The sequence below is a fragment of the Haliotis cracherodii genome, unplaced genomic scaffold, assembly GCF_022045235.1.
Source record: "Haliotis cracherodii isolate W230 unplaced genomic scaffold, xgHalCrac1.p SCAF_7, whole genome shotgun sequence".
In the NCBI taxonomy this organism is placed as follows: Eukaryota; Metazoa; Mollusca; class Gastropoda; order Lepetellida; family Haliotidae; genus Haliotis; species Haliotis cracherodii.
The window spans coordinates 3,420,270-3,492,358 of record NW_027266330.1 but is presented as its reverse complement, the minus strand read 5'-3'; the positions used below and the strand labels follow the sequence as shown (position 1 = coordinate 3,492,358).

The 72,089-nt window shown below is 39.8% G+C and overlaps 1 protein-coding gene across 1 annotated transcript; it reads left to right on the top strand.

The window, feature by feature from the left end:
- Positions 1 to 13,142: 13,142 nt before the first annotated feature.
- Positions 13,143 to 55,559, top strand: LOC139447947 (serine/threonine-protein phosphatase 6 regulatory ankyrin repeat subunit A-like). The gene is made up of 11 exons (XM_071229450.1): positions 13,143 to 13,170; positions 18,375 to 18,440; positions 18,805 to 18,864; positions 19,115 to 19,940; positions 41,391 to 41,938; positions 48,201 to 48,335; positions 49,971 to 50,111; positions 50,602 to 50,758; positions 52,669 to 52,682; positions 53,941 to 54,171; positions 54,544 to 55,559. The coding sequence occupies exons 1-11, from the start codon at positions 13,143 to 13,145 to the stop codon at positions 55,557 to 55,559; spliced, it is 3,222 nt and encodes a 1,073-aa protein (XP_071085551.1).
- Positions 55,560 to 72,089: the final 16,530 nt, after the last annotated feature.

Below are 72,089 nucleotides of genomic sequence, written 5' to 3'. Positions count from 1 at the left end.
AAAACATCATATACCAGACTGGCATACATTACAGTCTTCAACACACGGGTTTCACGATACCGACTCTATATTTCTCCGAGCTGACCTCTAGCTAGGAGTCAAGACTGTTAACCCTTATTTTTTTATGAAGTTGTCATGGCAACTGAATGTTACAGGGAACTTATAAGAGGTAACACTAGAAGAGTTAAGAACTGGACATGTGGTTTCTATGGAAATTCAACTCACACCCCTCTTTGCCACATGTGACAGTCATTACTACGCGAAATACATGCGTCAATGGAATATGTCTAACAATGACATTCCTTCCCCCGTGAATCACATTTGAACCTTGTAGTAGCCACTTCCATATAGGGACACTCACTACTACGCTTCTCACTTAATGAAGGACTCATTAACACATTTCCTTCGTGCATTGGAACAACAGACCTCTTACTCTTTCTGACCTGTGACGTCATGATTATATTTGACTATGAATGAGTTATTGCACTAATGGATCAACCTAGCCTGAGATGTGGAATGGGGCCCCATAGAACTGACTTGTAGGTCAGGCGCGAGATTCAAACCGAGGACACGTGACACCCGTGAGCGTTCATGGCAACGTCTGCCATCTTGTTTTTTAGACACGTGTTGTTCTACGTTTAACGAATGGTCAAGTAATTAATTGCATGATTGCATACGGTCAGTTGACCCTTTATTTACGTAATTCAATATCGGGAGATCTTTCTACATGAACCTGTTCCTGGGCTTTTTAATATTACCACACATAGCCCGCTACCGAATGCCCACAGAGAAATGTCTTCAACGCAAAAGGTTCAAATGTTTACCACATGTTCTCGCGCCAAAATGGTCTCACAATGACATTCCATTCCGCGTGAGTCAAGACCCAACCCAACCCCCGGTCGTAGTATCATGTCCATATAGGGACATTCATTACTATCCCATGTTCTATGGTTAACGAATGGTCAAGTCATTAATTGCATGATTGCATTTGGTCAGTTGACCCTTTATTAACCTAATTGACCTATGACGTCATGCATACATTTGCATATTAATGAGTTATTCTGCATATTAATGAGGCAATGACGTTGACAACACCCCCCCTCCCCAAGGTCAAGGTTATGTGACGTCATCAGTCACGTGGGGTTACTAGGTGCACTTGTGACGTCATCAGTCACGTGGGGTTACTAGGTGCACTTGTGACGTCATCAAATGAGGGGGTGAGGGGGGATACTTCTTACTTATTATCTACTTCGGATCATTCCAATGGCTTCATGACGCTGTGTAGCTGTCATTCTTGGCATGATTTGCTTATGATATGCTTGTGTCTGCGCCTGAGAAGTTTTGAATTTTTGAATGACCACAGATCATGCTTTCCAAAGTGACAGCGAATTTTGAGTTGCACATGCTGTGTACAGCTGCACAGGATGCACGTGCAGTAACACATTGCACGTCCATAGGCCCCCATCAATGACGTCATATCGCATGGCACGTGCATGAGCGTTTGAATGTCTCCATAATTGCTGTGTTCAAACCTATCTTTCATATATGGACGGTGTGCCCTTATATCTATATTTTCTCCGTGCACAGTTTCTTTATGTGGCGGGGCACGGGTGGCCCAGTCGTCTAAAGCGCCGCGATTCGCTGTGCAGAGTTGCGTCCCTTGGGCACGCCAGAAACCTATGATGTTTCCCAATTATGTTTCTAGGTTTGTCAGCACCATACCCGTGCTCGTGGGTTTCACCGAAGTGGTAAACGTCTGAGACCTGCATCACTTCGGGCTTTCCTCCCACATTAAGCTGACACGCCGCGATATAGCTGGAATACTGTTAAAAGCGGCGTTAAACCAAACTCACTCACTCACTCCCTCACTTTATGTGGCAAGTATATATATATATATATATATATAATCAACTGACACACAAACACACACACACTCACATACACACATACACATATATATATATATACACTCTTCAAAAAAAGAAACTTGACATAGATGTAAAACCACTTTTTGCCAAATATCCAAAATAATTACATTAAATGAGAACCAAATAAGTCAAACAGAAAAATGGTGTGTCTATAATTCGCGAAAAACACATGCAAAGCACATAAACGTAGCGTTTGGGGATCAATTTTACTGACTGACCAACTGACTGACCAATGCCACCATATCATTTATTGACATTGAATATTGCACTGACACTCTATTGTTTACTGCCATTATAATGGCTTTGCAGTAATTTGTACTGACTCCAAACTTAGTGAATTCTGTAATACATTTGTTGCTTGTGTACCACTTGTTTGATGTTTGTTGGTTGTTGGTTTCACACAAAGGTCTTTTTCGTACTGTTTTCTGGATTAACATAAATTGACATGTAACACCTATTTGTACTGCCAATCAGCACACTTCACAGGTTTGCCTGACTGAATAGAAGCGGTCTTCCTGAGAAGTCCCCTCTGTACTAAAATACGTAAAGGATAGTGGGAATCATCAACATATATCTTCTGCTTTTATGGTATTTGCAGTGGAAATGATATGATCACATCTGCTTGGGAGTAGTCGATCAGATCTTATGGGTTCTAATGGTTGGTGTGATGAGATGGTGGTGCACCGGGTCGTCAAAGAATTTGGGATCAAATTCAAAATTTGTATTTTGCAGCCAACATTACTAATATCAGGCAAAAGACTCCTCTGTTTGACAGATATGCACGAATTCTTCGAGGCATGCTTCTTATCATACTGAAAGATGAAACGTTGCCAAACACGTTGAGCAAATGGCACCATAAATGGTGCAATTTAAGGATCTATACCAAAACGTCGCTTTTCACAGTTTTAAAGAAGTTGTTATCCATAAAATTGTGTCTACCTTGTCATCCGTCAAATTCTATGCCTATCAAACAATTCATTGTGATACCACCTCGCACCATTATAGACCCATCCATAACACGATCATGCTGTCCGACGATAACGTCCATAAAACGTTCATCCGAACTTCTCCAAACCCAAAATTCCTTCAGTCATGGAAGTTGAGAGTGAACCCTGATTCGTCAGAAAACATGACATTAAGCCACCGTCGATTACCCAAGTGATGACGTTCCTTTCACCCTGATTCAAATGACATACCGTAAGTTGCCACATGTGCAGACGATTTCCCATCGTCGGGGCATGTACTCTTACACCTGTTGCAACCAGTCGCTTGTCTGAGTGGCACTATGCAAACGATTTCTTAATGCGATCATTCTGACGTATCTCTTCTGTGCTGGAGTTGTAGCCAGAGCAGCATCAGTCATCGACGTTATGTGTTTGTTGGTTTGGTCCCACAATCTGTCATCAGCAGAAAGTGGTCATGTTGCACGAAACAACACCTGACTATGGCTCTACCGATAAACAATGTGTAGTATAATGTCTCTTAATAGGGTATGGTTCACCATTATTTAGGGTATACAAATTGTTTGTTCTATACATAATTTATTCTGTACATTTGAAACACAATAGATATGTACACGTCACTGTCGAGCTGTTTCTGACAGTAACATTTGATGCAATAGAAACTAGGACAAAACTATCCATGCACATGAGATATTTGAGTTTACACTATCACTGTCAAGTCAATGGTTACAATATCTAGTTATGCATCGGCACACTTTTAGAGGGGGGAGCCAACTAGGATATATTTCAGGTGCGTTAACTAAGCAACTAACATGAGTTGCATAAATGTCTCCTTTCTGCAGAGAACATTCTCCATACGACAGTACAGATCTCCCAACCACGCGACTTGTGAAGACTATGGGAAAAATACCATAGCCATGTTGCTTGAGAGGCATTTCTTTGAAGTTGAATTATGACACAGTAATAATTGTCACAGCATTGAAGTAGAGAAATTTGATCAACATGCACACGTCTGTCCCTCTTGTACATGACCAGTAAATCATCATTAAATTCTTACCAGTAAAGAAAGATGGTGAATACTAGATTAAGTGCCCTTACCTTTGATTCTCTGGATCATGTTCCATACCTTGGACATGGGCGTGAATGTATTTTTGACACATAATTTCGCCAAGATTGGCGTTTACCTTGTTTAAACGTTCGCCTTGTTTTAGTGTTTAAAATTGTATTTTTTTTAAATTATGGACCATAGGATGGTGACGGATATAATGCTCAGCATTTTTCTTCGCCTTCATAGCTTGTTTGTATGTGGGAAATTGCAGATGACTTTGGAACACATTCTTCAGCTATCTTGTTGAGTTCATCAGAAAAGCGGGGGCACGGGTGGCCCAGTCGTCTAAGGCGCCGCGATTCGCTGTGCAGGGTTGCGTCCCTTGGGCACGCCAGAAACCTATGATTGTGGGTTCGAATCCCGGTTCGCCCCAATCATTTTTTTAGGTTTGTCAGCACCATACCCATGCTCGTGGGTTTCACTATGCAAACGATTTCTTAATGCGATCATTCTGACGTATCTCTTCTGTGCTGGAGTTGTAGCCAGAGCAGCATCAGTCATCGACGTTATGTGTTTGTTGGTTTGGTCCCACAATCTGTCATCAGCAGAAAGTGGTCATGTTGCACATAAACGTTCATCACGTTGCAGACGTTGCATGATCAATGATATGCCATCCTAAATGTATCAATATGCCTAAGAAAGTGTCTTTGAGGAAGATAATATGCGTCTCATCACAACCGAGTGTGAGTGGCAATAGTAAATTTTTAGTAATAGTCCCAAACTCACTACAGAAACGATTTCAAACATCACAATTCATTTCTATTGCATCAAATGTTACTGTCAGAAACAGCTCGACAGTGACGTGTACATATCTATTGTGTTTCAAATGTACAGAATAAATTATGTATAGAACAAACAATTTGTATACCCTAAATAATGGTGAACCATACCCTATTAAGAGACATTATACTACACATTGTTTATCGGTAGAGCCATAGTCAGGTGTTGTTTCGCGATTTTATGCCAATGTATTCTCACTGTTAGCTGAATACACACTGCCTGCATTTTTTACAAGGAACGAAACAATGCATTTATATGAGTTCTTTATTGATAAGACATATAGAAAAACGCGACCAGTAAATAATAATTTTCCCTGCCCACAATATCATTAATTCAGACTTCCTCAAAGGGAACAGTTTGAGAGCAGTTTGTATTTGGCATGTTTGTAAAGGGGTAGGACGAGTAACTACATGTCATGCACAGCACACAAAACATGCCCAGCCCTGCCCAGGTATATGGTAGAAGGTCGTTATAAGCGTAGGTTCAAAACTGCACATTAAATCAGTTTGTTCGTCATTCTAGGGAACATTTAGGTTTGAAATACAAGGACTAACGCAACTCAATGCAAGAGTGAGACGTGTATATGTCAGGTGCCAAGGGACAAAGAATATCCTGATCTTACAACACAGAAATATATGAAGGGACATTGTCGAGCCACAGTCAGGTGCCAAGGTTCAGTGCATAGAATAATCATCTTACAACACAGAGATGCGTAGGGACATTTTTCAACTCCAGTCGACTCGTAGTCTTTTGAGATAAGGACAAAACTATCCATGCACATGAGATATTTGAGTTTACACTATCACTGTCAAGTCAATGGTTACAATATCTAGTTATGCATCGGCACACTTTTAGAGGGGGGAGCCAACTAGGATATATTTCAGGTGTGTTAACTAAGCAACTAACATGAGTTGCATAAATGTCTCCTTTCTGCAGAGAACATTCTCCATACGACAGTACAGATCTCCCAACCACGCGACTTGTGAAGACTATGGGAAAAATACCATAGCCATGTTGCTTGAGAGGCATTTCTTTGAAGTTGAATTATGACACAGTAATAATTGTCACAGCATTGAAGTAGAGAAATTTGATCAACATGCACACGACGTCTGTCCCTCTTGTACATGACCAGTAAATCATCATTAAATTCTTACCAGTAAAGAAAGATGGTGAATACTAGATTAAGTGCCCTTACCTTTGATTCTCTGGATCATGTTCCATACCTTGGACATGGGCGTGAATGTATTTTTGACACATAATTTCGCCAAGATTGGCGTTTACCTTGTTTAAACGTTCGCCTTGTTTTAGTGTTTAAAATTGTATTTTTTTTAAATTATGGACCATAGGATGGTGACGGATATAATGCTCAGCATTTTTCTTCGCCTTCATAGCTTGTTTGTATGTGGGAAATTGCAGATGACTTTGGAACACATTCTTCAGCTATCTTGTTGAGTTCATCAGAAAAGCGGGGGCACGGGTGGCCCAGTCGTCTAAGGCGCCGCGATTCGCTGTGCAGGGTTGCGTCCCTTGGGCACGCCAGAAACCTATGATTGTGGGTTCGAATCCCGGTTCGCCCCAATCATGTTTTTAGGTTTGTCAGCACCATACCCATGCTCGTGGGTTTCACCGAAGTGGTAAACGTCTGAGACCTGCATCAGTTCGGGCTTTCTTCCCACACTAAGCTGACACGCTGTGATATAACTGGAATAATGTTAAAAGCGGCGTTAAACCCAACTCACTCACTCACTCATCAGAAAAGCATTGTATTCGATCAGGAACGTCAGTAAAGCGATCAGGTGTTTGCCTGTACAGAGAATGTCAAACAGAGGCGAGTTGGCTTCCTTGAAGTTCCATCGAGATGATGGAGGAACATATGATGGGGTAATAGTGTTTAATGTCACTTCCACAGAGGTCATCATGGACTGACCACTCAAATTCATTCAGCAGGTTAGAATCGGTAACAGTCAAATCCAAAGAAGAGTATGTGCCTGTACCAGGATGTAAATATGTTTTTGAATTATCGTTTAAAATGCATAGAGTATTGTTGAAAATAAAATCTTCTACGGAGCTTGTCTTTTCTGCTTGTATGATCACAACCTGAAAGTGGATTATGACCGTTCATATCGTCCATTATCATACAGGGCTTAGGAAACTGGTCATAGAGAGCTTGACGATCGGAAGAAATGCAGATGGAGGAATGTAAACAGATCACAGAGTAAAAACAATTTGCATGGTGAAACCACCTGTGATTGCTAGTAGAGGAGCATTGAGGTGAGGTGAGGTGAGTGAGTGAGTGAGTGAGTGAGTTCAGATTTAACGTCACATCGGCAGTATTTCAGCCATATCGTGAGGTGAGGTGAAATGGGGTTTAACGTCGCATCCAAGATTATTGCACTTATATAGCGACGTGCATGTACGTGTGTGTGTTTGTGTGGCTGCTTGTACTAGTCCGGACTGATGCCGATTTATAGTTCTAGCTCACTGAGATACCATGCTGCAGTTTAACATGAATACCCCACTGAGACACAGTAAACTGACTCCGAGCCGACCAGTCCTTGTTCTAGCCCCTTAATGCCGAGCGCCAGACAGGGTAACAACAAGTACCATCTTTTAACGTCTTTTAGTATGAGGCGGTCGGGGATCGAACACCGGACCTTCCGCTCTCCGGGCGGACGCTCTACCACTAGACCACGGAGGCGGCCGGGGAGCATTGAGAGGACACAGGGCTGTGAATAACACCCTGCCTCACCAAGATTGTAGAACCTCCAGTTGCTTTAGCCCCTGGAGGTGAAAAGAAATGATAGGAATCGTATTGTTTATTGTTTAGTTGATATATAGTTTTAAGGTAAGTTACTGGCACACAACATGATGGCTTGAAATCTTGTGTTCATTGCTGCAAATCATTAAAATTGTTTAATAGTCCTCTGCAATTCCATTGTATGATAGGGTTAGAACAGGTCATGGTGGTTCTGCTGAGAATCTAGATCAGGATTGATATTGAACCTTAACAGGTGTTGGCTGAGAAGAAGGCACCTCCAAGTGTTGGGTATTATCAACAAACAAGATGATAAACACAGTCTGGCATTATTTTCCTGTCTCCAATCCTCCTCTCCCACACTATTTCACCCCTTGTGTCTGCCAGGCAAAGAATGCGAGTTTTCTGTATCTGATGATGCTTTATTTTCCAAGCACCTCTGCCATTCAGCACTTTACAAAAGTTCTTGTACGTATATTTCCTCAAGGGACTGTTTCCATTGGACCTCCATGGTCTCGTCGCCCGGAGAGTGGAAGGGCTGGGATTCGATATTCGTCCGGATCATACCAAAAGACGTTAAAAGATTATACAATTTGTTGCTCTGTCTGGCACTCAGCATTTAGGTGCTAAAACAAGGACTGATCGGCTCGGAGTCAGAATAGTGTGTCTGAGTGGGGTAATCATGTTCAACTACAGAATGACATCTCAGTAGGCAAGCGCTATGAAATCCGGACTAATAACACACACACACTCAGAGACACACACACACACACAGACACACACACAGGCTATATAAGTGCAGTAATCTTGGACGCAACGCTAAACCCCATTTCACCTCACCTGTGTCTATTAGTTTGGGGCCTGTCCTTTGCCTAACCACGGTTGCTGCTTTTTGTGTCTCAATATTATCAGTGTTATCAGTGCGGTCAATAAATACTACTGCCAACACCAACATCTGCAATGGCAAACTCCTCATGTTCTGAAGCGCTGTCATCTATATATAGAATATAACGAATCGTAACGATGACATGCAAAATAAATGTATACCCGATAGAACAAAATTGTCTTAAATGGCCTGCAAGTTGTATACTGGTCACGACTTAAACAGGCAAGACAAATGTTGGTGTATTTCCTCAACAATAGTGTCATCAATGCATGGGAATAACAGTGAATTGAATTATTGCAAACAATTATTCGACTGGTTGAACATTAGAAGCACGCCTTAGGGACATTAATCGTGAACAAAACAACATGAAATGTTAGTGAATTCATATTAGTAGAAACTTAAATTTCGAACTTCTGTTTCCATTTATGATACTGTTCCTCTTGACATAATGGGTAGGTTGAACCTTTGCTATCAACATATTAATGCTGTATGTATAAGACATCGCGCCTCACACTAGCCTCACATGGTATAAGCTATGTGGGATTCTAAATATACCCCAAGCTGGTGTATTACAGCCTGCTTACTGAATGACAATTGTACTTGGTGGTATTCAAATGCTTATTCAAAATCATCACACGTTGTCTTAAGAGAAGAGTGAGGGTAAAAATCTAGCCCGGTAATCTTTTTGGAATGTTTTTTTTTTATAATTCACAGATTGTGCTTTAACACAAAGGCATTCAATTTTATGGGCACTTTTTGAGACTTGTATTTTGACTGCAGTCGCGCCAAGGCCCAAGTAACGTATTTTCTAACAAGCAGTAGGACTGGTTTAGTAGGCTCAACAGATAGGGTGCAGTCAAGCTGGAAGGTGTCAGTGGAACTGCGTGTTTATCTTAGGTAAGATGTGCATATGTTTCATTGCATGTTCTGGTTCTGTAACAGAAACGGCTAACTTTCTGTTCTATATATATTGAGTAAGGTGCTGTAAATATAATGATTGGAACGAGCTTGTTTAGAGTTTGCAATGTTTTTATTTGTTCAATACATGGTATCAATGTTGCTCTATTAGTTACCAATATATTATCATACCTCATATATTTTACACTCACAAACACTCAAAGGACTAATTGTGTAATTGTTCTACTTAAAAGACAGGCAAGGAATGTGCAGACAGGTTTTGACGTCATCAACGTGCAGCCTCGGGGCAATTTTTAGTCGTAACCAAATTCTGAGATGATATAAACGTCCTGATAACAAACTCACCTATGTCACTTAGGTTTAGTGAGTTGATATCGAGCACAATCAGGAAGTATATGAGTTTACTGTTGGTTGTTACAGCTTTATTTACGAGTCGTAGAAACGTTTTCGTTGGGACATATGTAACAATGTCACTGTCTTAGCGTTGTTTTGAAACGTTTTTCTGGAAACCCCCTACAAAGAAAGTGCTGGTTTAACGAAACTTCTATTGTAAAGACATTAACACGTAAACAGTGATTCTTCAACAGATTCTAGGTTTGTAGGCTGAAGTAACTACAAAAAACGAAAACAATACAAATGTCGATGAGCACAGCGAAAGGTATTTACCTTTAGCCTGGAAAGGCAAGTGAAAATGAAAAAAAGGCTTTCCTCAGTGAAGTCACGAAAGAGATTAACAGTTAGGTTACATCATCATACAAGTCAATACAACTTCGAAAGAGCTATGTGCTGATGCAGATTCATAATGAATCATACGTTAAATATATAGAGGTTATGCCAGAGAATAAACAGTCTCGATTATCTGCCGAAACATATTCCACTGTTTGTACAAGGCAAAACAGTTGTGAAAATAAATACCAATGGATCACCGTATATCAGTTATAACACCAGCTGTCACTTACTGTTCCAATTTACACACTGAGCCCAGAGTGTATATATCTATCTATTACCATTTACACACGCTTCATTAGGCCAAACAAGATAGTCACACACATCAACTTGGCTTTGGATTCTGTAGTAGTTAAGCAGAGAGCTACTACAGACATTATATAATCGAGCTATATCCATTTTGCAATATACTACTACGGATCGATAGATCGAAGCCTTTTTCACAGTTTTCAATTGGATTAACATAAAAGGATAAGCGTGGTGAAATGAAGTCAGTTTTAACAGTCTGGTTATATATCTGGACTTACGTTGGATGCTCCGGTTGTGCCATCAGTGTCCCCTTTGAAGCGTATTTTGTGGCACTGATTTGGGAGGTGTTTGTTCATGAATAACCATACACGGCTGCACGACCAGATCATTCAAAGTGAACAGTTCCGATACAAATCATTTAAAATAATCGTGGACGTGAAAAGACTTCTGAATTTGTGGCCACGAACATCTCAAATGCGAACAATAACATTCCCTAGCGTAAAAACGCTGTGAGTAGATCACGGTTGACCTTGCCCTTCGTTCGAAGCTGTCACTGACATGCAAGCATACTTGAGTTTGTTGATTTCACCGTCTTCATTATCGGGTCGTACAGTTAACATGAATGTCTTTGTCGAGCACTCTGATTTCCCTCTTCCAAAATGGTACGGACAGGATATAAACTCAGCTGATAGATCAAGTAAACCGCAAAATTTTGATTGCACAGCCGGGAACGCCGGCGAAGCGAATGACCGACTGTTTGTCCGATATTCAAAACGACGCTAATTGACTTGTTAGATCTTCTTGGTGTCGTACGAACTAAAAATGCGCTTGAACTGATATAAGTTGAATACATTCTTCAAATAAGATCTTGATCGTTGATGCTGTCACGTTTGCACACACAACAGCAACACATGTTGTTAATGCGTATGCATAGAAATGTCAACAATGCCCATATTTGGGCATATATCAATATTCATGCGCAACCAGATTTGCAACCGCTTTCAGTTTGATCTGTCACACTTAAATACATAAACATTTTCTTTCGTTGACAGATCAAACTAATATTTTGACATGTGTAATAAATAAAATACCACACTCATTCTCGTTAGATACCGTGTTTTCGAAACGCGTGAACTTTCTATGGTATCTAACGAGATATATATATGATGTACTCGCATGACGTCGACTTGCTGACCAACCTTATTAACACGAATGCTTCATTCCACAAACTGTTGTTGTTTTAATGGATTAAAACTGAAGGGAAATCTTGTGATCTGTTAGTTGTTATGTTCCTTATATTCATTAGTGTCAAACTGGCATCTGGACCGTCTTGAATCCTTAATCACATCTGGCACTACAACAATAATTACAACTACCACTACTACTGCTTTTACTGCAGGAACTGTGACTACATACTACTACTACTACTACTACTACTACTACTACTACTCCTGACCCGTGAAGATTCTGGGGTAGAATAGGTCTACAGCAAGTCTTCAGCTACCCATGCTTGCCGTAAAAGGTGACTATGCTTGTGGTAAAAGGCGACTAACGGGATCGGGTGGTCAGGCTCGCTGACTTGGTTGATGCATGTCATCGATCACAATTGCGTGGAACGATGTACATGATATTAATCACTGGAATGTCTCGTCCAGATTCGATTATTTACAGACCGCCGTCATATAGCTGTAATATTACCGAGTGCGGCGTTTAACAACAAACTAACCAACCGACTAATCCTACTCCTATTACGATTATTTACAGACAGCAGTCATATATCTGGAATATTTGTGAATTAGGCATCAAACAATAAACTACTACTACAATCGCCATGTTTACTTGTCTAGTTACTGAGATATTGGAATGAAATGATTCTTCTGTAATGGCGGTCAATAATTTGCATATTTATGAATTTTGTTTGTCATTGATTCCTTCAGGAATGTCTTAATCCTATTCTCTGACCCTCAAAACATAGGTTAAGACACTGCCTTTGTCAAGTTGTCAAGTTTGCTTGGCTCATTTCAGAGATATTGGAGAAAAATGATCTGTCTGTAATGGCGTCCACTAATTTGGATATTTATGGGTATGTTTTACCATTAATTACTTCAGAAATGTCTTAATCGTATTCTATGACCATCAGTGCATAGGTAGTGACATTGTATTTGTCAGTGTTGCTGACCCGATTACAGAGTTATTGAAGAAAATGACAATTTGGCAGCCATTTTGTTTCTGCAAATATTTTGCTTGGGAACCGGGTTTGGTGGATTCAGCATACCTGAATTATGTTGAAAACTCTGGTTCCCAACTTGTACCCAAAAATGCATTAACATTTTTCAAAAATTCCACTTGTCTATTATCCGAGTAGTGGAATGGATCAGTCTCGATCATATCCCACTTTTCGGAGAATGAGAACGCTCATGAGAATGTAAGACTTGCAATAAATAATAATAATAAACAAAAAGACTTATAATCAGTCAATCTTTATGTCCAGTACTGAAAAGGCCATGGGCCTGTAGTACATATATACATACAGTAGCAATGGGTCCAATTGTAATCAGAGATATCATAAATATTAACATATCTTGAAACAGAGGATCTGATGTTCAATTGCAAGGTATATATACATTGCAAGATTTTTTGTGACAGTTTGATTTTGAGATGACATGAGGATATAAAGTTTGTCTTTTCTAGGATTCAGATAAACAGATTGTTGTATGTATTCGTTTCTGACATTTGCATACAATGGACAATCAAGCAAAACATGGTATTCACCTGCTATCTCAGGGCAAATACAACATTTACACAATCTGTTTTCCTTTGATATCGCAAAATGTCTACCTATCAGAAGGTCATGAGAAGTACACCTGAAACGGGATAGTGCTGTTCGGAATTTCTTAACATTTATGTTCAAAAGATATTTTCAGTAAGAATGAATATTTTAAAATGATGTGTAATGAGTTATCTTATTTTGTAAACACAGTGAAGAGTACCGCTTCTGAAAACATATATCTATTAGCCCGTGTCTTAAATTATATATGAAACGATCTGGTACTGTTACATGTTGCTCTCTCCCAATGTAATCATACCCACAAGATTGGAGTATCTTTTTGACACCCGAGGCCCAGTTATTTTTCCTCTGCTATCGTGAGGAATCATTTTATTACAGACTTTCTTGGGAATCTGCTACTTGGCATGCTGAGCAATTTTATTCTATATTTTTTTACTTTTATGTAACTAAATATATTCATAGGGTATCTCCCACATTCCCCATAACTGTAATATTTGGAGTGTTGGCATTTACTCCTAAAATTGGATTACACTCATATAGATTTACTTTCACCATTAATTGTACCATATTTTTGTAGAACCCAAACTTCAGCACCATACCTAGGGAGTAGAAAAGGACTGATCTTAGTGTCAGAAAATCTCGAAAAGGGTTTTAAAGCTAATATTTCCAAGGGGTTTTAAGTGTTGTAAAATGCCCATAAAAATCTTTTGGCTTGCAGTGCGGCTTTGTTGCAATGCAGTGACCAAGTTAGCCGACGTGTAAAAACTTCTTACAACCTCAGCTGTTTCACCTTAATATAACCATTTTTCACGTTTTGATAAGTTCCCTCCATTTTTAAAAACTATAACCTTTGTCTTATCGATATTTACATTCATAGGTTTTCATTTATTAAAATAGTACTCAAGTTCATTTATTAACTGTTGAAGTCCAGGTAGTGTGCTCAACATCTTGACTATATCCTCAGCAAGAGGAGAAGAAGACAAAGTTACACAGTTTCCGGATTTGGTGTTGGATGGCCTCGTTACAATTTTCCGATATTTGTATCGAAAGTTCATTTATGAAAAACGAAAACAGAAATGTATTTAGAATACATCCATGTCTAACTGTATTACATTAGAAAGAATCAGATTAGGTGATATTTTTTCGAACCTTTATATTGTGATATCTGCAACATAATAATTAATAGGCTTTAATAGTCAAACAAATTGTTTAACAAGATGTCATGTATTACTACATCAAGGTATATCTTTTAGCATTTTGAAACCTGTTACTAGTATAAACACATATGTACACGTCTGAATATTCAACTCCAATGAACACATTATCTCATGTTTTTCTCTTCTTTATTTTATGAAAAAAAAACATCTCTTCTGGGCCTAAACACTATCGATGGCATCTACTAAATCGCTTATAAAACTATTTTTTACATGTTGATTCTGCTTCGGTTTTGGATGCGTATAGTTCAGAGTTCATTTTGCTTTAAAAAAACATTTCATTATTTTTTTTATACAAGTATATTTCTTTTTATAAATCAGTACCGTGCAAACGTTGCTACTGAGTATTTTATTATAAACGTTAATTTAGGTACTACAAACGTTAATTCAGGACTACAACGATAATGCCAAAACAAACACATTTATTGGCTCAATATGTGATGAAAGCATGCCTCTTTTGGTCGAGTCACCCAATCTTGTGCTTGGTGTAGAGGTCATGTCACAGCGGTGTAAGTGAACTATATGCAAACTTGATATGTTTGTGACAAAATCAGATATCTCTGACAATATATACACAATTTAGTAAAACGTAGTCTCGTAAGAGTGAGTGAGTGAGCATGGTTTTACGCCGTTTTTAGCAATAGTCCAGCAATATCACGGCGGGGACAGCAGAAATGGGCTTCACACATTGCACCAATGTCGGGAATCGAACCCGGGACTTCGGCGTGACCACTGGGCTACCCGACTGCCCTAGTCTCGTAAGAACCTGGAATGAGAACTTACAAATCTAATTTTTTTCGTGATCAAATAGTTCATTAGTCAATTCTATACGGGAAGAGTATAACACAATGTAAAATCCTGTTGCATTTGAGTAGCTCAAATATTTTACCCGTCAACGTGAAACGTTTTTTATATATTTGATCTTAATAATACCGATTTAAGTCTATTACGTCTGTTAAGGCTCACATGTTTTGACAAGCCATTTCCGCTCCACTGTCCAACAACTGGGGTATCTGACAAATTGTGAATGAACCGTCTTGTTAAAGCTATAATCCGTGAAACCTTTTGACACCGTGTCACTTACCGAGAGATGTAGCGAAATAGTCCAATGCCCATGGACACTCAAGGTTTGACGGTTCATTGGGGTATGAATTTGTAAAATACCATGTCCAAACTGTATGAATTCGCGTATCGCATACTGTAGTTTAAAAAAAGGGATGTCAATGCATGACCATGAAGCAGCTTATTTATTTGAAACAGACCCGATCTCGAAGGCCATTTTGTAAATCATGCTCAGGGACGACACTGATCTTACCAACAAAGAGTGGTCCGGATCAGTGTAGATTTTGTTTTTATCTTACAAAGCTCTCAGCCTGCAATCGCCTTAGGCAAGTGGATTGCGATCGAAGTCGAAGGCAGTCGAAGCCTAGAATCGCGATGTTATAGATTTATAATCATTGTAGCGATATAAGATCGTTTTGTTAAAGTGTGAACAGGAAGAGGACGGCACGTTAGTTTTGTCAATTTGAATTGTGATCCCCCGACATTCGATTGTGGTGAGCAGATTGTATGTGCTTGGTGCCTGTTTCTAGTAAATGAATTGATCTCTATATCATATTACACTATATTTGTGAAAATGTCATTACACAAACTAAAACGGGCAATCTACAAACAGGAATAGTGTTGCGCGTAATAAGGAATATATCAGAAGCTAAAGTGTCAAGACAAAATAATATTTTATTCCTATATCATCTTTCGTGACACTTCTCAGTAGCTAATATTGTGGAAGGCGATGAGCTGTTGGTTGTCAGAGCTGCTCAAATGGATCGGGTGGTATGGCTCAGCGACTTGGTTGATTGCGTATCCCGACGAGGTGGATCGTTGCGTATAATATCAATCACTAGATTGTCTGTTCCAGACTATATTATTTACGCATCGTCATGTAGTTGGAATATTGCGAAGTGCAGCATTAAAAAGACAACTCACTTGCAAAATGAAACAAACTCTATACTGAGCTCTCTAACTCTTTAGGTCTTTGTGACGCAAAAGATATGACGTCACAATGTTATTTAGAAAAGCGCCAAATTCCAAGCTCTCTGTTGTCTCCAAAAAGTAAATACATTCTCTTTGTAGATTTCTATCTTGTTTTCTGCACGAAATGTATTGCCACACATCCTTTGAATATTGTGGTAACCGTCACTGTGCATTTTGTAACCCATAATTGTATATATGATTATTTAAATATGCCTACCGACAATAACCGAAAAAAGTGCTATTCTGTGAATATTAGCTTCCGCAGATGATGTGGCCGTCAAACCAGCTGTTTCATCTAGAGGGGGTTTATTGTGATTTAATAGACTATTATTTCCTAATTCGAGTTATTTCCTAATTCGTGGTAGAATAAAGTTTTATTGTAATTACTGTGATTATTTAAACCTTTGAAATTTGTGTGGTCCTGACAAACATTGCATTGGTTCAATATGGGCAAAAGCATCTTAACATTGTTATAATAGGATCATATTATCCTCATTATGCTACTATTTGGATCGTAGATATATATTTACTACACTAATTGGACACAACAAATAATATAAATACGATGTTGATACAGGGTGTTAATTTCATTGTTTTCTGTGCTGAATCTTTGCATATATAAGTTATTGTGTAAGTCATGTATATAATACAACTTAAATAATTGCACATTATTAACAAGAACATCGATAAAACCGCCCATGAAATTGAATCGACTCGATCGGACATTGATCATAACATTAACATTTATCTTCAATTTGCACAGGGGGCGGTCGAGTAGCCTAGTGGTTAAAGCGTTCGCTCGTCACGCCGAAGACCCGGGTTCGATTCCCGACATGGGTACAATGTGTGTCCCCCACCGTGATATTGCTGGAATATTGCTAAAAGCGGCGTAAAACCGTACTCACTCACTCGCTCACTCACTTTGCACGGCCCAAATCAAACATCGCATTTACTTGTTCTGAATTCGATCCAAACATTTTGCATCAACATCATTGTCATCATCATCAGCAGCATCATCGACGTCGCTGTCGTAATCAACATCATCACAATGACGTTGTTATGTTAATAATGACTATTGTTGTAAATCTTGTTGTGCTGCATTAATGGAGAAGGCGAGGCTGGATGGGTATTGAATATATTGGGACCTATTCAGTACTCTAGCAGTTGTACTGCTGACCGATCAGTCGAGCGCCAAACTCTGTCGTACGGCTGACACGACACGTCACAGTGACGGTGATGAGATGTGTCGCTTTAGTTAGGACGTTAGGGCAACTCTTGTTATTACCGTATTTCGTATCTGAAAACAGATAAGGTTGCCAGATTGATGGACCCCGAGAATAACATTGTAGGTATCAGGCTGCGGGTGCTTGCTTGACACTGAACTGATACTTGATCTATTTCTACAAGCCAAACTCCCGAATTAGTTTGAACAGACACCCGGGCGGTTGCACAAACGTTCCACAAGCCACACAACCCATTAGGTTTCAGTTATGTATTTGTTTTAATCTAGATCCAGTAATAATTCTTTTCGAAATGTTCATTTCACTGCTAGGATTCTCCACCTAAGACGGATATATAAGTAAGTGAGTGAGTGAGTGAGTGAGTGAGCATGATTTTACTCCGGTTTTAGCAATATAGCCCGGTGGAGGTACCGTACAACATGCATGTGTCTTATAACAAAACATATGTCGTTATAGTGGGGGAATTTGTTAGAGACAAATTGCATGGGGACAATTTCCTGACTTTATCCACTTTTGGCAGGACTTCCTTCTGAATCAATTGGTATCACTGATTCTGCATCATTAGGAATTTAGCAGCCTTGAGGCACACAGAAAGAATGGAATCTCGAATAACATCATAGACAATAATAACACTCATTACTCCAACATATGTTTATGCTTCTAGAAACATAGGTGGTGCTTTCATCACTACGTGTACTTGTTTTTGTTTCCATGTCAAGTCATGTACGTCTCTGACGATGCCCACCCAGTGCTGTAGTATCTACATGACATATTCTGTGTTTCAGCCGCCAGTCACCCGAGCGAGATGGAAGCACTGAGACCTGGGGCGGCACAGGAGTCTGACCTACCCGGTAGGTGGGAGAATACTGGTGATAGGGTCATCAGATGTGTCAGAAAGGTAAAGTAAAATGACGCTTCGTTCAAAACATATTCTTTAAAATGTGCCGGTTTTACTTACTTACTTTCTTTGTAATATGACATCTACGATAATATACTTAACCGACATAACAATAATACTGTGTAAATAATGTCAACACTATTTCAATATTAGCATCATCAACAGCAAAAACATACCACCTAATGAATATAATTTTAATGATGACATCTTCCGTCTTCCATCTTAGAAATACAGTCATGCTACATCACAACACCACAGGGATGTGTCGACAAATATGTAGTTTCAGTCAATTCTAACAAACGTGTTTGTATCCACAGCCACAAGCAGGAAGGAGGAAACACGGAGGTCGGGGATCCCCCAATCACCTGATACACGAGGTGGGTGGAGGCTGTGTCACATGTATTGTAGTTGGCAAACCACTCTCCAGACACACACAACTGTGTTGGAACTGTAAGACCTGACGCACCAGGTGGGTGGAGACAATGTCACATGTATTGTAGTGGGAACACCACCTTCCAGACATACACACAACTGTGTTAGAACTGTATGATCTGATACACGAGATGGGTGGAGACACTGCTGCTGTAAAAGGTAGGACATGTGTACAGAGTTTACTTTGCGTTACAGTTACAGTAACACCGACATCCGCACGTAGAGATATTCATGCAGACTCCGACCTCCGTGACTCTAGCAGTGAGGGGAACATGGCGTCCGTGAAGCGGATCCTTGAAGCAGGTTGGGTTGACGTCAACAGCAGAGGTGGGGACAGCCTGACCCCTGTGATAAGTGCAACACTGAGGGGACACAGAAAAGTGGTGGAGCTCCTGGTGAGTGAAGGAGCTGATGTGTCACTGGTGAACGTGTACGGTGACAACATCCTTCACTTGGCCTGTATGGGAGGACACATGGAGACGGTGAAGTTTGTCCTGTCCCTGAACCTGGTGGACATCAACAGTAGAGGATTGAGGAGCAGGACACCGGTGATGAAGGCAGCATTGAAGGGACACAGAGAAGTGGTGGAGCTCCTGGTGAGTGATGGAGCTGATGTGTCACTGGTGAACGTGTACGGTGACAACACCCTTCATTTGGCCTGTCGGAGAGGTCACATCGAAACGGCGAAGTTTGTCCTGTCTCTGAACTTGGTGGACATCAACAGTAGGGGATGGAGGAGCAGGACACCGGTAATGAGGGCGACAGTGGTTGGACACAGAGAAGTGGTTGAGCTCCTGGTAAGTGAAGGGGCTGATGTGTCACTTGTGGACGATGACGGTAACAACATCTTTCATTTGGCCTGCGCGGGAGGAGACGTGGGTACGGTGAAGTTTGTGCTTTCACTAAACGTGGTGGACATCGACGCCAGGAACAACATTGGACAGACAGCGGGCGACAATGCGAGGCTCAGGAGATATCAGAAAATTGTGAAACTTTTGGAGCCGCCTCGCTGTCATGTGATGTAAATAAGAGAAAGTGGTGGATCGGGGCTGTCACCTGAAGTCAGAGTAGTATTTGGGTAGATTTATATCATAGATGCATTGATAGGGTTCGAAAATGTTTCAGGTAGTGGTGAGCTAGAGCCCATTTCATTACAATTAAGCTTTGTCTCATGACGATTATTTATACGCATCATCATTTTGACATAAACAATGCCGCTTGTAGTAGCAGTATAGGTATATAAATCTGGCTCCAGTGGGGTTGCGGCAGAATCACCATTACATATACTACTTGAGGACATTCGTGGACGGTCAATGCAACTTATGTGTGCGTCTGTGTGCTGGGGGGGGGGGGGGGGGGGGGGGGGGGGCAGGCAGGCCATTAGTTACATATTTTGGTCTCCGGGCAGACGTTCTATCCACTAGACCACGGAGACAGAGGGGGTCTCAAAACTTTAACTTGACACCCCACACGCCACCCTATTCACACTGCTTTGATCGACTAGAAACTATTTCTTTTCATACGAGTTATGTAAGGAGGCGAGCGGTCTCATTGTGCAACACATTCTTCACTCCTTGAGTTGTCAAGTGGTTAAGTGTGCAATAAAGTCATCATGTTGCTAGTGCTTCAAAAATCCCTGCCGTTCAGGTTGTGGTAATAAAATATCAAATCCATGTGATTTCAGAAGTTTGTGTCGCAACGGGGTGACCTGTAATTGTTACATTATTACATATTCAATGATTTACTGATTTGGAGCTGATAAATAACAGGTTAACTTCTGGTCAATTTTGATGCATATAATGTTGAACCGCGAGGATCTCAAAATTTCTTTTCCAGACAGCATTTTACACTGTCTTCAGCTGTAGCTGCATCATCATGGAATATAACTAATCGACAGATAGTGAGTGGGTGATAAACAACAGAGTGCTCGGGGGTTCGAGTACACCGTTAATAGGCTATAAACATTCAGACCCGACAACGTGTGTCACGATACTGTCCAATTGTAAGACTGTGGTGTGAATCTATATATACTTGAAATATAGGTAAACCAGATAGATCTCTTTACCCCACCCGTCCTTTCTTTGTTTGCCGATACATGTTTATGGTTCAACCACACTAGGGGGGGGCAAAATATTCTGCCCGGATCTAATGGTAGCCTGGGCTCTATCAATTCTGTGAACGCCATGAAAATGCCTCATGTTAACCACATATTAACGCCTAGTACGCTGAGTATCATTAAAAATACATTCTTTAAATCAAAGCAACCAATTCATAAGAAACCTTTGCATGTGTGTTGTAGTGCACTAGGAGTGTCCAATGTTATGTACCTGAAACTGGCGGAGTAGTCTCCCTTGCATCGTTTACAGTGAGCACTGTATCATACATCCCACACTGTGACAGTGTTGACTGACTGAGCTAACAGTGAGAGGCATAACCCGCACCCGGCATGTGTTGTCAAGTACTATGAGCGTCCAGTGTGGTGTACCTGAAACTGACGGAGTAGCCTCCCTTGCATCGTTCATTGCGAACAGTAGTTTCACCCTCCACTGGGACAGTGTTGTTGTGACTGTTCTCGCAGTGACTGATGTAACGCGGCATGCGAGATGAATGAATGAATGAATTTCTTTATTTCCTCCAGAGTTGAATCCGAAGATTTTACATGGGAAAATACATTATTTACAGTACATCAATGACATTACTTGACTATATACAAAGGAATCATGTTATACACTGCTATGAATAAATAGTTTACGATGTACATTTTGAGAGCAGTAAAGTGTCTAGTAGATATACATAAGGTGTTTCTTTAAATTCCATATGAAGTGGCAGAAAGTCATTATGATGCTTTGCCAAGTATTGTAATCAAGTTCGTTTGTCAAGTCATGGACATCTGCACCGAGAAAGAATGAAAGCATATCATCATCGTCGAGCATATCTATTTTCACATATACATCTACATCAAGTTTATCAATCAGGCATGAGAAGAAATTATTTCTGTCAGGCATAAACATTTCACAGTGCAAAATGATATGGCAATCATAGTCATAGCAATGTCTATTGCAATGGTTACATTCTTTTGACACTTTTGCTCTTGATCCGATTTTAATACAAAGTTGCAGGGGTTGTCTTAGATGTGGATAGAGATACATTACATTATAAAGAACATGCATTTGTAACCGTTTATGAATTTTATGGTATCGTGAAAGATCCGGTCTCTGTGCTAGTCTCTCTCTCCAGACGTACTGTTCATTCTCTGATAGACGTCTGATTACAAGAGCTCGCCAAGCCGATTTTGTTGGGAAAGAACCGCTATCAGTATACCCCTTTATATACTTATCCAAATGGTATTTTTTAGCAGTATATAGAAGGATGTTGCATATGCTTACTGGACGGCTAATATTGACAAAAGCGTTGGTAGCAATGTGAGCACAAAATAGGTCTTTTGTTATTGAGTTACAATCGTTGTTGCAGAGCCTTCCAAATAATTGTAGTCTACATTTATCAATGTAGCCATTCATTGACCACATTCCCAAGTTAGAAATAGACGAATCGGTTGGATGTGTTTTACCAAATTCTTGTATATGACGAGCAAAGTAACGTTGTGTACATTCAATCATTTCAAGTTCTTTACCGTAAAAGGTCGGTAACAATTCACATCCATAAAAGCTTGTAGATAAAATCATTCTTTTCCATATATTGACACATGCAACTGGGTGTAGGTCTGAGTCGTTAAGGCCGAGTGATCGTAGTGAATTAACACTTTTTCTTGCTTTTGAGCAACATGTCATGATTCTTTCTTTACAGGATAAATTACTGTTTATGATTATTCCGCCATATTTGACTGAGTCGGAAGTGTCAATTATTGCATCGCCAAATTTGTAGGTTACTTTATTATGAAAATGCCTCATGTTAACCACATATTAACGCCTAGTACGCTGAGTATCATTAAAAATACATTCTTTAAATAAAAGCAACCAATTCATAAGAAACCTTTGCATGTGTGTTGTCAGTGCACTAGGAGTGTCCAATGTTATGTACCTGAAACTGGCGGAGTAGTCTCCCTTGCATCGTTTACAGTGAGCACTGTATCATACATCCCACACTGTGACAGTGTTGACTGACTGAACTAACAGTGAGAGGCGTAACCCGCACCCGGCATGTGTTGTCAAGTACTATGAGCGTCCAGTGTGGTGTACCTGAAACTGACGGAGTAGCCTCCCTTGCATCGTTCATTGCGAACAGTAGTTTCACCCTCCACTGGGACAGTGTTGTTGTGACTGTTCTCGCAGTGACTGATGTAACGCGGCATGCGAGATGTCAATGTACTACAAGCGGCAACTGTGCACTTGAATCAGCCTGAGTAGTCTCCCTTGTTCCCTTCTTGACATGCAATAGTGTTCACACAATCAAAGTGTTGGTTTGACTACATACAGTGACCTTCCTACTGCGATTGTATGAATGGTTGGGTGCGGCAGATAATTGTTAATTGTGTTCTTGTACTTGTATTGATGTAGAACTGACTAGCCTCTTGATCTGTGATCTGTATGTGTGTAGAGTCATGTTCTAAAGATTTATGTAACATTATGCTCGATGAGTGTGTGTAATTATAACGTAATGATTCATGCTATAACGTGATGTTCTGTGAATTTACGTAAGGTGATGACCTATACATTTCTATAACATTCATGCTTGTAACGTGATCTACACACGTGTGTAACGCATGATGAACGCATGCTACGTGATGATTCCCGTGACTAACATGCTCATTTATTCATTTGCGTAACGTGAAGATCTATGTATCTGTGTAACGTGATGTCATTTTAATGTGATGATCTATGTTGTTATTTAACGTAATCCACGCTGCATAAATAAAATGACTGTGATGCTGTTGACGTGGTGATCCATCACTTGTGTGACATGATATACAATGCATCTGTGTAAAGTTGTCATCTGTGTGTTTATCCATTCTGATATGTTGCATAGAGATATATACATGTGTCATGCAATTACTCATACGTATGTGTAATGCCATGATCGATGCATGTGTGTAACGTGGAGATACATACATGTGCTTTATATGCGGATCTGGGCACGTGTGCAGCTTTGACATACATGCATTTGTTTTACAAGCTGGTCTAGGCATGTGTGAAATTTACAGATCAATTGAGGCCCTTGTCCCTCTATGCATGTGTGTTACACATTAATCTATAGTCAATGGGTGAGTATGGTTTTACTCCGTGTTGGGCAAAATTCCAGCAATATCACGGCGGGGGACACCAGAATTGGGCTTCACACATTAAACCCATATGGGGACTCGAACCCGTGTCTTTGACATGTCAACCATCAGGTGATCCCCCCACCCCAGCTGATCTATAAATGTGTGTTACATGACAAATGATACAAATGACATGCAGTAAGTTGTGCACGCACATCTGTGCAGTCGATTGCGCACCGTCTGAGCATGTCCTCTTACACCAGTTGCCTGTTGCAACCTATTTTATAGTGCCATCGTTCTGACTCGTCTCTCCTGTGCTAGGGTTGTTGCCAGAGCGGCATCGGCCATCAACGTTATGTGTTTGTTGGTATGTCATTAGCAGATGGTTGGCCTAAAGCACGTTAACGTTCAGCAACGTCGCATGATCAATGCTGTTCCATCCTTAATGTATAAATGTGTTCAATAAAGTGTCTTTGTGGGTTTGGATGAAAAAAGACAATATGCGTCTGCTCAGAGTGGCAATAGTCAATCTGACATACCACCCATTGAACGTGCTGTCTGAGCTCACGTGCTTAATGACTGTCACAAGGTTGTGTTTAGGAGCTTGAGTTCTTCGGAAATATTCTTTCCACACCAATTACTTCATTGTCAGACATTGGTAGATTTTCCTGTAGCTTCAACTCAAAACAAAATATCCCCTACTTTTGGCATAGTATATCACCTGAAACGTGACTCTTACCCTCTTTGCGAACATCTGGTGTCCTCACTGATTTTCATAGATCTGTTTATATAAACTTATCACTGTTTTGTCTTTTACGCACAATTGATCAGGATCTGTTTTGTCAGATAATCGAGACGAGGTTATTTTCTGGCATTGATGCTTTCTATATTTTTGCGTATGTCTTTCATGACTCAAGGATGTAGACTATTCAATAACACCAGACTTCTAGATAATGAAAGCTTAAGGTGACATTTCCATTGCATAGTAGTGTGTCCTGAACACCATAAGGTCACAAGTCCTGAGACAAGAAACCTTTCCCGTATATTTGGCGAACATATGAGTGATTTATGTGTATACAGTAGGCCAATCGTACCATACAGAGATTTTGATGACGTCATGGTTCTCCAGTCAGTCGAGTCACATGCAGGTGTTTCTCACGCTCTCGTAGAACCAGTGGGTTAGTTAAGTCGCCAAGGACTGCACACATGATAACGAATAAAATGTTGTACACAATGGATTGTTTAGTTCGCAAATCTATATTCGTAATAATCCTACGCCCACTACAGAAATGATGTCAATGGCGACAACCAGACACGATACATTTATATTGTATCAAATGTTAGTGTTAGACTTGCACATCTCTTTTGTGTTCCAAATCTACAGAATAAATTATGTATATAAGAACAATCCTTATAACCAAACATCTACAATCAAGGTAACTATACCCTATTGAGAGACATTGTACTACCCATTGTATATCGGTCGAGCCACAGTCTCACGACTACGCCAATGTATTCTCATCGTTAGCTGAATATCCACCGCCTGCAATTGTGACAAGGAACACAACAATCCATTTACATCAGGGCCCCGTTCCACAAAGCGATCTTAGCGCTAAGTCGATCGTAACTCCCATACTTTAACATAGACTTACAACTGTCGTAGCACTAAGATCGCTTTGTGGAACAGGGCACAGATCTGTATAGATTAGGCATTGGAGTCGACATAAGTGACAGATCAATGTTCAGCAATAGTCCAAAATGTTGTATTGAAACAATTTCAATAGAGAGGACCACGGAAGAGTCACTCTGTTGGATTACATGTTGGTGCAAAACATCGAACATAATAGCCCCGATTGGAGTAGAGAATGTTTGAATATGGAATGTTTCTGATCAGCTCAACGACTGCGTCGTCACCGTTCTTTTAAAGCCTGTGGTGACAAGATCACAATACTACACGACCAGTAATTGATCATGATTCCATGATGTTCCCTCTCATCAATGTCATGAATTTATCTCCAACTGCAGTTTGTATTTGGCATGATAGTGTTGGTAGGACGAATACCAACATGATATGCACAGACCCGTAAAGATCCGCGGTAGAATAGGTCTGCAGCAAACCCATGCTTGCCGTAAAAGGCGACTATGCTTGTCGTAAGAGGCGACTAACGGGATCGGGTGGTCAGGCTCGCTGACTTGATTGATGCATGTCATCGATCCCAAATGCGTGGATCGCTGCTCATGATATCAATCACTGAATTGTCTTGTCCAGACTCGATTATTTACAGATCGCCGTCATATAGCTGGAATATTGCTGGGTGCGGCGTTATACCACAACAAATAAACAAACAAAAGATGATATGCACAGCACAATAAGTATACCTAGCCATGCCCAGGTGTTTGTTTAGCAGTTAGGAGAGGAAAGGGATATTTTCTTTTTTACCTCTGATGATATGAACTGATGACTGTACACTTTGTTATGTCTGCTGCGTTGAACGTGACAGCGTCAGTACACATCACTCTGTATGGAGACTGTCCCCATAATATTGCTGTATTGATGAAAGTTCTGTTCCAAGTTTTCGGTGCTTGATTTGATAAATTATAGTACATTTTTTGTTGAAAGGTACGAAATATATGTGGCGATATTGATATTGATGTGGAACTACTCATTCACTACTGCTAAACGTAAATCAGATTTTGGTAAGGTAACGCCTGATGAATCTGCATAGTGTTTATCCGTGATACCTTACGGTTATCTTTGGAGATGGCCTCAAATAACATTTACGACAGGGCTGTTTGCTTGAACTAGGGAACCTATACACTGTTCATGCTTTCTTTATACAGACAAAATGCATCTACCATTGTCAATCAGCTATATTATGCCGAACATATAAAGATAAAATGACCCTGCTAAAACTATAAGAATAATAAATAAGAAAATCACTTACTGAAGCTCTACATACACATTAAAAAAAAACAATCTTTTGTTCGGGAGTAAGGAATCGGAGACTAACACTTCGACGATTGTTTATACATTTGGTATCAAAGGACACGAGAGTAAGATTACAATTATCCAATATGTCAAAAGTCATTTAAAGCTTAATCTTTTTTCCGAGAGTCAGTGATATACGATGTTTGAAATTTGAAACGTATATGAAATTACTGCAAAGAATATGCTTGCTATCCGCACAACTGCAACGGTACGCTACTGTGGTCTCATTTGACGGGTGAGGCTAAAAATATATTGTAGGGAGTCGTTATCAGCATAGGTTCAAAACTGCACATTAAATCAGTTTGTTAGTCATTCTAGGGAACATTTATGTTTGAAGTACAATGAATAAAGCAACTCAATTCAAGAGTGGGACGTGCATAGGTCAGGTACCAATTGTCAATGAATACTAGTAACCTCATTTTACAACAAAGAGATATGGAGGGACTTAGTCGAGTCGCAGTCAGTTGCCAAGTGTCCATGTATAGCCTGATCGTACAGCACAGAGATACGGAGGGACATTGTCGAGTCACAATCAGGTGATGAGCGTCAATGTATAGAAAAAATTCACAACTCAGAAATATGAAGGAACTTTGTCCAGCCACAGTCAGGTGCCAAGGGTCAATGTATAGAATAATCATGCCACAAAGAGATGCGGAGGGACATTGTTCAACTCCAGTCGAATCATAGTCCTTTGAGATAAGGACAAAAAGATCCATGCCCATGTTATATTTGAGTTTACACTATCACCGTCAAGTCAATGGTTATAAATATCTAATTCTCCATTGACACGATTTCAAAAGGGACCAAAGAGGACATATTTCAGCTGCGTTAATTAAGCAACTAACATGCTGTTTGCATAGAACATTATCTATATAACAGTACAGATCTCCCGACCACGCCACATGATAAGACTTTGGACAAAATATCACGGCGGTGAATTGTTTAAGAGGCATTTCTTAGAAGTTAACGGATGACAAGTAGAAGCTGTTTATATTGTAACAGCATTGAAGTAGAAAAGTGTGATCAACATGCACATGACGTCTGTCCATATTATACATGACCAGTAAATCATCATTAAATTCGTATCAGTAAAGGTAGGGATTGTCTGCAGAGAGCAGTTTGCATTAGTCATGCATGCCTTTGTATAGCACGTAAACGTTCTCCGTGTGAAGGCAAGCAGACCACGAATCAACACAGGCCCAGAAATCCCAAGCCAATTTATACACACTGCACACTGTACTATGCACCATGTCTGTATAAACATTGCAATGCTATTACATGTTATTCAGTTATACAACATCGCATTCGTGTCAAATTGCAGCATACAGTGATGAATGTAAGAGTGCTCCGCAATGTTCATCCGATGAATAAAGTGCAGTAGCAATGTGTCGCTGATGTGAAATGGTGCTTGACCCTAACTGAGATTTATTCAATGAAAACTAGACCAATTACGTTACGGTAGTTGAATATATAAAAAAAGGTCTTAATCTCAAGAAAATGTAAATGTACTTTCGAATGTCTAATGTATATCCTCATTTCTGGGAAAGGAAAGTGAATATAAAATCACCATCGCTCGACCCGTGTGGCGACGTTGACATTTAAGTGCTAATCACTACTTCTTCTCTAATGAAAAGTGTGAAATGTATGACATGACATGCAGTTGAAATAACTTTACCAGGAGGAAGCACCAAGTTGTTTTGAATTAGATTCTCCAAATAACTTATATCGTATGCCTGCTGTGTGGCTGAACTTTTATTTATTGATTTATTCATAGGGAAATATATATTTGTGCCTTATCAAAGACAGACAAATTGTTGCATATCATCAGAATTGTCCACCTTGTTTTAGTCAACGACGTATGTACTGAAAATCAGTTGAAAAGGTTCATTACTCTAAACCAAACATGCTAGGATCCATTTCATATTCAGGAAGATCCATATAATAAACACACGCGTCACCCATTCACCCACATCACAAGGGAGAAAGAAAACACTATTCCCTTGTTGCAGAATGATAGTTGATAGTTTAGTCTGACATAGATCAAGTAGTTGTCGCTGTATTAGTGATGATTTATTGATCAATACGTGCCTGCATATTAGTCATGCGATCCACAATATATGTTTGCAGTCAATTTTATTAGCCTTAGGAGGAATAGGAAACTCATCTCCCTACCAATGCTCCTCCAACAAGTTGGGATCAGAAGCTCGGAAATCACGGAAGCTTAGTCACAGGTGAAAAGGTCGGGTGAACTTGGGCCAACACTTCAACAGAACAAGCTGTTTTACAAACCACATGTCATCTACATTTATTGTGGAGAGTAATCGAGTGGCCTGTCTTCCGTACTTTCATTAGCAGACGTCATATTATGGATGCAAACCATCCCTCTTTCAAATTATGATTCATTCGTGCTTTTGTGTTATCAAAACATACTTTGTTTTAACGGGTGCAACTCACTTAGCAAGTCATATCTTTTCATGTTTAGCATATTATACCATGTATGTTGTCAGATGTTTCTTAACACGCCATAGAGTAAACACATTCTGGTATAACAACTGTGTGTTAACACAGGACCCTTTGTATTCCCTATTGCTATATGTGCTAAATACTATTAAATGGTTGTGTTTCACATGCTGTATTGAAATGTTTTCCTTGTGTTCTGATTTCTATGTTGCATAAATACCTGCTGTACACAACTATCATTACAGTTTGACAACGACTTGTAAACATCTTTTATGATTATTGAATAAATCTGTAAACATCATTTTGACAGCTTAACAACTGCACTTGTTACAGGTTACGGATCTTGCTAACGCTGAGCTGAGGCGAATAAAGTACTAAAGTGGAGATCAATATGTGTTTAGCATAATATCATGTCAAAAGACATGTACACGACCAGTACGTCATCATTAAATTCATATCAGCTCTGAAAGGGCTTGTCACTTCACCATAGGGTGAATGCAGCAGGAGTTTGTAACAGATCTCTGTTTTCCCATACTGCTCTTATGTTCTGCATCTGACAACACATGTCCTCGCCTGTGATGTTTCGCCCACGAATTATTCTTCACACTGAGGTACCTTTTACACAACCGTGAACGTGAATAAGAAGTGAAGGAAATGTGTCAATTCCCTAGATTTAGCACCATGTCAGGGTGCAGAGCAGGTCAGATATTGTAAACGGAAACTGGGGATTATTCTCACTGCTGCACACCGCCCTCCTGATTTCAACTGTGTAGGGACTGTCCTGTGACAACGTCGCTGATAAACCCGACAAGTCCATTACACATACCATCACAATATTGTTTAAGGAAATGTAAACCTCCTTTCAAATAGAAATCAGTCATCAATCCGGAATGAATAAAATACGAACTCAAAACCACCCTAAATCATAACAGAACCAATTATGCAAATGCGGAAATTTTTTCAGTCAAGTTTATTTGTTTATGAAAAAGTATTTCACAGTGTTCTTCCCTCAGTTTAGTACTGACATTACATCAGGAGTTTTAAACGTTAAATAGAACTTGATGATTAAATATTGACCACAGTTTTGTACTCGTAAATGTTGCTAAATGAAATATCTCTCACACTTATCTCCCCACTCTTAAGAAATGTATCACATCAACGCCAGGGAATGACCGTCTCCGAAACAGAGTGGGCGTAAAAGGCAAACTAACGATGAAAATTATATGAATGGATCACTGGAACCAGGCATTCGTGAAAAGCGTAAGCATGACTGCATTACCAGGAGCACCCGTAAGAAAGATTAGTGTTGTGTCAGGCGACGGCTGTATGTAGGTTACCGAGAGAAACAAGTAATCGATGGACCAGAAGTCCAGTGGCACGATATGGTATTTACCAAGTTTGAGGAGAAAATAATGTTTGTTTTTTAATTATGTTATATGTTATATGTTATATCTGCTGATGCAGTATTCGGAACACACATCGAGTTAAATTAAAAAGCTTGGAATTGGATTGATGAACAGAATTGGAAATTCAAAAGAAGCGAGAGAGCTAATGTCTCTAAATGTCAGATTAGTCCCTCCTTTTCTTGAAAATGTGACAGAAAATTACTATTGGAAAGGGTATTAAAGGCAGAGCTCAAGAAGTATTTTTCTGTACCAGTTACTCATAAGGGTAACAGTTACTCATAAGGATAGCGTCAGGTCAGGAAAGTTCAGTCACTTCTGTGCAGACAATATTGAGTCCTAGGATAATTCATCCACCTGTAAAGACTCAGGTAGCCCAGTTCGAAACAGTCTTCAGGTTTGTCGTCAGGGTTAAATATAGGTATTCTTAAAAGGCAGGCTATTTGATTGCTGGTTGTCATAATCTGAAGACCTCACCAAAGACCAAAAGTGATTTCATGTGCAAAAACATTCGGAAACTACTTCATATATTAATCTGTACATACACAATGAATACACACACGAATCATCACGAAGACTTTGATAAGATGAGATTATTTCTGCAACAATTGATGCAAGCACGGAACAGTTTCATAATATCTAACTGAGCTCATCATTGAATCCACCCCATTCAGAGGTATCCAGCCACTTTTATTATGTTTTGTCATTATACGTAGTTCCTTTTCTGGGTATGTTTTCATGTAAGGATGAGCTTGCATTCGTTGGTGAATATGACGTTCTATTTTTATTGTTACTACTACTACTACTACTACTACTGCTACTACTACTACTACTACATCATGATGGGATAAATATAAAGAGTGTGCGGATGATCCTGGCACAGTCAGGCTAGTTAGGCTAGACCCTTGTTCCCTCTACACACAGCACAGAGTAAGAATGAGACTTCTCCCGGGAATCACTGCCTTGTCGAACACAATAAGAACTTTTCGGAACATGTGAAGACTCCCCAGAAGGGCTAGCAAATCTGTTTCATTTCTGTACCGCCGAGCAGTATAGAAACATCAACAAAACCAACATTAACACTGGTGTCGATAAACTGTGATATTTAGAACAAGTTTAATAATCTCAAAATACCAAAATATTGTTGAAATGATGAATTCAAACATAATAGTCATATATCAACGCTGTGAAATTGTACATTTATCCTTTTTTGCATAATTAATGTAAAACGACTGACACATCATTTGAGAAACTAATACATTATCTTTAAATTATTAACTTATTCTGTAATATCTTGTTTTTTATTGAAGTTCAGGAAAGTGAAATTGAATGCAAAACCAAAACACTTTTGAGTAATGCATTATTTAATGATGTCAGCTGACGTATGTTTTTCCTCCTCTAAATATTGTGTCAAATTTTTTTTCAATTTTAATGAATAGTTGAAATAACTGAGACACCAGAACACAAAAACCCACAATTGTCGAAATCGTACAACTGACTCTGTTATTAGGAGCAATTACTTATGATTATGGAAATGGTTTTGTCGCTTTCATAATAATAACTTTAAATATCGGTAACATACTTGAAACATTACTTTACCAGAATGCTGCACCTAAAGTAAAATAACTCATAAATAAAACGTCAACGCCAGAGAACAACTAGTCTTGACCATCCGACGAAACAGATTCCACCGGATGCAAAAATACCTGAGTGGTTCACTGAAAATCAGTGATGACACCAGTTGTTCGTGAAAAGGGTAAGCCTGCCCTTCCCTACCTGTAGCCTCCACCAACATGTACACCATTGATGGAATGTTTCGTTTGTAGTTGGAGTAACACAGTTAGTAAACTTTGATATCAACTGCACCTCTGTCTTAATACGTGCCACATTACACAATTAATAATATTTTCTTTTCTAAAAAATATTTATGATTGATGTTATGTTCTACAAAGGCAATAATTGAACTTTAACTCTTATACCTCTAACAGCCAGGGGGTACGGGTGGCCCAGTCGTCTTGGGCACCGCGATTCGCTGTGCCAGAAACCTATGTTGTGGGTTCGAATACCGGTTTACGTTTCTAGGTTTGCCAGCACCATACCCGTGGTCGTGGGTTTCACCGAAGTGGTAAACGTCTGAGACCTGCATCACTTCGGGCTTTCCTCCCAAATTAAGCTGACACGCCGCGATATAACTGGAATACTGTAAAAAGCGGCGTTAAATCCAACTCACTTACTCACTACAGGATGTTTCTCTAGAAAAGTTTGTTGACAAAATGCTGAAATATACGTCATTATTTGTACAAGGTACGTAAATAATTCATTGGCTCAATACCGATATCGTCTACTGCATATGCATGTAACCAACCACAGTTTCCATGGATATCACCTAAATTCGCCTTTCATTCGTCACTGTGCGGCTTGTTAATCGTTGGGACAACGTTTGGTCAGTAATATTTTATTTAGAAATAAAGACTGACACATATATAAAAAAGGCGGGAAATACTCGTAAATAACTTCAAAGTTGCAAAGTTGAAAGAGATATTAGTTTCTACAAATAGATATATGATAACAACGAGCAAATATGGAACACATTTTAATCGGTAGTGAAGTAGAACAGGAGACGTTACGGCCGCAAACGATTTAGAAGGACGATATGTGAAGGATTGGAAATTTGGAAGTGGGCGTTTTTGTATCAGTAGTTCGTACCGCAACGTCCTGTCAAACATCTTTTCAATCAACAAGGCATACTACATATGAAACGCCCACAGGCGATTTGAGGGATTCTGTCCCTCTCCTCTAGCATCGCCTGCCCAAGTCCAGCCAACATGTTCGACGGCCTGTGACGTTGACGCACACCTCGCCCTATCATGTCCATGACATGTTCAGTAGGGGAAGGGCTCATTGCTGTCAATGGCATTCACTTGATAGTGAACTGCCGGAGGTGAGGACGGGCGTTGTCGTCCTGAAAGACAAAACGTCGATCAAACACCATAGAAACGGGACAACAAAGGGTGACAGTATGTTGTCACAATAGTACTGTCCAGTTTTTCCTGGTGTTGGATCCGCTCAGTCACAGTGATGCAACCCCACACCATAACCGATCAACTACCAAGTCTGCCATGAGGTCTCAGGTTGGCATTGGCTTGACGCTCATTTCGACGTCGTCAGACATGATCATGCCTATCAAGGAAGCGCAGATAACCGGGAAACAGACATATCTGAAAACATGACACGTGACCAGCGACGATTACCCCAGTTTCAACGATGACCCTAGTTGACATATGTTGGCAATATGACAATGTTTAAGCGGCAGAAAACACGTGGCCGTCGACGGTTGAGATGAGCTGCATGTACATGATTTCTAATCGTCTGACCCGCATCTTGTATACATGTCGTCTGATGGAAATTTGCACCAATTTGATTCGCAGTTTGAGCTCGATTTCTTAGAACATGGTTTTTGATCAATCGATCCTGTACTCTTGTCGTTAACCTGGGACGCCATGAACAGAGTCGATCGTCAACATTTTGAGTTTGTTGGTACCTGTTTCATAGTCTGCTGATCACAGACTATGAAGAATGGAACTTATTGGCCAATACGCTCTGTCTGTTGCCAGCTTCCAGCGTGCCAATCGCCCGTAGACGCTCCGCTCGTTAAAGACGCCGTATTCCATGTTCATACAGAAACTATGAATTATATCAAATTAAATCAAGTCAACAGGTTTATTCCAAACCTTGATATTAACATTCAGCATTCATAATCCTTTACTGTTTTAAGAGTATAAAATAGCATATGACATTTAATACTCTTTTGCCTATAAGTAACGTTTACACACGTGTATAACAGTCTGACATCATGCTGATATGGTTATGAAATTATAGGTGAGTGAGTTAGGTGTTGGATGACGGTTACAACATGCAAGGTTCCAGTAATATACTGAACAACAAAAGATCCTGTGACATTGAAAAATATTTAATGCGAAGTTTTTTTACCAAATCTGAAACGATTTCGGTTTGTGCTCGATTGGTGAGAGATCAGGGAAGCGAGCCGACCAGGGAATGACATTCACGTCGTTTTGTTGAAGATAATCCTGAACAAGTCGAGCAATATGTGGCGTTGTCATGTTGAAAGGTAATGCCTGGGCCATGACGACGCAAAAACGGTAGGACAGGGCCGATGATCTCGTAGTGGTAGCGCTGTCCATTGAGATTTCCCTCTACCGCTATCAAACGGGTCCTCTGTCTTGCTGCAATCCCACCCCATACCATAACGCTGCCGCTCCCGTGACACAATGCTTTACGTAACGTTCACCCCGACGCCGGTACACTCGAATCCGTCCATCGCTTTGGCTGAGGTGAAAACAAGACTCGTCAGTGAATAGAACTTGCCCCCACTGCATGGCCGTCCAGCGTAGACGCTGTCTGCACCACTCTAAACGTGCTTGACGGTGGTTTCCTGTCAAAATGGGACGTCTTCTAGCGACAATCCCTGCACATCTGAGGCGGCGACATACGGTTTGTGAAGATATTCGTCGAAGGCCAGGGATGCTTCTTGCAGTCGCTGTTGCTGGCTGGAATCGATTTCGTAGTTGTGTTGATTGTTTCCAGTTTTCTGGTCGATCATTAGTTACGCGTGGCCTCTGGATGGTCTCTGACTGCATTCGTCCATTGCCAACGTTGCCAAAAACACCAAATGGTGTTTCTGTTGACGTTAAATTGTCTTGCATCATCCCGTTGACCCTGTTTCAAGCATACCAATGGCTCTCAGACAGGCTGGCATTTCGTATTGTTGAATAATTATGTTGTTTTTCTGAGTGGTTGTTGTCAGCACGATGCTAAACAATGCATATGGAATCCCGTTAACGCACATGTTTTTATACCCATTTTTGGGTAGTGAAATGAATTGGGCTTGCATAAAGTCAACTTTTGCATGGAATGCATGCTTTTCTGTAGCAGTTGCGTTTTTGTGACTTGATTCCATACATGTACTACAATATTGAAAACCAAACTTTACTTGTTTGAAAAATACACTAAAATATTGGTGTCACAGGAACTTTTGTTGTTGAGTATACTTTTAAAAAAAATGAAAGGTAGACATGTGGAAGCTAGGCATTTCCATATTTGACGCATCAGAAACAAAAATTATGTCTCACGCAATTTCCTATTTTGAATTGTTCCATATGTTTCTTTGGGTTGTTTTCGACTTGAACAACTGATTCACCTTTGCGTGTGTTTGTGATGGATGAGATGCACACCTTTTTCCTAAAGCCTGGTATCACCTCTATTTTATAGAGTTTCATATACACATGCTCATGAATCTAACAATCGACTCTGCCTTTCCTAGAGATGATGAATGTGGAAAGGGTTTTGTTGCTTTTGTTTCGAACAATATATCATATATATGATACCGGGTGTTGAGGGAAGGCCTGAAGTTATGATGAATAAACCATGTTCCACTTCAATGAATCTCTTGATCGCAAGTACAAAAGATCAGGCAATTATGCACATAAAGTCGGCCAATCATGCCCCTGTTTAATTATGGGACTTAAAACAACGTTTAATTTTGGAATATTTTGTTCAAAACGCATCTTAGACAACAATAATGTATATCAGATCTCTTTCGGGTGTGATATAATGAGCCGTGCAAGTTGGAATACATCCAAGGTTTGATGTAGGAAGGAATGTCCTTGCTATCAACGTCATCTCTAGAAAACAGTTTCCATTAGCATTGACGTGTCACATATCAGCTGTACGGTTCGGCCTGGTCTATGGGAAATAGAAACCTTATTAAAACAGTATTTATGAACTGTGGCCTTAGTGTGATAGTTCAGTGATAGCTAAGTCGTAGTTCAGTGATAGCTCAGTGCTGCAGGCAACACATTAGTCTTTTCCTATAGCTGCTGATCATACAGCTACAGCGTATCTCAGTGGACAGGTACGGTTTGTATTTGAACTACAGCCATCCGTCATCAAGTCAACTGCTAATTTCAATAATGAAACTTATCATAATGGGGTTAATTTTAATGTGTTACTATTCATTTCAGGACAGTGATGGACATTCAGCTTATAGTAAGTGTGACACTTACGATTTTGTCGACACAAGGTAACTTTTGAATTTGTTTCTCCATTTATTCATATTTTAAGGTTTAATTAAATGAAAATAGTATGATTTGTAATATATAATGATGGCTTAATAACTTCGAATAGCACTATGTGTTTACAGTGAACAATGTTCTTTGTTGTAACACTGCGATAGACTATTGACTTGTGACTGGTATAGAGGTTATGTATAGGTTAATTGAGCCCCATGCCCGTTCACTTCAATCAGGATGCATGTGTGAGAGCCTTGTCTGTCTTGAGTGGGAAAACTGTCCACACGTCTGCTGCCATCTATCGTCTGTCAAATCACTGACGCATCACATTTCCAAACAACGTCATATTTTGTTCCCAACAAGAATCACCTATTGATGACTAAGTATCACAGCATATATCTGCTTGTTGGTCTTCGTGTGTCTTGTTTACTATCGCGTGGGGATTTCGAGTTAGAATAGGTCCCGAGACAACTATGCTGGTCGTAAGAAACTACGAAATGGATTTATGGTCAGGCTCGGCGACTCGGTATGTGTCCTCATACCGCGACAGCGTCAATGCTCACAATATCGATCACTGGGTTGTGAAATCCAGTTGCTGTTTTGCTGATTGCGGAGTCAAATCAAAATAATCAAATACATAATATTGCTTATCGAATAATAAACAATTTCCTATTCCTATGCGATGGCACTAAGCCCTGTTCCCCTGTCAACTATATAGCCCCTATATCCCCTTTCTATCCAGCGTATCAAATATGTTGTCATCTGCTGCTGATCACCATTACGACGGAGGACTTACCGTTTTGCTGCAACAATAAAACACACAACAAATGCTATTGCTTTTATGAACGTATACTATACTGCACATGATTTGGAATACATAATGCGAGTTATTTCTATCCTCAACATTACTAAAAACAATGAAACATGAAACGCTATTTTTGTTCAAACATTAAAAGTATGTTCAATTATATAAATTGTCATTTTAATAATAATCCTATTAAATTTTACAGCGGAAAATTGTTCGGAGAAGCAACAGTGTTCCAACTGTTCAAGTATAACAAAACAGTGTATCACAGATTGCTTTCCCGGGTATTTCGATCTCAAGTGCAAGTCGCCTTGCAGCAAGAGATGCAAAAACAGTGAATGTACTCAAGCAGGAACAGGCATTCCAAAGTGCTCTGACGGTTGCATACCTGGTTTCTATGGCACTCAGTGCAATATTCCGTGCATACGTCCGAGGGGAAACTGTACCAAATGTCCTCAAGGATGTGATGGAACATTCTGCCATCTTACGTCATCTTGTGTTTCTAGATGCCATGACTCATACTATGGGTCCGACTGCAAGACTTGTTCACACAGATGTCGACATTGCAGCAGGATAACAGGCAGATGCGATGTGTGTCATGATCCATATTCCGGGCAGGACTGTCAATTTTCATGTGAACATTGTTCAACAACAAACTGTGTACAAGCATGCGCACCGGGATTGTATGGACGTACATGCTCCAAAATATGTAGTGAAAACTGTGTCTCTTACCCCGCCGCTAATACCAATCACACTGTGACAAGTAACAGTTCTACCTCCTGCACATCTGAATGTCAAAGATATAGCGGAGAGTGTATCCATGGTCGTGGAGATGGTTAGTCTATTTCAAAATAATTAAGATATATTAAACTGAAATTCATATATATATTTCAAAACATATTGACAATCATCATGTTCGTAGACTTATAAATCGTGCCACAGGTGTATGTGCATGCGTGTGTGAGTGCGTGCGTGCGTGCGTGTAGGCAGGTAGGTAGGTAGGTAGGTAGGTAGGTATGCGTCCGTGCGTGCCAGCGTGTGTGTATGTATATATGTATGTATGAGAATGTCAAAGATCCTATATATATGATTCATTATTATTGTGTATTCATTTCTATACTCTAAAGGCTCAAATTATGCAGACAAAGAATCCATAATCCATACATGTGTTGATAACGGTCGGGCCGCATTTAAGCAGCGAAACGTGTCAAAGCAACATATGCTCAACCCAAACGGAGACAGCATAAACAAACAGATAATATGTAGATACATTTTATAGAGTGCTAAACTTTATCAATTCTTCATATGCTACATTCAGTTGTCTCAATGACTTACCACTCAAACACGTGGCTAGTGGTTTTCCACACATCTGAAGCCTTATGTAGGTGTGCTGAATCCACTTCTTACAACTTTTAATTGTTCTAAACTAGTTTTACTTATAAACTGTGATATGCTAGTTGTTCTACTGTCCGTCGATGAAAGGTGTTTTATTCTAATGTCAGTATTTTAAATGTTCTCGTCACGATATGGCGGAAATATTGCCGATGTGACGTAAAGCTTTAACTCACTCACTCACTCACTTCTTACAAACATGGACGCGTCTCTACCTCGACAGCTAACAGTTCCTCGTCAGTGATCGAATTAGGCATTTATTTCGGTACAACTAAGTGAATAGTAAATTAACGCTATTGCACGTGCTGTCTGTCTCTGTCTGGAACTGACGTCACGAGTAGGGGATCCCCCGGCGATTTGGGGCAGCAAGCAGCAAAACTCACTTCTACTTCAAAACATGTTGCTGCTGGCGCGCTGGGTCGGAGTGGCACACATATGATAGATTAACTGAAGTGATTTGAAGAAGCATCGCTGAGCCCTTTCATTGTTGTGTGAGCCTCACCGGAAGTATGACTAAATCAAGACCATATTTATTTACTTATGATGAATAAATTATGTAATTGTCTTTGCGTTGTCGTTTAACAACACGGGGGACATATTTCTCTGAAAACAACAGTAGGGAGTATAGGTCATGTCTGTACTGGGATGTCCACCATAGTATCAGTTCCAACTCCTGCACATCTGAATGTCAAAGATGGTCGTGTAGATGGTTAGACCGATTCAACATGAATAAGACATATTAAAAAACCCAATGTGCCTTAACTCATATAGTCAAGAATCACGCACCAAATAAAATAATTATTTTCAATGTTATAACTTGTTATACGTAGTTTGTAACTATGGCACCTCATTATGTGCTTACTTGGGATGCATAATGGTCTGGTTTTACAGGTCAAAGTATTTCACTGTTTCTATAATATCAAATATTTCAATCATATTATAAAGCATCATGTCCGTTACAGTAAATAAGGGATTATTATACAAGCATGATTTTACGAAACGGGTTTTAAAATTATGGTATTTCTCGAGCGACAGTGAGAGTGAGACATGAATTCCTACAGGAGTTTCTTAAAATCAGTACGACACAAATGCGATTGCACTCCTTATGAGCTAACCTTGCACTGATCACTCCCGCCCCCTTTGGAAACCACAATTATGGAATGATATCGCGATCCTCGTCTATGATGTCGTTTCTAATGTGACGTCATTCCGATCTATTCGAATGAAGTCAGCTATGCCGCTGGATGACAAGAACAATATACGGGTGTGAAATGATATTAAAAACTATTATTGCTAATATTGCTCAAAATATCATGTAGTTAACATTAATTCACTGACTTCACTGACTTTTTCGCAAATCACTAAACATTCCAATTAGTTCGTGCCTTTTGACTCGATGACCGCTATCTGTTACGATTAAAAAACAATCGATTTCAGGCCATTAACGGTTTGGCACACATATAATTAGACAGTGTTTCACATCCGGCTTTTACGGCGATGTCATTATTCATATTTTTCAGAGACCAAAGGAAGCACCTTGTATGTTCTGGGAATAGGACTGTCGACCGCATGTATACTTCTTGTTGCTTGCCTCGTGTTTCTTTTCCGCCGGTGCCGCAAAACTTCCTCTGCAGAAAGGTCGGTATTTGAATTGTGTATTTTCAAATTCATTGTTAAGTTTACTAACCACTTTCTTGTCATTGGACTACTTAGTAGCAATAGTTTATATATTAATCCATGAATATAATATGTTTTGTACACCAGTTAACTATGACCTTTGTAATCTCTGAAGGCGACTGTCAAGGCACCTCAGACAATATTCATTTGTTATCAGTATGGTCAATACTGTACTGGATCTATTAGGTCTACTTATACATAAATGTCTGCACACTTTATGTTTTTTTATATATTCATATACGCATTATTATATTTAAATTATACATTGAATAATGTTTTATGTTGTAAAGTGAGAACTATTAGTGCATCAAAGGCAAAAATTTGAAACAGAAATAACAGAAGTAACTCGACAGGCCAAAAATAATAAAGGCCATAATGGTGTACTTGTAGCAGTAGACAGTAGTAAAAGATACATATTGTAAATTATGTGTACATTTTCAGGGACAACCTAAGTAATGAGTCGACACATACAGAAAGACTCAGGCAAGTGGAAACAGAATACTACACATTACATCGGTACTGGGTTATAGAAGATTACGATGAAGTATCTCAGCTGCCAGATCAGCAACAAGGACCCGCTGAGGAAGACAGCGATAGTGACCCGGCACTTCCTGTTTTGGCTGATTTCTTCCCTGGGGCACTGGACACTGAAGACAACAGTAGTGATCCTGCACTTTCTGTTTCGGCGGATTATGTTCCGGGGCCACCGGCCACCAAAGACAGCAACGGTGATCCTGCACTTCCTGTTTTGGCGGATTATGTTCTGGTGACACCGGCCACCAAAGACAGCAACGATGATCCTGCACTTCCTTGTTTGGCTGACTACTTAACTGGGACACTGGACACTGCAAACAACATCAGTGATCCTGCACTTCCTGTTTTAGTTGACTACTTACCTGGGACACCGGATACTGAAGACAACAACAGTGATCCTGCACTTCCTTGTTTGGCTGAATACTTTCTTGGGGCACCTGGATCTGACAACAGTGGTGATACATCATATAGTTCAGCGAGTGGTTCCCAGACATATACTCACTTAATGAGGGACGTTATTGTTGACGATCCGAGTACCGTTGTCACATATATATCACCAACTGAAGACAACGCCTAGGAGTAGCAATGAATGTTTACTTATTCACCTACCAACACACTACTTTGAAAGTACATCATTATGTGATCTTGGTATTAAAGGCGGTGCTTGCTGGTCACTTAGGATCTAGTTTGTTTTGTAAAACTTTACAACGTTACGTTTACCCTGTTGGCAAGTAAATCAGCTTGTAAACCAAAGATTTCAAATGGTAAATATTCGTTATTTGTTACCATGCAACTGGACCTTATATAAAACGTCCATCTGTGATGTGGTGAAGGGTGACGTCCGTGTATTCCATGACGATGCTTTCTTAAAATGACTCATTCATAGGTTTCTGCAACGACTATCAATCCCTTTTCTTGTGCTATGTGTTATTGTGTCGTGCATCTTTCACGGATATCACTGACAATAAAAATTTACATTTAATGTATGTTTAAGTTGAATTTTGTATGCTTTTCTACTGAACATACTTCCAATAAATGTAGAAATACGATAAAGAAATTAACATGGTCATTTTCATTGAATAGTGAAGGAATGGTTTCACTTAATGTACACTTCATTCAATAATGCCGCCTGAAGAAATTTTCGATATGAGCACCTGTGAACTATAAATATCGTGCAGTATATTTCCTTCAGTAGACCTGGTGATCAATTAGCGTATAATTTTAACTATTATATGAAAGTTGTTTTTTTTTTAAAATGATGCAAAGAGGGTTTGTGTGTTCGTGTCACAAATAGGCTGGTTAGGCTCATCATCAACTCAGGGCCCTTGTCCCCACTACACCAGACAGCGATATGGACAGCGCTAACAAGTCAATCCCACCACGAACTTTTCGGAGAATGTTAAGAACTCACCAACACTGCAGCCTTCTGCATTACCCAGATTGTCAGAAGGGCTGTATTCCTGGCAGCAAACCTGGGTACTCTTCCAATGTCAGTCAACAGATTTGGAGGTACCAAACGTAAGTCCTGGGAGTCGGACAACTTGGTACTTTGGATGCAGGCATGACATTTCGAAAGGGATGTCCGCATATTTGTTTTTCCTGATCCTTGTCAATCACATTAGTATCAAAAGGGACAGAACATTCAATAATATCAATTTATCAAGAAAGGACAAGGTCAGGTTCTTGGCATGGAGTTGTCTGAGGCTGTATGAGGGCATCTTCCAAAGAATCTTGTATGTTGTCAGGTAGCTACTTGTTAAAGCGTTCGCTCGTCACGCCGAAGACCTGGGTTCGATTCCCGACATGGGTACAATGTGTGAAGCCCATTTCTGGTGTCCCTGCCGTGATATTGCTGGAATGTTGCTAAATGCGGCGTTAAACCATACTCACACCATACTCACACACTCACTCACTCACTCACTCACTCAACCCATGGTTGCCGTAAAAGGTGACTATGCTTGTCGTAAAAGGCGACTAACGGGATCGGGTGGTCAGACTCGCTGACTTTGTTGATGCATGTCATCGATCCCAATTGCGCGGATTGATGCTCATGATATTAATCACTGGATTGTCTGGTCCCGGCTTGATTATTTACATCCCGCCGTCATGTAGCTGGAATATTCCTGAGTGCGGCGTTAAACAACATACCTACCCAAAACCACACGTAAATTAAAACTTTAACATATTTTCAGGCTGATTTGCTTGGTTGATTGCATGTCATTGTGCCCTGACGTCATGGCGCGTTTCTCCACATATCAATCTATGGTAAGGATGTACATGTATACTAGTATATGACTTTCACGAGCACGCACGTGAATGAGGGAATGACTAGACGTCGTGCTAATTAGTCAATGAACAACGAGCTGTGATTTATGAGATGATGACACACATACATGTACGCATAAGCGTATTGTTACATAGCTATATATTTTACATTTTGTTATATGGCAGTGTATTTTATTGCTTAACAATAATTGTTTCATTGTTTCTGTTGAAATTCGGTAGACGTTTGTTGCATTTTGTTTGGGCAGTGATCAGTTGTCAGGAAGATGATTGTGTTGTGTGTAAACTTCCGGTTCGTATACCGCTCGACGGCGATTGTATGTTATAGAAACATATGGACAGTTGTGTAATATTCTAGTGTAGCTAGACTGGTGAGGGCACGGTATAGAAAAGACTTACGGTAGCTTGTTAGGCTGTATATATAGTGTGACTTCGTATCTCTCACACATTTCGTCTCTCACGCTTATCACCGCTACGGAACCATCTTTCATGTGACGGTCGCTCATCATTCCTGATTCCTCATGGCTCATCAGCCCATTTCGGAAGCATGACCACCGTCAGTCGCTGGGTGAACATAAATCATTATCACTGACTTTTACTATCCCCAATGTATTTTGTAGTTTGTAGTTTTGCCACCATATTGTTTATAGCCATTGAATCTTCTACAACCACTCTACTGTTTACTGACGTTGTAATTTCTGTACAGTAAATAGTATTGATTTGTAAGCCTACTTAATTTTGGAATACATTTGTTACATCAACCAAACACATAAATATTGTGTTAACGTTTTGTATGAGAGTATGTAAGTGTTATAGTATACGCCGATCACTCCGTCAATCGCAGGGCTGTTTACATTACATTTGCAGCAAGGCATTCATTTGTATTTAGTCAGCACAAAGCCAAACGTAAGACGACAGAATGAAAGAAGGGTCACAAATCATGCGACGGCTACAAATGCAGTCATGCAGGACAGTTAACACTTAACAGGATAGGACACACTACCAGCGTGAACATCAAAGGAGTGACTGTGTGAATTGTGACATTTTCGAGTGAAACTTTGGTAAGCAACTTAACAAGATATGTTTCTTTTAATAGACAGTTTTGTTACAGGCAGTATGTTGTGTAATCTCAGATGGGTTGAACCTGGACATGCATTGGTTGACGTATGTCATCCTCCATGATGGTTGTGGTATGATGTAGGGCTTTAAACGTTCACACAATACTATTCCGATTAAATTACGCTGTACAGATATTGTGTTGACCCCACTGTTTGTGTAATCCACTGCGTTAGACATTGCGATAATGTTGCTATCCGAATGTTTACTCTGTCCTTGACTTCGTGATTTGGACTGCCAGTATGAAGGCATTGTTTTCACCTTATGTAGATTTTAGATTTCAGTTGAACGTGGGATTCGCGGGGTAAGTGCCATTGCTGTTTGTGGTGAAGGTTGGGGTAGAGAAGGAAGACACTACCATTAGAATCTCTAGTGTTCAGTAAGGTGTCGACTTATATACGACCTGAAACTGTAGACACAATCTAAACCAGTTAGACCACATTCGTGGTCTAATATAGGCTTGGAGTCGGTAACAGTGTCTAAGTAGGGTTTCAATGTTAAACTGGTTTCTCAGAGGGCTGGCGCCTGCCATAAAACCGACATTAATCCAGAACAGAACAAGCAGCCAAACACAACTAGACACATAGGCATACACACACAGACACACGCACATGCACGTCCCTATATCTATCCCTATATTGAACACGACGCTAAACCCCATGTCACCTCACCTCATGTCACGTTAGACAGTCTCTGTTTTAGTACTGACGCTGGTGGGGGGAAACACCTTTGAGGTAGGATACGCAAATATCAATGGTGTCAATGCTATTTGGTAAACATGAACATTTTCATGATAATATGAAACGTCAATACCACAGAACAACCAGTCCAGGTTACACGCAGAAACAGATTCCAGGCAAACAACGGTGAAAATTATATGAATGGATCACTGAAAATTAGTGTTGACACCAGGTTTTCGCGAAAAGGGTAGGCATGTCCTGCCCTACCGGTTACATCTGTCACTCAATCAATTTGTATTGGTTTCGTGTGGCTACACAGCAGTTCTGGACCAGAAATCTACAAACTAAAAACAAATGTTAACGTTGAATCCATTCCAGTGTGTACAAATACTCTGTTTTAAGTAAAGATAAATCTATACGAAATATGTTCGTTTTTCGAAACAGTGGAGAGCGGTTCTAATGTCTCGACCCATATATTTCTTTTGTCGTTAAATCAGCATAGTTGATAAATCGTACTGAAATTATCATGACACTCGTGGACTTCAGTCAACCAGCAGAAACATCGACCCAGTTCAAGTAACTATAGTATGTTAACCATATGTATGTTAAACAGAATAACTGGTTCTATTATCAATTGGCCGTGAACGGCATGTGAACATTACATTAATGGATCATTAATCAGTGATGACATCAGTTTTTTTTGTATGTTGCAGGTTGCAAGAAAAACGTTAGTGTTTGTTTCCTGACGCAGTACAGTGTACTCCCAAAATCAGATTTGTACAATGGACTTCTTATGGCTGGGACATTGATTAATTATTCATGTGTATTAACGAAGTTAAGTTTCTATACGCTTTACACTTCTAGTATGTTTTGTTTGTTTGTTGTATTAAGCTGTAATACTCCTGAAAAGGTTCGGGAAAAACATGACAAAAGTATAAAAATATGCTTACGACTTTGCTTACGAAATATCACGCTTGTAACCACCAAGTTGTCCGACTCCCTATTGTTCTCGGTGCCTTAGGTTTGATACTTCTGTCGGCTGATCTTGGAATGGTACCCGGGTTTGATGCAAGTAATACCGCCCTACTGACAATCTGGGTAATGCAGAATGTTGTAGTGTTGGGGAGTCTTCACATTCCCCGAAAAATATTTGGTGGGTTCGACTGGGCAGCGCTCCTTAGAGAAGTCCCATTCGCTGTCTCGGCTTAGTGTAGAGGGCCCTGAGCGAATGATGAGCCTAACCACACTGGTTGTGCCAGGATCACCAAAACCATCTTATGGGCCTTTTTTTTATTTTAATCTGTAAATAAAATAATAATTAATAATATCGTCACAACCATCAAAGACAGTTTCGAATAACTTTTACAAGTTGTTTATTTGTAGGGGATCAGCGAAAGGAAATCTCATTACTTGGACATGTGGCTGTTTGGAATTGTGCTTGCATACAGTAAGTACCTTTGTAATGTCGTGCTCTCACTGACACGCGGAATACACGTTATCGTTCATGTCACCCTATTTGCAATAGACACGATGACCAATGGTCGAATGACACGTTTGGTCGAATGTTCTAAAATCAGTATCTTTGTTGTCAAGATGGGTTACGGATTCAACATGTATGACACCACCTGTTTCAGCACGGCTTCAACCCAGAAACTCACTTGCCTCGAATAATATCATTTCTGGACAATTAAGTCCACAATACGGGTTGGGATTTGGCCTGAATAAGGAAGGACAGAGATGAGTGTGTTGGTAAATTATATATTTCCAGCAACAACAATGCCTTTATAAGTACAAGTAATTGCATGTCCTGTGATACATAAATTAGCATTACATAATATAGCTTGTTTCATATTACACCGTGTATATAGTTTATCAAACAATGATAATACAATCAAATAAAATAAACAAATGGACATTTTCTATTTTACAGTAAAATATTCTTTCCACATGCTCATCCATATCATCATTGTTGTCTTCCCAAGTTCTGACTGGACTGAACCAGTCCTGTTCCTGACCAATGAGAAAAAAGGGTTTCTGCACCAATTCTGGAATGTGCTGTTGTCATTGTGTAGTACAAACTGGATTGAAAGTCTTTATTTCAATAAAAGCGAACCGAAACCCATGTACTTTCTTTATATGAAACGTTTTGCTAATTTAACTAATATAACTTTGACATGGATGCTAATTGCAAATGAACGTATTCCATGGGAGAGTAAATCTGATTGATCAAAAGATCACTACCAAACTATATATTCAAACCTTGTAAAAAGCATGCTCGTTGTGTTCATGAGATGCACTTCACTGTCAGAAACAGTCGTCAAAGTTGTGTTTATGTGATCTGTTAAACGTTTAACATTAGCAAGTAATCTGAAATAACTATGGATGTATGTACCTAAAACAAAAAATACAGCAAAACAAATGTTTGACTCCTCCAAAGATAGACAATGATGTACCTCCTTGTTGATGCTCATTGCGTAGATCTAGTGTGCATAATTATTGAGTCATGCAGCTAATAAGAGCAAACAGTATTTTCTCGAACGAATTATATTTCCATGAGCTAATTAATGACACTAGTTTAATACGTATTTCTAACTGTAGGCAGAACCAGTTTGAAAATGTGACTGTTAATGAATTTCAGGTTTCACTGTATATGGTGAAGAGGAATGTGGATCAGGAAAATATGGCGCTGACTGCAACCTGCATTGTCCTGAAAATTGTAATCTTGCAAAAGACCCACCGCACTGTGATAAAGACGGAAAATGCTATGAAGGATGTAATGCGGGTTTCTATGGAGATCTGTGTAAACAAGACTGTAGCAAGACCTGCAAACGACACATCTGTAATCAGCACAATGGACACTGCACTTGGGGCTGTATTGGAAATCAGATCGGAGACTTTTGTGAGGTTTACCCAGGTATAACGTTGCCACATTAAAGTTAAAACGATCAGATAAAGGTTAAATATTTTGACCGATGTCGAAAGTGTCTATTTTAACCATCTCATGTTATATTGTATTGAAATGTTTATGTTTTATGTTTTCACAGTTTTGACAACTCCTGGTCCAGCAGGTAATAATATGTGTGCGTGCGTGCATGCGTTCACGTGTGCGTGCGTGCGTGCGTACGTGCGTGTGTGTGCATGTTCTGATCCGTGCTAATGCTAGTTTTATACTTGTAACCCAATGAGCTACAATGGTCCAGTTCTAGCATGGATACACCACTCAGACACCGTGGACTAACTCCAAGCCGACATGTGCTAGACTTATACCCTTAATGATGATCGCTAGTCCAGGATACAACAAGTATCAAATTAGGGAAACAACAAGTACTATGTGTCAACGTCTTTTCGAACGATACGGCCGGAGATCGAACCCGAGAACTTTTATAACAAATGGGATATATATTTATATTTGGGATACAACTTTCTTAGTAAAGTACAAATTCGGGCGATCTAACCCTCTCAGCCACCGCGGCTTCCACACAAATGGAAGTCTGTGAAGTGATAGTCTAGATAACGTACTTTGTGTACCCATCTGACAAAAGACCTTTTGTTTTGAGGGCAGAGGCTCTATCAACGTGACCACGGAGTCGGTAACGCGTTCATCTAAAAACTGCATCGTGAACAATTAAATTTTATCAAATCGGGAGACGGCTAACCTTCGTAGTATCTATGCATGATGGTTCAACATGTGATTATTTCTTTATGTTTGAGTGAATGAGTTTGTCTTGTCGCAGATCCATGTCAGATCACTTTCGCAAAAATCTGTTAACTCAACATCTTCATGCACGCGCGACGAATAACTACGATGTTCCTCAAAATTACTTAAAATGAACATGCTGCGTTTGGTGGAATGGTCCCAAATCATTTTCTTTGTGGTCAAGATGCAAAAGATTATTGATTGAGTATGTAAACAACCACTTATTTCAACATGAATGCAGTCCAGATACTCACAGGCCTCGGATAATAGAAAAGTATAATGTACTGCTTGTTGTGATGACACTCTGAAACGAATGCCAGTTAGACCTCCGGGTACTACAACTTAATGATGTTTTCCACTTCAACTTATGTTCATGGTGTTCAGTATACGACCTGCATTGCTTCATGTATATGTGTAATGAATGAATGAAGGGAAAGTAGTTTCATTCGTGACTCAAATGGAACAGTTAATTGAAGCTCACATAATATCCTAAATTAAACACAATACTTCGATGTGAAGGCAGTGGTGTCACACTTTGGTGAATCTGATAGTGGAGGTCTACTGTTCATAATAATTCAGGCATGGCCACTCTGCATTTTCTGGAACAAATTATAGCAAAACAACCAACGCCCGTTAATTGCATACTTCTAACCGTAGATTAAACTATTTAGTGAGAGAACACAATTAGAAAATGCACATTGTATATTCCAGGTGTTACTGTACCTGTTGAAGAGGATTGTGAGCCAGGAAAATATGGCGATGGCTGCAAGCTGAATTGTTCTGACAACTGTGGGATTCTTCCAAATACATCATTGCATTGTAACAAGGATAATGGAAGCTGCTCTGAAGGATGTAGGGAAGGTTTCTATGGAGATATGTGTAATGAAACCTGCAGCATGAATTGCAAACCACAAATCTGTTATCAGCACAAAGGACATTGCAGTGTGGGCTGTATAGAAAATCACATCGGAGAATTTTGTGAGATTACCCAAGGTATAACGATTCCACATTAAAGTCAGAAAGATGTGTGAAAAAATGACGAGCGAAAGGGTGACGTGTTATATATGTTGACATACAATTAAATATATCAAAGTATTTATTTCATTCACACCATCTCTTATTATGTTGCATTGAAATGCATTTCGACAGATCCTTCAGGTAATCACAATTAGTTAAACAGTAAAACATTAACCATGATCTGCGTATCATGTATAAAATATCAAAATATAATATGGCATGTTACGGTCATATTAGTAACTGGTTAACTGTTCTGCTATATATCACAACCCCTAGATTTTCTGCATGTACACGTTCTCTTATCTATGTGTTTATCATTATGCAGATACAACCTATGGCAGTTCTAAGGTCGTAACCACGAGAGTGGCACCAACAAACAGATCAAGTTTAGACAGTGTTCATGCTCAAATCATCATTCCAGTTGTCACCACTGTACTTGTTGTCCTTGTGGGCATTGTCTGCGCAGTGATTTTTGTAAGAAGGTAAGCTCTACCATCAAAATGTGGTCTCATGGAGACATTCTCTGTAAGGCATTCTCGTGTCACAATACAAAAAGAGTTCGATATCCTTTTCTCCTGAATCATGTAACTTACAATAACAAGTTAGTTGTGTCCTGCCTATCGTGAGTGAAGTGTGCAAGGTAATCTTGGTAGGTGCTTCCTTTGATCGTTGACCAAGAGGAGTTTATGATAATTACAAGTGTTATAACACTCCCACGTGCTCTATATAAATTCGTACATCGGATCAGATAAATAAAATGTCAAACCTGGGCTATAGTGTTGTATAATATGTTTTATATCAGGACGATATTGCATTTGCTTGCCATGCTTTTGTGATTTCTTCAGCCTATTTGAAACTTCACTTCACAGGCTAATTCCTCTATAGCTTCACTCATACATAAATAACTTTTGAGAGTCTTTTAAGCATTTGCAAAACATATTACTTATATATTTCAATGTGTTTCTAGAAGAGTGTTAATTATTAATACATTTATGTGTGCTGAAAGGAATGTTCAAATTTTAACCTACAGGGATACACAGCGACATTGTATGCTCAACTAAACGTTTTCGAATAAGTACAGGTAAAATGTTGCAGTTAAAATCGGAACTTTAACTGATTAAATATACCTGAAAAGAACGGCTTTTAACGAACGACACATGGGCACGTGTTATCAATGGCAACGATCATCCCATCTACTGTGGAATCAGTGAGGTCTAATGCTGGCTTTTACTTAAGAAATCAATCTTAGATCTTGCTATCGCTGCTGTCAGAATGCGGGTCAAGTCAGTACGACCTTTCATCCGACCAATCAAAACGTCGCTTGCCAGATCATGAAAGTTACAGTGGGAATGTGTTTTCTTATCATGCAACCTCGAAAACGTTTACAGGGGGTATTTCGACGTCAATATTATCGTCTATCTCTGACTTCCGTGGGATAAACATTTGAACGGAGGAGGCGTTGCACAGTACGTAGGAAGCACTGCCAACACAATCTCAACCATTTATTAGACATTCCGAAATGTTTGTTCAATTTTCAAAATTTTAATCGAGAACTGTGTCAAAATATTTTTCAAGCGTAGTATGAAATGGAAATTGTAAGGGTGAAACGACTGCCAGTAAAGCTCGTGAAAGCTGCTTTCGAATTGGCTGATGTCGACTTCTTGTTAGTCATTTCAGTAGTCGTCAAATTTAGTGAAAGGTCGTTCTGACGTGACCCCCTAATGGAATGTCCTCGGATCTTTGTTTAGCGGCAGCAAGAACTTAGATCTGATTTTAATGATATTGCTTAAGAAATACGATCACGGGTCCTATTTTTTTAATGTGAGAATTGAACCTTATGTACATCTTCTTAAGACTTTTGAACAAAATATACAAGCTTCAACATAAATATTTGCCCATATTTTATAATGATGATTCCCTGAATAGAATCCGATCTCGGCAAAGTCGGAGATTTCCAATTTATTAACAGCCTGGTTACGTTTGATATTTCCGGCATATCCTCACTTCGACCGTACCATTTTGTTCGAATACTGATTGTCATATCTCTGCGTAGCCGAGCTAGATCTATGGGGAACAACTCACAAGACACGCACCTCATAAACATGTTTTTCAATATATGACGTCATCAAGTTGTGAGCACATATTCCCCATACTCCAGAAATGACGTCATGATAGAACAATGTTTTATCGTGAAATAAACCACTCTTCGTTCTTCATTGTTCTTTGAGATTTATCACGTTGCCTCTTATGAAAGATAAGATATGCCTTGATTAGATTCATTTAGATGTCCTAATGTCACTTTAAACCTAAATAGAATCAATCAAGGTGTCACTAACCTTGTGAAACTATCCCACAAAGATCACTGATTGAACTTACATTTTTGTCTTTACAGATGCAGAAAAAAGGGTAAGTTCCGGGCTGTAGATATCCATGGAAAGTGTTGTTTTTTCAGAACTCATGTTTCATATTTAGTTCTCAGTTATCCATCAATACTCCGTAGGCTATACATCAAACACTGGAGCGAGCCATCAATTATTTAGGATATAAACTGGACCACGTAGACACCGAATGTTGTCAAAATAATTCCAATTTTCAAGATGTTGTTGCTTTTGTTCTAAGGTAGTTTAGAACAAATGTATTACAGTGTAATCGAATAATCCATAACGACAGTAATTCTTTACTTTTCAGGGGTACCAGACCCACAAGGACAAGAATTACTACCAAGTACGATAAATAACACGAAGCAGGTCTATTTGTCTGCTTGTGGTCAATTTGTCCCTGAGATATGAGAATAACTTGGTTGCATTTAACTTAAAACTGTTTGGGGCAGGAAAGTAAATGTGGCATGTGGTTTAGAATACAATACCACGAAATCGACGAACACGAAGAAAACTTCTAAAAAGATTGATTAACAAACATCATAAAGAAATTTTCAGTAAAGTGTTAGGACAATTTTCTTTAGAGCCCATCTCCATGCAGAATTCCTTATTTGGCACTAATCATTTGCGAAACTTGTCCTATTTTGGTAATCGATCCAGACTTTAATTTTCAGCAAGAACGCACAACGCAATTGTTTTGAAGACCTGTTTTGTCACTGAATGTACCCTTTGTGGTGTTAGTTATGTAGAAGAGACACAATACAGACTAACAGTAATCAGTTTTTCAGAATACATCCTGAAAAGTAACAGATCATCAAGCAAACTGCAAGCGTTAATATCAAGATGAAGTTGGTATTATGTTTGATGATTCTGGGGTTGGTCGTTGACAAGGTTAGGGACAGGTGGATAAAAGTAAAATCTAAAATTCCCTAATGAGATAATTTTGTTTTTATGTTCAGGAGTACAAAATCGTGAAAGGCAAACACAACTGACAAGTAAGTTACCAATGTTTTATTATATCAATTTCTGTTCTGATCTAACTGTTAAAAGTGTAAACATGACACTTTGAATATGACTAATAGCATCCGCACATTCAAGAAAAAAGTATCCGAATTAAATGAAAAAAGAACGTTGAGATAGTAATGATATGTCTTTGGTAAATTGTAAAAGGAACAGTGATCTTGTGTGTTAGAACTTATGCATCAAATTAAGCTAGGAATATGTTCCTGTTTTTATGTCTATTGTAATTAGATATTTTGGTGTGTATATAACTGTCTTTGTTTCAGGTAATTCCGACGGCAAACAAGGAGAAAGAGAAGACACAAATCTACATATCGCCTGCAAACGTGGAAACGTTGAGGAAGTTGAACATGTCTTATCCAGTGGTCTTACAGACATGAACAGTAGGGGACTGGGTGGCTGGACGCCACTGATGGCGGCAGCAAGATATGGACAAAGGGACGTGTTTGACTTTCTAGTGAGCAAAGGATGTGATGGGGTGATGGTTGACGACTCTGGTAACAACATCCTCCACTTGGCTTGTTTTGGCGGAGACCTAATGTTAGTGAAGTCGATTCTGTCAAAGAAAATTGTAGATATAAACAGTAGGGGTCATTGTATGAGGACACCAATAATGGCTGCAGCACGTAAGGGACATAAACATGTTTTGAAGACGCTTTTGAGTAGGGGATGTGATGCATCACTAAACGATGACGATGGTAACAACATACTTCATTATGCATGCATTGGGGGACACACTGGCGTAGTGGTGTATATCCTGAACAAGAATATTGTAGACATTAACAGTAAAGGAAAACATGGCATGACACCTGTGATGAACTCTGTGGAGGTTGGACACAGACACGTTTTTTATTTTCTTGTGCACAAAGGAGCTGATCTGTCACGTGTGAATGACAGTGGTAACAACATTCTTCATGTGGCCTGTATTGGAGGACATGTGAAGATACTGAAGTATATCCTCTCACAGAACATTGTAAATATCAATAAGGAAGGTCAAGATGGGCTGACATCAGTATTGGCTGCAGCGGCGCACGGACGTAGAGACGTTTTAGAGTTACTTGTGAATAAAGGAGCTGATTTATCACTGGTGGATAACCATGGAAACAACATACTTCATTGTGCATGCACTGGGGGACACCTGGCGGTAGTGCAGCATATCCTGAATAACAACATCTTAGACATTAACAGTAAAGGGAAACATAGCATGACGCCAGTGATGATCTCAGCGGAGGCCGGACACAGACACGTGTTTGATTTTCTTGTGTATGAAGGAGCTTACCTGTCGCACTTAGATGATAATGGTAACAACATTCTTCACTTGGCATGTCTTTCTGGTAGTGTGATGATAGTGAAGTATCTTCTTTCAAAGACCATTGTTGACATCAACAGCAAAGGACAGTTCAGGAGGACACCTGTGATGATGGCAGCAAAAGCGGGACAGAGAGATGTGTTCGTGTTACTTGTCAGTAAAGGGGCTGATCTGTCACTTGTGGATGAGCATAATGACAACATCCTGCACCTGGCCTGTCGTCTAGGACACCCTGAAATGGTCAGGTTCGTTCTTGCACAGAGCATTGTTGATATTGATTGTACAGGACGACACATGAGGACACCGGTGATGATGGCAGCAGAGAATGGACATAAAGAAGTGTTCAACGTACTTGCGAGTGAAGGGGCAGATCTGTCAAACATTGATGCCAGTGGTAACAGCATCCTCCACTTGGGGTGTTTAGGAGGAAGTGAAGGCATAGTGCAGCATATCCTGTCACACAAAGTTGTTGACATTAATGCCCTGAACAATGGTGGATCAAAAGCTGTCACCATAGCCAATGAGCAGGGCCATAGTTCAATATGTGACCTCCTTGTGTCACAGCCTACCCACTGAAACAAATGTGTTAAAATAACAACAGACACGTGCACAGTTTGTTCTCTGGCCTCTACCAGCTGAAACAAATCCAGACATATTATCATGATTATTATTAATGGAAAGCAACAGCTTCATGCAATGCAACGTCATTTGTATTATATGTTGGTTATCAGACTTCTGAAATGATCGAGGTATGTATTTATGTGAATTTATATCATTAGATTGATAGTTATATTTCAGTATCATATATTTCGAACGTTTATGATAGTACTTCAACTGTCATTGTAGATCTTATAGTCGTATATGACGTTGTAGCCTTTATAAGTTGTCCCTTGCAGAATAATTTAATTCGTCCCGAATTATGCAATGATGTAATTGCTCAGTAATGACTCAAGCACTCTTTATTCGGAGACCGCCTCCGTAGTCTAGTGGTAGAGCGTCCGTCCGGAGAGCGGGAGGTCCGGGGTTCAATCCCTGACCGCGTAATACCAAAAGAAGTTAAACGATGGTACTTGTTGTTACCCTGTCTGGCGTTCGGCATTAAGGACCTAAAGCAAGGACTGGTCGGCTCGGAGTCAGTATACTGTGTCTGAGTGGGGTATTCATGTTAAACTGCGGCATGGTATCTCAGTGAGCAAGCACTTTACATTGGCATCAGTCCGGACTAGTACAAGCAGCCACCCAAACACACACACGTACATGCACATTGCTATATAAGTGCAATAATCTTGGACGCGACGTTAAACCCCATTTCACCTTACCTTTATGCGGAATAATGATTCGTCATTAATCTAAATCAGTAATTTGATATTTTCAATTGATTGAATTAAATTCTGGAAAAAAGCCTAACTTGTTTTCATTTTCAGTCACAAAATGATTTTGGATAATTTTGGGAGATTACATTCCTGGCCGCTCCAGGTAAAAGACAACGATCAGTAATTGTGTTTGGGGTTTTCACACATACAAACATCATCATGGGGTTTGTGTTTAGTGTCCATATGAACCTTTTTTTGCTGCCTGTTCTCCAGTGCTGGCTGCCTGTGTTTACCAACATTTGCTTTTTCTTAGAAGACACTCACGCAGCTCATTATGCACACGACGAAAGTTAGTTCCGTAAGTAAGTAAGAGACGAAAAATGAAAACTCTTTTAATAGGGTGAAGTAATTATATCTAATGCTACTAGCATCAAGGTAATCCTATGATAACAATACAATTTTAGCGCATTGTGACTAATGATATCAATCAATCGGGATTGTAAATTCAACATGCCTTCACGTGATATAATTATCACAGGACATGAGCACAGTTGCCAGTGGCCGCCGGCATAACCAAACCAAGTGCCGCCAAACGACGAAGTGCGTTGTTGTCTTCAAATGGCATGGGAACATATCAGCTGATACAAGCTACAGTTCGGTCTGATTCGACATTAGACAAGTTTTATGACGATTTGACGAACATTTTAAAAGACCATTACACTCAAGAAACGTGTCTCATTTTCGCTTTCTCGCGACTTCATGTTTTTGTGACCTGATTGGAGACTTAACATCATGTCGAAATGTCGCATACTTGCGTTCTTGACTTTTGACAAAAGTGCTATGTAGAAAACACATGAAATGAGCAAATATCGCATTCTTGCGATGTCACTTTCAGGCGCTTTTAGCAGATTTAACTTGTTTGCAAAGGTTCATTAGAGTATATCAAAGAAATAGTCACATTCTACTCTACTAATTCTCCATTGCGATCTGTTCTGGGACCACTTAAGAAGGATTGAACAAATCCATCATTGTCCAAGTTCCAAAGCCATGGACAGATAAACTATGCCTCCTTAATTCAGACTGAGTTCACCAATAGTCACGAAACGTCTAGAGACAAATAAACTGATCACAATGATTCATTCGGGCTTTATACACGGACGTTCATGTTCATGTTCATGTTCAGATCTTCAACTTTAGCTCCGGAAGGAAGCACCATCAAAAGCATTGAAATAGCACATCACATGATCTGGAAACACACATTTCAATTCAGATTACGGCAACATAGTACGTACTTGATTTTTAACCGATATCACAAGAAAGTGGAACTGGGAAATTGAATCCACTGTTTTTTTTCTGGTTTGTCGATCTGAATTACGCAAAAGCATTTAAACATGACCCTGGAAGTCTCTCGTGCATTTAAAGCATGTGGCACAGCAATTTTGTAAGCACCCCTAAATAAAACTAAGCCAGCTGTGCAAACGTTTCAGACCAATCCGAATCGAGTAAGTTTCACGTTCATGGTTGAAATAATTTCCAAACTACAATACCACGCATTTTGCTGATGGGTGTATTTTGAGACGTATTGTGTATTGGCACAGAATCATGCAGGGTGATAAGTATGTTGCAATGTAGGGACTACTTAACCCAAAAATTGAAATTGTACGGGAGTTTCAAGTTTCAGGTATTGAATTACATTTATTCGTTATCTCATAATGAGTAACTAATCATCTCCGAGAGGTGTTATATTTTCTCAAAATATTTGGAAATGTAGAGACAGAAATAAAAATTGTTTTTCAGTTTAAATCTTAGGATTCCGATTTACACGTATTTATGAATCGCGGCTTTGTGAATATACACAAGTGCTGATGCAAGTACCCACGTGTCTGCTCTACAGGTTGAAATCTAACAACGTTAAATATAACAACATTTTTCATGAAAGATGTACCTCTGGATTTTCTGACTGAATCACTCCAACTTCACCCTAATGATTACTGATGCCACACAACATTCTGCCAGGGCACATACTACAGTGGTATTTTGTTCGGTAGGTCACTCTATCTGGTAAAGAAAAAGCACTTTGTGCACGTATATATTATTGTGTCCTTATCTGCATTTCCTTTACCGACACATGTAAAATTAGACTGATTTAATACTTACAGTGTTTGTGTATAAGCTAGCGACAGGTGTATCACACTACAGTAACTGTCACGGAAGTAATCAAAATAATCAAACCCAAGTCACAGAAGTAATCAGTTAACAGATGGAGGGGGGGCGACTAACTACATACCGATAATATGGAATAATGTAACAGTTACAGTATAACACATTTACGTGGAACACTCTCTAGTTTATCAAGGATTGCACGTGGATTTGAGGTTTGAGAAACGTGGTATGAGTCAGAGATTACAGAAGACTGACACAAACTAAATGGCCCTTTAATGACTTGACAACTCAAATAGTCTTACAGACAGACGATTGTAATGCTCAAATCCTTTACATGCTTGTTGGAAAAGAAAAAGTTCCCTGTTCAATTCAAGCAGTGTGAATACCTCACGTAAGAGTGACTGAGTGAGTATTACAGTTATATTGCGGCGTGTCAGCTTATTGTGGGAAGAAAGCCCGAAGTGATGCAGGTCTCAGACGTTTACCACTTCGGTGAAACCCACGAGCACGGGTATGGTGCTGACAAACCTAGAAACATAATCGGGGCGAACCGGGATTCGTACCCATAATCATAGGTTTCTGGCGTGCCCAAGGGACGCAACTCTGCACAGCGAATCGCGGCGCCTTAGACGACTGGACCACCCGTGCCCCCTCCTCACGTAAGAGGTGTCATGTTCTGGTGAAGATGCACTTGACTTCTGTATCACTGACCACACTGTCCTCGAGTCGGCACATGATCTATGTATTTACTCTCAGTGGGTGTCATTGACCGCAGCGTAGAATAATTTGTATGGCATTCTCGGAGAGATTTGCTGACATTTGCATCATTCGTTAATATCTTGGCTGTAATGCGCTCAGATTTTAAAATTGCTCTCAGGCCATCGAACACGGATTGCGTCTGGAAGCATTATTACCAAGTTCCTTAGTAGCTGAAAACAATGATCTCAACGAGAAGTTCATGACTATCTGAGAGGATATGCATCGATTAGAGGTTTGAGTGAGTGAGTGAGTATGGTTTTACGCCGCTTTTAACAATATTCCAGCAATATCACGGCGGGGGAAACCAGAAATGGGCTTCACACATAGTTCCCATGTCGGGAATCGAACCCGGGTCTTCGGCGTGACGAGCGAATGCTTTGACCATTGGGCTACCCGACCGCCCCCAATTAGAGGTTTGAACCACATGTGAGGCAGCATTTGGAAAGAGGGCAGGTGCAAAGTGCATAAAGGAGTAGTCTCCCTTAGACCTTCCGCACTGAGACAGTGTTAACAGACTGAGCTGAGTGTGACTGGTGGAACCTGCACCCGGCATGTGTGCTGTCGGTCCTGTGAGCGGCCAGTGGAGTGAACCTCAATCTTACGGAGTAGCCTCCCTTGCACCGTTCATGGCAGACCGTGGTTTATACATATATTGTGATTGTGTTGATCAACTCAACTGGCGAACACGGAACCCTGCCTGTGGGTTGTCAATGTACTTTGGCGGCCAGTTTTGTGAACCCGAACCTGACGGAGTAGCCTCCCTGGCACCATTCTTGACAATAGTTTATACACACACTGTGGCAGTGTTACGACTGTTCTCACACTGGCCGATGTAATCCGGCATGCGAGCTGTCAATGCACTATTCGCAGCGAGTATTGTGTACCTAAACTTATCTAAGTTATCCCCCTTGTGTCGTTCACTGCATCTCCATGCGCGCCATCATGTTTGGAATAAAGTTTGGAATTTTGGATGCTGTGACCACAGGCAACACTACCTGTGGCAAATGATATTGTCATGTGCAAGTATGTCTTTATATAATCTTTAAAAAAGTAACATGCATCGTGCATCGGCACCACACACGTGCATTGGGTGTCATACCTGATTTTGATACTGTCAAGGAAGGTCGATTAATCTCTGTGGGCCACTATTTCTATCGATCGTACAGTTATGATTTTCTAGATGTCATTAATTGTTTGTGTAAAAAATAGCGATGCAGCGTCTGCATCGTGTGTGGCGTCTGTGGCTATTGGCATGCTGGAAACTGGCAGGTGTCATTGTTTCACAGTCTGTGATTAGCAGACTTTGGAACAGGTACCAACAAGCCCAAAATGTTCACGATCGACCCCGTTCAGGGCTTTCTAGGTCAACTTTTATCAGGCTACTGCTATTAAAAACCGTCCAGTTCATCTCCATGCTCGACAGAAACCTGTTGTCCCACGCCTTAAAAATCGTAATGTCGCCAACAGACACCAATGATGTACACAACGTCGACACTGGGGTAATCGCCTCTGCTCATGTGCCATATTTTATTAGATGAGTCCCAATTCACTTTGTATTTCCTTGACAGACGTGGTCGTGTCTGGCGACGTCGAAATAAACGTCAAGCCTATGTCAACCTGAAACCTCATGACAGTTTTCGCGGTGAATCGGTTATGGTGTTGGTTGTCTATTACTATGACAGAGAGGACCCCATTCCATTTTGTGCAAGGAAGGGTCACGGGACAATTAGTTCGGGACAACATACTGTCAACCTGTCTTGACCCGTCTCATTCAGGACGACAACGCCCGTGCTCACCTCGCACGTATCATCGATGTTCACTTCAAGCAGCACGACATCCACAGAATACCATGGCCAGCAATGATCCCATTAAACACATCTGGAGCATGACAGAGAGATGTGTACGTCATAGGACGCTGACCACGATGGCTGAACTTGACCAGGCGCTGTAAGAGGAGTGCGACACACTCCCACACATCGCCATTGGAAGACTCATACCCAGGATGACTTGTTATTTTTGACTAATCGTGGCGGTATTACGCACTACTGATCCAAAATCGTCAACTTTTAAATTTCCCATCTTACCCTAGCATCCTTCCAGATAGTTACCATCCACTGTCATAATTCAACACCGGTTGTGATGTGTTCTCAATGCATTCCCTTTTTTTTACAACTATCACTATCACTAGAAACTAATATGTCTTGCAGTTTTGGAAATTTTATGTGTTTTACACTAAGTAATAAAGTCATCTTTAGAGAGTCGTTATATAACTTCTAAATAGCCATTTAGACCTGCCGATTAATATTTCTTCTTCTGTTCATTCCAAGGTACTAACATAACTACAACCTACTTGCCAACAATACTCACCAGTACATTTTTGAAGTATCATTAATTTTAGTCATAACTGAGAATTAGTCCTTAATGTTTATGAGTCTGTATTTCATTTCTTATTGTGTCCTTCATTTTGAGGGAGCACGTAGTCTGAGGCGTCGCGATTCGCTGTGCAGAGTTGCGTCCCTTGGGCACGGCAGAAACCTATGATTGTGGGACCTGCGTCACTTCGGGCTTTCCTCCCACACAAAGCTGGCACCTCGTGATATAACTATGGAACAGATACAAATAAGCCCAAAATGTTAACATGATATAACTGAAATAATGTTAAAAGCTGCGTGAAACCCTACTTACTCACTCACTCACTCACTCACTCCATTTTGAGAGCAAACACACTAAATATCAATATGAATTTATTTATAATACTACTAATGCATGATATATATCATGAGGGTTCATTCACAGGACGGTGAGCAACTGATCTTTTAAAAATTCCCTCCTGGGTTTTGTTTTTTTTGGTTTGGTTTGTTGTTTAACGCCGCACTCAGCAATATTCCAGCTATATGACGGCGGTCTGTTAATAATCGAGTCTGGACCAGACAATCTAGTGATTAACATCATGAGCATCGACCCACGCAATTGGGATCGATGACATGCATCAACCAAGTCAGCGAGCCTGACCACCCGATCCCGTTAGTCGCCTTTTACGACAAGTATAGTCGCCTTTTACGGCAAGCATGGGTTGCTGAACACCTAATCTATCCCGGATCTTCACGGGTCCCCTCCTGGGACGTCGTATTGTTCTCGAAATTAGTCATGCATTACCACACTCCCTTTTGAAACGCAAAAGGTATTTCGCCCATGTCCCACGCCCGGGGATGACACCAGCATTATCTGTGTTGACAAAGGACAACATCTGGACATTGTTGTGAAATTTCACTCTTTGAAATGCAGAATGTTTACAACCTTACACATGCTAATACCTTTCAAAAGATTCATAACGGCCAATGTTGATCGTTAAAATCGAACAGTCACTGTTTACATGTTACGCTGTGACAACATACGTTACAGCCTGTGTTTGTTCGTGCTTATACTTGTGTGAGTTCGAAAGGTCTGCACATTTTTTCTTTTAGGTTTCTGTTTGAATAATACCAAAACCTGGATGAATATAACTAACCCTGGCCGTCTTTTATCATGTTGTGCATGACTAGGATATTGCGAAAAAATAGTATACTCACTCACCCACTGAATCCCTCCGTCTCGATCCACTAATGTAAATACTGGTTGGCTTTTATCATGTTGATCCTACATTAAGTATTCTTCACGAATAATGTAAATCATGAAATTTGGCACCAAAATAAATACACAGAAATGTACCTAGCCAAAAGCAGAGCCCTCGATTGGGGGAATTAGTGTGGATTCCGTTCGCTCATCAGTTAACATGTAGCTTAATGTGGGGACAGGCTGTACACGGTGGGTTGGAGACGTGGAGGGGGCTGAGGGCAGTAATCGTACAGACACATAAGAGAGATCATTTTACAAGTACAAACCCATATTCCCCAAAGTATGCAGAAATTCAGATTTTTGACCACATATTCAGTTTTGCCTTAATTATTGACGATGACAACCTTCAGCTTCACATCTATGATATGTGAATCAGTTTCTAGAAAATCTTTATTACATTATACTAGCATTGTCAATTGGGAATACTTTCAAAATTGAGATTGTATATTCAGAACTCCTGCAAACACTTAAAATATTACTTAAACAGAAAAAAAGGACGGCAATATCTTTAGCGCAAATTTCGGGATTGCCAACAATCCTACACGTGCATCTTTATCAAAAGACTAACTATGCTATATGTCCACGAACCTTTCCTACAGTTTCATAATGTTACAAGACGTACGTTTACTGTATAAGCACTGATAAACAAAACGGATGCATATGGAACATGCATCAAATAATATAGTGAGTGAGTATGTTTTTACGCTGCTTTTAGCAATATTCCAGCGATATCACAGCGGAGAACACCTGAAATGGGCTTCACACATTGTACCAACGATTGATATAGAAACCTGCTATTAAAATGAAAACTGACATGTACATTTATGTTGAATATTGCATCTTCTTATATATAAGTATTATATACGATTGTGTTGTAATACTGTGACTCTTCTGAATATTGTAGGGGCGTGATTCGCTCGTCACGCCTAGGACAAGGGTTCGATTCCCCACATGGTGACTATGTGTGTAGCCCATTTCCGGTGTCCTCCGCGGAGATATTGCTGGAATATTGCTAAAAGCGGCGTAAAACAAAACTCACGCACTCACTCACTCTGAATATTGTAAATTAAAAAGACAGACTTTATTGCATCTTTCTCTATATTTTTATGATGTTTAACCTGAAATGGAATCCTAAGTATTATATGAACGTTATAATTCAAACCAAAAAAAAGGTTCACAGTATCTCATCAAGGAATATATTTGAGTTGTCCATCAAAGTGATGTTTAGGTGACGTCAACACCAGTGGGAAGAATAGGAGGACGCCAGTGATAAAAACAGGTCCTTGTTCCAGTTGTAGGTAAGAGAAGGAGCTGATCTGCTACTCTTGGATGATGATTGCAACAATGTGCTTCATGCTGCCTGTCTCGGGGGTGACTAGGAAATGATCAAGCATGTTCTCAAACTTGATGGTGGCTGCAGATTATGGTAAAAGATAACCCTTTAACCTTGACCTATCTGAAACTTGAATGTTTCATACAGGCGTTGATAGAAACAACCTTCTAAGCGTCTTCTGGATTGGAGGCCACCAAGTATGATGTGATTGTGTTAACAAAAAAATGTTTGAACGTATACAGCACCTTACTTTGTTTAAATGCCAGTATATTTTTGGATAAACTTACCAACATATAGTTACAATTCAATTAACAACAAGTTTGAATCCATTCCAGAATTCGTAATTTGAGATGACTGATGTGTTGTGTGTGACATTGCAAACATGAGTGTAAACGAGCTATCTAATACAGCCGTCGGTCGTGTCACATGCAGACGTTTCTTACGACCATGTGTTACTAATGTATTCTAACTTTTGGTATTATAGCACATGATAATGGATAATATTTCTTACACGCTTGGCTGTTCACTTTGCACTTAGAAATCGTCCCGCATTTGCTTCAGAAAGGATCTCAATAGAATCACCCAGTTGCGATTCATTTCTATCGCATGTCAACCGTGACTATTACATCTCTTTTATGTTCCAAATGTATTGCATCAGTTATGTGTGTAAAGAACAGTCTGTGTTGCCTAACGTATACACCCGTCACAACCATGCATGCCACAGTGAGATATTGAGGGATATTGTAAGGTCCATTGTATATATTCGTCAAGTCACAGTCAGTTTGTCACGAATTCATGTCGGTGTATTCTCACCTTAATTTGAATACCCAACGCCTGCATTTTTGATAAGGAACAAACAGATCCCAATACATGCGATATGTATTCATACGATCTTTCAGTGTGCTGTCGGACCATAACTGATACATCAATGTTAAGGAAAAGTCCCAAATCGTGCATTGAAACAAGTTCAGAAGGGAGGACCAGACCAGAGTTATTCTGTTGCATTCATTACTTGTTGGTGTGAAAACGAACCGAAAAGCTTATCTGTGACATGCACACCTCTTTGAATGTGGATTTGTGTCTGAATAGTCCAACAACTACGCCGTTATCAACCATTAAAGACAGACTGTGTTGAAAAGATCGTATCACAAAAGTAAAGACTTCGTATTACCAAACGCCATCGTGTAACAATAAATCATCATTAAATTGTAATCAACAATATCATGAATTCAGACTTCCTCAAGGATTTTGCAAATAGCAGTCTGTATGTCTCATGTTTCCGTAACAATAACACCATGATATGAACAGCTCAACAACTTTAGTTATCATTTGAGCTTTGGCGAAGTGTCCAGCAGTTAGGACATAAAAGGGAGATTTCCATTGTTACCACTGCTCTGATTCAAATTCTGACGACACACAGTGGTGACACATTTCCGCACAATGTTCGGCGAAATGAATACGCGGTTTGAAACTTTATTTTTGTTTTACTTCAAGCCTTAATTTGTAATATTTGTAAATGTATTCGCGAATGTCAAACATGCGCCGTAATTTCAGGAAATGAAAATGAATATGAAATTGATTGTACACGAATATATTTTATAGAAAATGTAAAACAGTGAGAAAACAAATGTCTATGTTCTTCCTTCTCCGGCTGCTTGATTCAGTTGTGTCATTTGATTCACAGTCAGGTCACAGGGCCAAAATCCGAATTGTCCATCACTGAAACAAACGCAAATTCAGGGGGAAATCTAAATGCTTTGTTTGATCGGGCTAAGGGAAGCTACACCATTGAAACATATGATCATCGTGGGGAAACATTTGCAAATGTGTAACGAACAGAATAGCTTAACTGGGACATGGACACCTCTTTTAATGATCATATATGTTTCCAACATTTGACATGCTGGGTTCACTTTACTCACTTTACTGTTATGATTCACATTGGGTGTGAGAGCCTGTTGGTGTATTCAGCGTAATGTTACTCTTTTCCAGACTTTTGGGTTTGTAAACCTACGAGTGGACTTTCGACTAAATTCTAAATTCAACGCATTTATTTTGTCATGTCTCACGTATTGTACATCTAGTTTGTGGAATCACATTATTTAAGATGCATCAAGAAAAGGCAGCATATATATTCATACATATTTGTAATGCATACAACCACGGAGTGTAGTCTGGACATTTCCTCGAGCCAATGGGCGGCCATGTAGTTTCGTTATATTACTGATCGATCTGGGTAGATCGAGGGTGTATTTCCTTTATCGAGAACATGCTGCGCAGATAACAACTGTTACTTTCTAATCTCTGTTGGAATAATGCAGTTGTTATGCCTTTTTTTGAATAACACTTGTTTGTCAGATAGGTTTCTTTGAGACTTGTAGTCTTGTTGTCTCCTTACTACCCTCGACTTAATCACAATTCAATGAGCGTGAACCGTCTTCTTTCTGTATATAATTTGGCTTATTTTCAGTTATGTTTACACATGTCATTAGAATGAGTCATGTAAGGTAGTTAAATCTGTCTGAGATAATTTTATCAACAGATTACGAAGCTACACAGCGTTCATGTGCTTTAATTGACAAAAATATGCGGTGTCCATTTGTATGAGGTTTGTATGTGCACTTTCGAAAATATCTTTGTAAATTAATTTCAAGGTACATGAGTCACTTTGTAGTTATGTTTTCCTCATTCAAAATTAAAATAACTTTATTATATATATTTACCCTTCCAAGTGTGTGTATCTTATAAGTTGATAATATGAATGAAAAAAACCTTATTCCCTGTATCAACACTCTCCGTTATTGTGCTATTATGTACATGTATACACAGAATCACAGAAACCACTTAAACATATTGCCATTAACGTTTAAATTGATAATAGTCCATAATATTATATATAAACTATTTTTCTGCTGTCTTCTGCAGAGAAGAACAGGGTCGTTTCCGTACGATATTACATTTATGCACTGTAAAATTGTGTTCTGGTATAAAGCTGGTGCTTAGGATTTATGTTTAAGTCCCAAAAGGAACAAAGACTTGGTATGTTTTATGTTACGCCATACGCTTGCCAGGATCTAAACATCTTAACATCTCAACATGTCTATGAAAACTGCGTGGTGTCATTCCTTAATTACCCTGTCCCTTTCGCGAGTCAACACGACGCACACACGATTACACCAGATCTTCTGTTGTAGCGATCGTCATATTCTCTGCAAAAAAGAAACGCAAACGTGATTTTGAATGTATATTTCATATTATATAAATACTTAACAGATGGTAATCGATTGTTCAAAATGTTCACACATTATTGACATTGACACAGGTTCCATGTGACACATATGGAACAGTATATGTTCAACATGAAGGTCATCTGTTCTTAATATGGTCCACCATTAGAGTCCAAAATGGACTGGCATCGTCGACCCGTTGAAGCAATCAGATCACCAACTGTGGCCTGTTAACCCACTCTGCCTGCAATACTTGTGCCAACAGTCGGAGGTTTTGTGGTTATTGGTGAAGCGTTCGCAGTCGTTTCTCCAGTGCTTCCCATAAATGTTCTATTGGGTTTTAATCTGGAGACCTGGAGGATTATGGCATGACCTGGACGTTGTGAATCCTGACAGGCGGCTTATGTCAGTCTTTCTGTGTGGGGTCTGGCGTTGTCTTGTTGGAAAATGCCGTCATCTTCTGCATAATGGGAATGACTTGCACCAGGTCTGTTCTACCAGACCACATTATCACACTGCCACCCTTAAATCTGTCCACTTCCTGTTTTCAGTTTCGTGCATAACGTTCTGCACGACGCCTGTAAACACGGCGTCTACCATATTCATGACGAAGCATAAAACGTGACACGTTACTAAACCAAACTCCATCGCAGTTGTGGCAGCACGCTGTGACCTTGACACCAACGACGTCGCAGCTGACGATGTAGGTCCGTCCAAGTGACACCTCGAACTGTCGTCTAGCGCGAATACCTTCAGCGCGTAAACGGTTCCTCCCTCTCTGGGCTGATATCCTACGCAATTCTGGTAATGCTGTAGTTACAGAGGTGGTGGTGATTGTTTCACGGCAGTGACGTATCGTTTAAATATGACCTGTGCTCTAGTAGTGATACGTTTCGACCGTAGTGTTCGTTTGTCTGATAAAAATATGGTTCCACAGTCGTGTAATGGTCCTTGGTGATACATGGCAAAAACTGGCTATAGCTGGAGATGATTCTCCCGTTCGCAGTCGGCAGATTGCGTTGTTGCTCTGGGGTTCCGTCAGTCGTGGCAGGTTTTCGCTGTACACATGCTGTCAGATTTTGATGGCATGCAAATGAAAACCCAGCGTTTGTTTATTGCCAAACAAGTGATGCAAATCTTATGTTGGTGTATTCTAGCGCCAGGCTCTTACGTGGCTGTGGTGTTGCAATTTTGCCATCTTTTCACATATTATCTGCAGTATCTCATTCTTTCAACACAAATCAATCACAATCACAAGATCATATGAGTCTTATTTCCTAACACGCATATATTTGGGAATCACTGTCCCTCCTTTCTCACGTCAACATAGTAGTATCAAGGCCTTCTAAACATTAATACTGAATACCTGCATTTGTAAAAAGGACATAAACCAACCATACACATGTGCTATTTCAGTTTGCACTGTCACCCAAATAGTTACCAATCTTCCTTAAGAACTTCAATAGGGAGAAGCAAACAGGTTGCTGAGTCCTCCATAATAATTAAAACCTTGCAGGGTAAACAACTGACATAATAGCTTGACTGTGAGTTGCACTTCTCTTTTCTGTACAGAACATTCTCCATAGAACTGCACTTGTCACACGCCACGCCACATTAAAGACTGCTTAAATTTACCATAGCATAAACGAAGAATATTGTGATCAACATACACACACAACCGTCCCTCTTGTACATGATCAGTAAATCATCATTAAATTATTATCAGTGAAGGCAGTAATTCAAACTTCAACAAAGGATGTATGCAGAGAGCAGTTTGCATTGGTCATGTGTGCCCTTGTATGCCGAGTAAACGTTCTTCATTGAAAGCATGTACAGTTCGAAACAACGACAGGCCCATGCGTTACAGTTAGGATATTAACAACAGTAAAAGGAATGGTCCCTTGCCTGACGTGCGTGATTGACTGGCTATTGATCACTGCACTATGCATAATGTCTGCATAAACATTGCAATGCTTTCATAACATTGACTCGATTCACGATGCACCGATTCTCATGTTTTAGTATCTAATTGTGTAAACGATGTTTTACATTCATTACAAGTTCCAGAAACTTAACCAGTAGAAATCTTCCTCTAATATTATTTTGAAATTCAGTGGTCCACAGTTACACACATCCTATGTTTGTTTATGTGGCTGAAATGTTATTTATGCATAGGGATTCTGCAGATCATCAAAATTATGTGCCTATTTTAATCAACGATTAGCATCAGCTGAAATCAGCTATTATTCTAAAGTAAATTAAACTAAAACAAATTGAACCAAAACTGTCAGAAACCATTTTACTAATTACTCATAATAAAAACACCAAGTATCACCCTTTCACACCTAATAAGGTATATTGAACTAAACATTGAAATTGGTTGCATCACGATCATTGCAGTTTAGTTTACACATATAAGAACATGCCACCGAATATGGAATGAGGTACTGACCTATACATATTTGCATAGAAGGAATAGAAAACTCATTAACAGAAACTGTCAAACAGCCTTCGCCTTCGTCATAGGGTTCTATTAATGTCAGATGCACGATCATCCACACATTAATAGGACAAGGTCTGTTCGATATGTTTGTTTCCCATGTTTTGTTATCCTCCCTTAATGACATAGAGTCACTGGGTAAGGAGTCGTGTTGATGTTGGGATGATATATATATATAGGTCTACACACATTTTAACAACCCCCTGATGTATTAAAGTATACCATGTCACGATTCATTTCAGCTGTGATCACAATGCCAAATGCAATTCTTACAATGCAGTATGCTCGGGCATTAACTTTAGGTATTTATATCTGTTGTCTTGCAATGTTTAATAATCCCCTGTGACCATGGCACATGGATGATATCTTTGGTTCCCAGGTGTCAAATAATTGGTCTGCGTTCCAGAAGGTAGTCTTTTAAAGCTGACGGTCGTCAACAACCACTCACTGGGCCACCTGCTTCACCCAAGTCTCCAGTTCAACGCCTGATCCCATCGTTCCTGGGCAGTGACAGCCTAGCTCCAGGACAATGCTCTGACGATTCTGCTTTTGGGTCATGATACAAATCTGAATCAGTTGGGCCATGGTCTTACATCATTAGGGGTCGTATACAACCACTGGAACATCCTGTACAGAACATGCATGAATTGGAAGCAATGTTGTATATGGAATTACAGCAGTTGCCCCTTCAGCAGATCCAACGTTTGACTTAAGAGATGAGATGCAGGTTGGAGGCCGTCATCCGGGCGCATAGAGGGTTAGAACCTTTCCACAGTGGGTGTAATCGAAGGACTCAAGTGACATTTTAATCCGGAAATTATCGATATTAATTCCACTTAATGGCCGTGTTTTCAAATGCAGTATGGAAAGGATGTCATTGAGTTCACCAGACAGGATTGATTTCTATGCTGCATGAATGCGCGACGCATCCAACTATCATGACAGCATGACGACTTGTAAACACCTTTTATGATTATTAAATAAGTCTGGAAACACCAGTTTGATAGCATAACAGCTACACATGTCTCAAACAAATACAAGCTGCAAACACTGAGCTGAAGGATTCCCTTGTTAATTTTCAACTTTTGTTATCTTTATCTTACCGATAAAGGAGTAAGTATATATTCCGGAACATTGTGCCCTCCATAATAAAGAAGTTGACATCAATACACTTTTTTCCCTAATAGTACACTTCATGGAATCTGTTTTGTCAGACAATCGAGACTCTTAAACTCTTGTCTTGAAGTTTGGAATTTTGAACACATGTTAAGTGGCAAATTACATTCAATGCAAGATTGTACATGGTTTGTGTCGGTAATATTAGTGGACTGGAAAACTGTTGCAAATATGTTTATATATCCCTTGTTGTTGTCACCAGGTTTGTAAAGCAGTCGAGAGCAGCAAGTAGATCTTTCCAGAATGGTTTTGAAATAGAATGAGAGTAATCTTCCCATGTGGTGATCATGAACATGGCAGACCTGCATTCTTCACCACACGCCCCTGTCAAAAACCAGCAAGACGAATCGTACCCCTATCGCTGAATGTTATGTGCGAAAATGAGACAAACAAATCGCAATGCGCGTAAGACTTCATTCAAAGAATCCCTCCGGAATGTTGTTTAGTTTTCCATATGTCTTGCATCTGAACATTCCCACGATACAGTTAAATGTGCTCAATCATACTGTATAGTATACCGTTAGTCCCGATTTCTTTTAAATAACATCGGGAATATATATCATACATTTTGGAGAAATATTCGTGAATCATTACGCAACGAGTTGATCGTTCTTTTAGCTATTTCCGTTCAAGCTTAGGCGGATCCCAGTCGCAAATTTACTGCTAGAGAGGCAAGAGTCGCTATTCGCCTTGTCTTCATCGTTCTAAAGCTTCTGAATGGGACAGTTTCTGAAAGGCTGGCTGTACCTATATTGTAGCGATAACTTGTTTCAAACCTACTTGCCAAGTACTATTCAAAGTTCGCTGACGGTCACCACTTTAAAAAGTGATACGTCAAATTGTGCACATCTGTTCAAATAGTCAAAAAGTATATTGCGTGAGAACAATCCCAACAAACGATATGTGACCCAGTATCAGTCAGATCACTCCTCAAAATGAGAGGATCTGACAAAAAGTGAAATTTCAAAACGAATTAACTGTCCATAAAATATAATCTCAGTGGCGTAGTCACATGGTTTC

Excerpts from the sequence above, each read along its gene's own strand:
- LOC139447947 (XM_071229450.1), top strand. The coding sequence starts at position 13,143 with ATGTCTACCTATCAGAAGGTCATGAGAA. Across the intron at positions 18,441-18,804 it reads ACAGGAGTCTGACCTACCCG|CCACAAGCAGGAAGGAGGAA; the intron begins GTAGGTGGGAGA and ends TTGTATCCACAG. Across the intron at positions 19,941-41,390 it reads CCGCCTCGCTGTCATGTGAT|GGACAACCTAAGTAATGAGT; the intron begins GTAAATAAGAGA and ends GTACATTTTCAG.